Source organism: Drosophila bipectinata, chromosome XR (assembly GCF_030179905.1).
Source record: "Drosophila bipectinata strain 14024-0381.07 chromosome XR, DbipHiC1v2, whole genome shotgun sequence".
Lineage (NCBI taxonomy): Eukaryota > Metazoa > Arthropoda > Insecta > Diptera > Drosophilidae > Drosophila > Drosophila bipectinata.
The window spans coordinates 19,383,710-19,454,780 of record NC_091735.1 but is presented as its reverse complement, the minus strand read 5'-3'; the positions used below and the strand labels follow the sequence as shown (position 1 = coordinate 19,454,780).

General features: G+C 36.7%; 5 protein-coding genes and 1 long non-coding RNA gene across 9 annotated transcripts; 2 read left to right on the top strand and 4 right to left on the bottom strand.

The window, feature by feature from the left end:
- Window positions 1–34,375: 34,375 nt before the first annotated feature.
- On the top strand, window positions 34,376–39,415 carry Cyp6v1 (Cytochrome P450 6v1). The gene is made up of 3 exons (XM_017248134.3): window positions 34,376–35,888; window positions 37,504–38,322; window positions 38,926–39,415. Exons 1-3 carry the CDS (start codon window positions 35,421–35,423, stop codon window positions 39,199–39,201), a joined length of 1,563 nt encoding a protein of 520 aa, XP_017103623.1. The 5' UTR covers window positions 34,376–35,420; the 3' UTR covers window positions 39,202–39,415.
- A 6,529-nt stretch (window positions 39,416–45,944) lies between these two features.
- Window positions 45,945–46,621, bottom strand: LOC138925533 (uncharacterized). The gene is made up of 2 exons (XR_011441767.1): window positions 46,201–46,621; window positions 45,945–46,131 (listed from the first exon to the last, which is right to left on the bottom strand). It is a non-coding gene; the product is annotated as an uncharacterized lncRNA (long non-coding RNA).
- Window positions 46,622–49,549: 2,928 nt separating this feature from the next.
- On the top strand, window positions 49,550–50,464 carry LOC108130063 (uncharacterized). Its single transcript, XM_017248423.3, has 4 exons — window positions 49,550–49,760; window positions 49,821–50,071; window positions 50,126–50,170; window positions 50,229–50,464. The coding sequence occupies exons 1-4, from the start codon at window positions 49,702–49,704 to the stop codon at window positions 50,312–50,314; spliced, it is 441 nt and encodes a 146-aa protein (XP_017103912.2). The 5' UTR covers window positions 49,550–49,701; the 3' UTR covers window positions 50,315–50,464.
- Window positions 50,465–51,055: 591 nt separating this feature from the next.
- Window positions 51,056–54,188, bottom strand: hydra. Of its 4 annotated transcripts, none has more exons than XR_011444278.1 (5): window positions 53,719–54,188; window positions 52,947–53,374; window positions 52,149–52,772; window positions 51,257–52,092; window positions 51,056–51,195 (listed from the first exon to the last, which is right to left on the bottom strand). XR_011444278.1 is itself a non-coding variant. In XM_043213131.2 (3 exons), exons 1-3 carry the CDS (start codon window positions 53,765–53,767, stop codon window positions 51,850–51,852), a joined length of 1,518 nt encoding a protein of 505 aa, XP_043069066.1. In that variant the 5' UTR covers window positions 53,768–54,186; the 3' UTR covers window positions 51,056–51,849. The 4 variants fall into 4 exon arrangements, 1 of the variants encoding a protein (XP_043069066.1); XR_011444279.1 differs by having other exon boundaries at window positions 52,149–52,769; XR_011444277.1 differs by having other exon boundaries at window positions 52,149–53,374; window positions 53,719–54,186.
- A 1,165-nt stretch (window positions 54,189–55,353) lies between these two features.
- Window positions 55,354–57,452, bottom strand: LOC108130053 (atlastin-like). The gene has a single exon (XM_017248412.3). The coding sequence runs from the start codon at window positions 57,289–57,291 to the stop codon at window positions 55,537–55,539; it is 1,755 nt and encodes a 584-aa protein (XP_017103901.2). The 5' UTR covers window positions 57,292–57,452; the 3' UTR covers window positions 55,354–55,536.
- A 1,548-nt stretch (window positions 57,453–59,000) lies between these two features.
- Window positions 59,001–60,226, bottom strand: LOC108130073 (fibrinogen alpha chain-like). The gene is made up of 3 exons (XM_017248434.3): window positions 59,828–60,226; window positions 59,276–59,771; window positions 59,001–59,173 (listed from the first exon to the last, which is right to left on the bottom strand). Exons 1-3 carry the CDS (start codon window positions 60,177–60,179, stop codon window positions 59,128–59,130), a joined length of 894 nt encoding a protein of 297 aa, XP_017103923.2. The 5' UTR covers window positions 60,180–60,226; the 3' UTR covers window positions 59,001–59,127.
- Window positions 60,227–71,071: the final 10,845 nt, after the last annotated feature.

Genomic DNA, 71,071 nt, shown 5'->3' with positions numbered 1-71,071 from the left:
TATGGCCTTCTTGTTTTAGTTATAATTACTTTAAAGTTCTGGTCACACTAAATAAATGGTTTTAAAAGGCAGGGTTATTGAAAAATATAAAAACATTTTTAGTGACCCAAAATCTATAAAATATTATCCTTTTTAAGTTCTTGTTACACATTTTGGACATTAACTATATTAAAATCCAAAATTTAAGAGTTATCGTGGCCAAAAATACTATACATACCTATAAAAATATTTTAATTTGGAAGTACTGGCCACACTAAGTCATTAAGAAGTTAAATTTTCAACGATAAAGCATTAAAAATAAACTGAAAATATAAACTAAAGGAATAAAGGACCATATTTGGTTAAACTATTTCCATCCATATTTTTTTAGTCTCACTAAACTTTGAATTTTTTTTCCCAAAATTAATTTTGTAGAATAAAAGTAATATCATAAGGAAAAACTGTTTATTTAAATTGATATGCATGTTTAAGATTTAAAATTATTTTCGACAATTTCCTTTATAATTTTAAGGTTTTTGTCGTACAAGTACTTGGTTTCTAGTATCTTAACCTCTGCTGTGTAGTGTCTACACTTACACCTACACACCCGCGTATGCAAAAGAGCAGACTCCTGTGTAACATGCGGTGGCCTTTATCCATTCATCCGTTTATTCATTTAACCTCCTCCGCTTGACCATGCCCACCCCGCCTTCTTTCCTCTGTATCTCTTCCTAACTCTTAACCCTTCTGTGCCGCACCATACCATTTCCATACCCATGATGGCCCCCCGTTTTTCGAACCACATAGTTTCACTTTTGTTTTCGTTTCAACTCTTCGGGGGCTGCTTTTGCATGTGTCTGGAGTTCAGGCCCACAATCGGATTCTTTCCATCAACCTTTGCGTTTTCGGTCCTTGGTCCTTGGTCCTTGGCCCGTCGTCCAGTGTCCTTTGTCCTGTGTCCACTTCGTTAGTTGTATTAGAGAGTTTGCGTATTTGCGGGTCATTTTGGAGATCCCTCAATTGGGGTTAAATTAAAACGGCGAATGTGGAATGTGGGCGTGAAGTCATGGGTCTTAATAAGTTCAAAAAGGATAAAGGCTTGCATAAGCCTGGTTAATCACAGGCAATAGCTACTGTACTTGAAGGGATTTTGTACGAAACGTAGGTGGAAATTAGGGTTGTAAGCAGAAAAGCTGAAAGCATTTTTAGTAAAACTGATTAATTATTTTAATTTGTATATGTATGCAAGTAGTTTGCATAATTATTTTATACTTTTTAATTTTTAAAATGGAATCTTTATTACTTTCGCGATCATTATAGCGCCATCTAGTGATCAGGTTTTATTTTTGAGCTCCTAAAAAGTATGCTATATTTTCGTAGAATCTCAAAACATCCAAAAATAGGCAATCATTATTTTTATAAAGGATCATTTTGTTTCGAGAAAATGCCAGAAAATAAAAATTATAATTTTGAACAAATATTTTTGTTTTAAAAAGTGTTTTCTGAGCATTTTTTTTATGTATTTAAAAACTACACATTAAAGAAGACTATAAAAGCCACGTTCATATAAAAGGCATCTTTAAACTAAGAACTCTTTTTGAAACATCTTAAATTCTAAATTTTAATTATTTACTATTTTATAACTCATTCAATATAATTTCATAAACCAATTATATTTGCAGATAATTGGTAAAAAAAAAAAGCAAGCTGCATCCTGTGCTATTTATTTTCCTTATGGAATACAAAAGTGTTGGGCATATCCTGCATAGCTCCAGCCCGCCCCTCTCCAATTTTTATTTTCCTATAATTTTTTATTGTTCCCAGAAAGTTCCAAGAAGCCGAAACGTGGAAAAAAAGAAACAGTTTTGTAACAACTGACGGAATGTTGGGCAAACAACCCCCGCAGGACATGGCGCGCCTGAAATTGAATAACACTCATAAAGCCATTCAAGGAGCACAGGCCAAAGATCATCGGTCGTGATCCGTATACACATATATACAATCATATATGTATATATAGAGTTATATAATGCGTTGATGGCGCAGGCGTATAATAAATCAATTAACAAGAAATGTAACTGCTGGATTAGTGGAGGTTCGCCCTCTGCTCGCCCTCGCCCTCGGTTCGCTATTTATTGTTTACAGTTCCGGCTGAAGGATCACGATCCCTTATTTGAAACTCAACTCAACGAAAAAAAAAGTATGCGAGGGATCATTGATCGTGTTCCGAGAGAGGGGGGGCAGGGCATCCAGGATCCAGGAAATGGCACGCGTTTTGGAGGCCAATTAACGCATCCTTGGCAACGGCTTAGGGCTTTGTCGGTCGGGGTTTTATATTTTTATGATCCCCATTTTCAAGGTCCACCAACTGCCGACCCAATATCCTGTCCTGTGGCACCCACACACGTTGCCAGAGCCAGGTTGGCCCTAACGACTGACGAACGTGCCCCGGATTAGTGTCGCGCGTTTATTTGTTGATCTAACTTGGAGGCTTATCCCTAAAAATATTATTTCAGGATTCAGGATTTTTCCTTCCTTAATTTTGGATGGGGGTTTAGTTTGAAACTGATTTATTTTTATACAAATTTTAATACTTTTTATGGTCACATCGCTAATTATAGAGTAACCATGTAGTTAAAAGTACATGTAAAGCATGGAAGCTTTGTTTTTTTTAAAAGTAAGTTAAGTTAAATTTTTATAAAAGATTAAATTATAGAGCCTCTTAGCCTATTATAGATTGACCATGTACAGCAAATATTTGAAGTTACCTTCTTCCAATTCAATCATTAATCAAATGTACTGTGTTTTCCTTTTTAAATTAAATTAAAATAAATTCGCCCATCTACTTGCTGTAATTAATTTCACGTCTGGCCAAACTATTGCATTAATCAGTCGGCTAAACTTGAGAAGCTCGAACGAACGAACGCCTCGGGGAAAAGCCGCAGGAAAAGCCAAAACCAGGAAAACCCCAACTTATCCACCCACCACCGCCTCCTCCTATTCTCCTACTCCCCCCAAACAGCCGTCAAAGTCGCTGGCAATGACGTTTATAATTTGTCAAAAGTGACAGCGTGCGCGATGCGTCGTCCTTTTCAACTGAGGTGTCCTGTCACTCAACGCCACACACATGAGCATATCTTCCAGCCACGCCCCCTTCCGGCCACAACCCACTATATATGTGTTTATCTTGGCTTAAACCCCAAACTATGCTTTTAATCTAAGCAATTTAAAATACGTTTTTTTTTCAGCTTGTCCTTCTGAAAACCTGAAAGGGTTGAGAGAACTTGAGTGTGTGTTGGCTCATTAATTATGTTTGTTTTAGTGGAAGGATACACACATAGATGGCTGAATGGGCGGGCTACAAGGATAAACAAAAAAAAACTTAAGATCCCCAGCTTTGGTTTGATAGAGTTGAGAGATAAATCCAATTAATGGAACACTCTATGCAAAGGGGTCTGGGGTTTGAAAGGGATTTTGAGGGGCTCGAAACTAGAATAGAAGCTTAAATATTTGATTTTTATTAATTAATTTAAATATTCTTTAGAGGGAAATTTATTATTTTTTTTATTTAGAAAAATAAAGTATTCTAGTTAATAGAAAAATATTTCTATACATTTTATTGAAAACGGGAATTTGAGCGAAACAAAATTTTATTTTGATTTTATAATATTATTTACATATTTTTCTATTGTCAAAAAATTGTCTAGTTTAACAGTTTATTGTAAAAAATAGTTGTCCAAAATAACAAATAGTTGTCCATTGTCTCAGAATGGTGGCGAATCGATCCAGAAATCGTTTAAGGTGCTCCGCTTGAGAATCGGATGAGAATTGGGGAAGATATAGCCATCACCGTGGGCCATATAGGGGAAAACCCCATTTTCAAGGGATCCCATCACGAAAAATGGACAAAAAATCTAAAAAATATTTTGTCTCAGGATTTTGATGCAGAATAGTGGCGAATCGAACCAGAAATCGTTTAAGGTACTCCGCTAGAGAATCGGATGAGAATTAGGGAAGATATAGCCATCGCTGTGGACCCTATATAGAAAGACCCTATATAGAAAGGGAAAACACCATTTTCAAGAAATCACGAAAAATGGACAAAAAATCTAAAAAATATTTTGTCTCAGGATTTTGATGCAAAATAGTGGCGAATCGAACCAGAAATCGTTTAAGGTACTCCGCTTGAGAATCGGATGAGAATTGGGGAAGATATAGCCATCACCGTGGGCCATATAGGGGAAAACCCCATTTTCAAGGGATTCCATCACGAAAAATGGACAAAAAATCTAAAAAATATTTTGTCTCAGGATTTTGATGCAGAATAGTGGCGAATCGATCCAGAAATCGTTTAAGGTACTCCGCTTGAGAATCGGATGATAATTGGGGAAGATATAGCCATCACCTTGGGCCCTATAGAAGAAAACCCTATTTTCAAGGGATCCCATCACGAAAAATGGACAAAAAGTCTAAAAAATATTTTGTCCCAAGATTTTTAAGCAGAATGGTGGCGAATCTATCCAGAAATCGTTTAAGGTACTCCGCTTGAGAATCGGATGAGAATAAAGGGAAGATATAGCCATCGCTGGGGACCCTATAGGGGAAAACCCCATGTTCAAGGGATTCCATCATGAAAAATGGACAAAAAATCTAAAAAATATTTGGTCTCAGGATTTTGATGCAGAATGGTGGGGAATCGAACCAGAAATCGTTTAAGGTACTCCGCTTGAGAATCGGATGAGAATTAGGGAAGATATAGCCATCGCTGTGGACCCTATAGGGCAAAACCCCATTTTCAAGGAATCCCATCACGAAAAATGGACAAAAAATCTAAAAAATATTTTGTCTCAGGATTTTGATGCAGAATAGTGGCGAATCGAACCAGAAATCGTTTAAGGTACTCCTCTTGAGAATCGGATGAGAATTAGGGAAGTTATAGCCATCGCTGTGGATCCTATAGAGCAAAACCCCATGTTCAAGGGATCCCATCACGAAAAATGGACAAAAAATCTGAAAAATATTTTGTCTCAGGATTTTGATGCAGAATGGTGGGGAATCGAACCAGAAATCGTTTAAGGTACTCCGCTTGAGAGTCGGATGACAATTGGGGAAGATATAGCTATCACTGTGGGCCCTATAGAAGAAAACCCAATTTTCAAGGGATCCCATGACGAAAAATGGACAAAAAAATCAACTTATTAAAACCTATAAAATTATTTCAATTTTCTAGTAAACCCTCTATATAGGCTCCATGTTCTCACCTTACAATAACAAACACTTCTTCAAAATTACGATGTTAACGTATAAAATCTTTTTATTGACAAAAATTGTTGTAATTTAAGTTTTAATTATAATTTCAATGCACTAACCAATAGTTTTACTAACAACGGTTTTTTTTTTTATCAAGGTAGAGAAGGTACCTATAGGTATAACTGAAGCCACAGGAAGTCATCATAGTCTCTAGTACATCAGTTTAAAAAAAAAAGAAATAAAAACAATCAATCAGTCGGCAGGCCTTTCAGACTTTGAGGCGGTCCATCGCTGTGGACCCTATAGGGCAAAACCCCATTTTCAAGGAATCCCATCACGAAAAATGGACAAAAAATCTGAAAAATATTTTGTCTCAGGATTCTGATGCAGAATGGCGGAGAATCGATATAGAAATCGTTTAAGGTACTCCGCTTGAGAATCGGATAAGAATTAGGGAAGATATAGCCATCACCGTGGGCCCTATAGAAGAAAACCCCATTTTCAAGGGATCCCATCACGAAAAATGGACAAAAAATCTGAAAAATATGTTGTCTCAGGATTCTGATGCAGAATGGTGGAGAATCGATATAGAAATCGTTTAAGGTACTCCGCTTGAGAATCGGATAAGAATTAGGGAAGATATAGCCATCACCGTGGGCCCTATAGAAGAAAACCCCATTTTCAAGGGATCCCATCACGAAAAATGGACAAAAAATCTAAAAAATATTTTGTCTCAGGATTTTGATGCAGAATGGTGGGGAATCGAACCAGAAATCGTTTAAAGTACTCCGCTTGAGAATCGGATGACAATTGGGGAAGATATAGCCATCACCGTGGGCCCTATAGAAGAAAACCCCATTTTCAAGGGATCCCATCACGAAAAATGGACAAAAAATCTGAAAAATATTTTGTCTCAGGATTCTGATGCAGAATGGTGGAGAATCGATATAGAAATCGTTTAAGGTACTCCGCTTGAGAATCGGATAAGAATTAGGGAAGATATAGCCATCACCGTGGGCCCTATAGAAGAAAACCCCATTTTCAAGGGATCCCATCATGAAAAATGGACAAAAAATCTAAATAATATTTGGTCTCAGGATTTTGATGCAGAATGGTGGGGAATCGAACCAGAAATCGTTTAAGGTACTCCGCTTGAGAGTCGGATGACAATTGGGGAAGATATAGCTATCACTGTGGGCCCTATAGAAGAAAACCCAATTTTCAAGGGATCCCATCACGAAAAATGGACAAAAAAATCAACTTATTAAAACCTATAAAATTATTTCAATTTTCTAGTAAACCCTCTATATAGGCTTCATGTTCTCACCTTACAATAACAAACACTTCTTCAAAATTACGATGTTAACGTATAAAATCTTTTTATTGACAAAAATTGTTGTAATTTAAGTTTTAATTATAATTTCAATGCACTAACCAATAGTTTTACTAACAACGGTTTTTTTTTTTATCAAGGTAGAGAAGGTACCTATAGGTATAACTGAAGCCACAGGAAGTCATCATAGTCTCTAGTACATCAGTTTAAAAAAAAAAGAAATAAAAACAATCAATCAGTCGGCAGGCCTTTCAGACTTTGAGGCGGTCCCCGTGTTCCGTTCTCGATCACAACATTTAACGATCGGCGGATCCAAAAATAACAAATCATTAATTATATGTCATGGGTCTGGGGCTGGCAGGATCCTTTGATATTTGATAGCCAAAGTTCCGATAGGCCATGGCTGGTCAAGTGGTTGGGAAATGACCCGATCGGTTGACCGCCGCTGCCGCTGTCGCTCCTGCAGGAGTCCCGCTCTCAAGTGCCGGAAGCAGATACATGGGACATTTGTCAGACAGCTTGGCGGCCTCAAGTGGATGTCTGTCTTGTACTTGAAACGGCAGAATAACAAACAAAACGTTAGAAAAACCCACATAGACCACCCACATATGAGGGTCCAGGATATATCCTCCAGGGCACCACATTAATGGATTATTTTCAATTACAAATGACTACCAGATATTTAAGGGGAAAAAAATTAAAATAAAAATAATAGAAGCAAAGCAGACACGAAAATGTTTGCCATTAATTTTGGCTTTACCCTTTCGCTTTTTTTTTTTTTTTAAAGCAATTAAAAGTGTCTAGAAAGAAACGAACAATATCGAAATAATGAGCACACAAAGCAGCGAAGTGCAACCAAAAAAAATAAATAGATCCATGTCGCATTACATACTACCATAGACCATTTGTAAAAAATAAAATAAAAAAGAAAACATGAATTTATAAAAATAAATACATATAAAAGAAAACAAGAAGAAAACACTCAATAGCTTAGCCCATAGCATTATATTATACCATTATTACAAAATAAAAAAATAATTGAAATTAAAGTAAAATAAAAAAAACAAATAAAATTACAAGACAATTTGCAATACCCCTTGCATCGTGGAGCTGTACACCAAAGCCTTACCAAGGGATGTAAGAACTATTGCATTTAACTTTTATTATTAATCAATTAATAATTTTTTTTTTTATCTTAGTAAAAATAAATAGATTTTTTTCTTTTTGTAAAGTTTTTTTCAAGGAATTACTTGAAGTCTTTTAAGCAAAAACCAATACCAGCAAAGAGAACAACCAACAACAACGACAGCCGAAAGGAGCTGCAGGAACTTTTTTAACCCTTTCGCTTTTTAAGCCAAAAAGCGATGGCGCCAAAGCTTTCGCGATTCAAAAAAAATGCCAGCATTAGCCCGATGGCCGACAGAGGGCGTTTGCTATTCAAACTGAACTCTCGGTCTTCAAGGGGTTGGTGGATTGCGAGTTGCAAGAAATAAAAAATAAAAAATAAAAAAAATAAGAAAAATGAAAACAGAAATTAAAAATATAATGAAATTAACTAACTTCCAAAACTGGGAGTCTTATCCGTCTTAGGCTTGAACTAATTGGGAATTATGGCAATCCATACCTGGGGAATGACATACGTCCTACCATGACTAGTATTCTAGTACATTTATCCCAACTACCAGGTTTTTTCCATAATTTGCCATAATTTGGGGACTGAGTTACCTAATTATTTTGAATTTAAACTTTAAGATGGAATAATAAAAGGTAAAAAAAGGGGAAACCCAGAACAACCGCAGAGTAAATGTCGAATGTACGTTTCTGGGGTATCCGGGGTCCATGGTCTGAAAATCACGGTACATCCACAAAACGACCAACCAATTTTTCCGAGTCTTAAAAGGGGGCGGTTAGGGGTTAGGGGGCACCCCTCCTACACCCCTCCCATACTCCTACACCAACCAACGGCCAGTAGCCCGTGTGCAATGATTTTGTGCGTGCAATTTTCGATTGCAATGGCAGTTCGTTCCGTCATTTGGAAATGGTATCCAAAATGCCGGGAAGGGGGTCCCGTCTGGCTCTTTAACGAAGGTTAAGAGAGGGCGGGTGGGGGGTGGGGGGTGGTGTGTGGAGGTCTAGGGGGGTGGCAGCTCACTGAACCGGAAATTGGAGGTGTGCGGCAAAACACGACGTGACGTGACATTTCCTCTTCGTCAAAATGTCAAAATGCAGCCCAACGGCAGCCCGAACAGCGACATGAATGCAAACAAAGGGAAAATGCAACAGCAACAACAACAGCAACAACAATAACAAATGCAACATGCAACAACAACAAGAACAAGAATAATGCTGCAACTGCAACACCAAACAAGGGGCAAGACCATAATAATGAGGTTGAAATTGATGAAAATTAAAGCTTTATTGGTTTTTGATTAAAAAATTTTAAAAATATATAAAAAAATTTATAAAATCTTTAATCTTTAATCTTTTATAAAAATTAACAAAAAATATAAAAAAAGCATTATTGATTTCTTAAATTAAAAAACAAATAACTCTTTCTAGAGAAAGTGAAGCGATAAAGCTTTTACTTTGCCTTTCTTTTAAGGCTACTACTCTTGTAAAATATATCATAAATTGATTGACTAAAAATATATTTAAAATATCTTACTTAATTTTACAATATTTATTAGTCTTTACTTTACATTTTAAACAATTTATCAAATTTTGAATATTATTTCAGCTTTGTTTTAAGTATTTTTTATGTAAAGATCTTTAAAACGTTCCTAATCGTGGATTATCTTTTAAAATGTAAGAATCTTAAGAAATTTTCTCTTAAAAAATATCTTTTTTAAATATTCCCCAATCTTCCACCTTCAAACATATTTATGGTTTTCTTTTTCCGGTTTTTTTTTCAATTAATTTTTATGAGGCCAGAGTTAAGTTTCCCACTTATGACAGACTCTGGCCTTTTAGGGCTCCCATCTCTATTAGTGTCACGCCCCCTGGGACTATTAGGGGGTGCCATGGTTGGGTAGGCTTCCAGTGTCTAGTGTCTTAAGAAGCCCGAAAGATGGCCAAAACGCAGTGAGCCAATTGGTTCCAAGTGAGTAGCCAGCGGGCTTGGTCAACCGCAACGAAGCAACAACAAAATTGATTAGCCGAGTCACGGGTTGTAATTGTTATTTTTATGTTTTTTTTTTCATACCTACACATATATATGTAGATATATATTTAAATATATATAGTTGGAGTTACAGCTTGACGCCTGGCACAACCATGAAACAAAGGCGAAACCCTTTGACAACATAATTACATAATTAGCTACCAATGGAAACTGGTCGGGAAGACGGAGGCGGAGGAGAAAGAGAGTTTAGAAGGGCTACTACAACAGCATTTCTTACTTCCCGCTGTTTTTTTTTGGGCACTGAGAGAAATAGTTTTTTATTTAAAAAGAGCTAAGTTAGATAAAGCATGGTTAGAAAAAAATGGGTATGGGAAATGGGTAAGAGTACTGGGTATAAATATATTTTTTGTTTAATTACAAATTTCTTTTAATTTGGAATAAGGATTTTTCAAACAATAGATTATAGATGAGGAAGTAGAATAAGAAATTCAATAGATTTCATAAATCATATAAGATTATATCACATAATATCTCTCTAGTTTTGACATTCAAACCTCTACAAGTAAGATTTATTTAATTATTGTAGTATTATTGAATTTTAATTTATTTCTTAATAATATTGTCTTAAATTTTATCATAAGGATCTACATATATTCCGCCCGAAAAGATCTTAAAAAAAAAATCCGAAAGACCTAAAAACCTCGAGTACCGGACATGGATATCTTTTTTCTAGTTTCTAATATTTTTCTAGATAAAACTATGACTTTTATGTCCTATAGAAGGATTTAAAAATGTTCTTATATTTTGTAAGGACGATACCTATCCCCCTTTTGAAAAGCCTTAAATATTTGTTCAATGGTTTAAGCTTTGAAACCTCTACTAGTACCGGGTATAGTTATCATTTTTTCAAGTTTCTAATACGGTTCTAAATATGCATACTTTATAATGGTGTTATATATTGTCTTATAATTTGTAACAATAATCCCTAGCTACCTCCGTAAATTAAGTAACTACCATTACCAAGACCTTAATGTTATAACCTCTACCAATACCGGGTATATTTAGTATTTAAAAGACCACTAAAGTCAAGAAAAACTTTCAAAACTTCACTTTTATTATTCCCACAACATTTTCTCTCAATGTCCCTAACACAAGCCAGTTGTTTGAGTTAAGAAACGCCAGGATATGGCGAGTTTAAGGACAGCGGGTAAGGATGATTGAACGTCGGTGGTGTAGATGACTCCGAAGGAGCCAAAAATAAGCGAAAAAAGAAAGAAAAGAAAACACAGTTAAGAGCGTAGGGGAAAGAGGGAGGATCATCTGTCAAGCGCATTTAGCTAAAAAGCATTAAAACCAAACAGAAGCAACGGGCCAAAGGACAATGCCCCGTGGAATGCCTTTAGGACAGAAGCCGAGCCGAAAGATCAATAGAAGGACACTTTGGCTAAGCGGCTTAACCCACAAGATCGACTCGGAAGTGCCTAATGCATCATCTTGCATATATACGCCGAGAAATATACATGTACATATACATTTTTGGGAAGGAGATGATGAACAAAAAAAGGACAATGCATCTAACCGTGCGCAAGCGGCTCAGCTGCGATAACGGCGGCAAAAAGGACATGGGAAAATCTAACCTTCCTCCCCCCATAATCCCAGCAACCTGTGGCAATGCTAAGGACATCAAGTTGTGGCCCAAAAGGACAGAAACGACACAAACAAAAAAAAAACAACAAACAAGTTGAAGGAGGATTGATTACTCAGCCGATTAAGAGCCGATTACCAGTGACATTTAGTTCCCATGAATGAATCAGTAGGCCTTCAGGAGCCAAAAAGGACGATGAATGAAATGAAAAGTCCTGGAGGAGATTCCTCCACTTGGTCCTTGGCGAAGCGGCAAAAGATCTGAGAAGCCAAGCATAAGTAGCTCAAGGACATGTTGCGGCGTGGGAGCCTGATGGCTTTAATCCAAGACAGGTTGTAGTTTGGAATTTGCCAAAAAAAAGGGTGTTTTTTGTTTAAAAAAAAACAGAGAGTTTTGAGTTGAATATTTTTATGATTTAAAGTGTATACGGGTATATTTTGGAAGAAAACCAATAAATCTTGAAGGAAAAGCTAAAAACTCTCACTAGCTTACTCTAGAAAAACCATAAGCTTACTTATAACATAGTGCTTACTTTTAAAATTTAAGAATAATTTATAATGTTGAAAAAAATGTATTTTCCAAAACCCTGCAACCTTAAAAATATACATTCCTAAGCCATTAACCTTTAACTCATTTTTTGAACCTAAATATTTAATATTTCTTAACCAAAACTAAGTCCGAAAATCCTTTAAAACTAGCCATTATTTATTATCCCTTTTACCTTAAACTTTAACCCCAGAGCTCTGCCTATTTTTTGTGTCAGCAATCATGGCCTTTTAATCAATTTGTCAGCTCAATTAGTTGGCTTCACAATTTTCCGACGTCGACGCTTCCGCTTTTCTCCATCCGCTTTTCCGCGCTCACCTTTCGCGAGACGTGGCATTGAGAAATGGCCAGTCATCATCGGGTTATCCGGAAAAGGCTTTAAGTATTTGCTGATTTATGAGATTCTTTTTTTTTGTTTTGTTTGTCTGGAGTGGGAGCTGGTAGACTATACCTGGTATTAATGGGCTTCTTGGATGGGGAAAAAGAGAGAGATGGTCTATACCTTCTTAAAAGTATCCCTCTTGGGCGCATCTCTTTTGTCTCTCAGGATGTCACTTTGCATAAAGAAACAATTAAAAAATTGCCAAAAAGCCAAAACGTCTTTTTTGGGGGTAGCCGCACCCGGGCCCGGACAGACACAGACAGATGGCCCGAGTGAAAGAGATGGGCCTATCCACCGAGAGAGAGAGATGGCTTTAAAGTACACCCGCTGGTAAAATTTTGGAAAGGCGCAAAAGCGCGAAACTCATTAACTTGTGTCAGCGGCAGAAGATGCCACATTGCCTCCCCAAAACCCCACTCCCATCCCGCCACCCCTCTTCCTCAAGGAAAGTGAGAAAATTATCATTATCACACAGCTCTCGCCTCCTTCCCACAAGAAGGAAAATGCCACCCACTATTGTTAGGCTTAATTAACAAGAGAAAGTTGAGCGGGGGACAGGGGCAGGAGCGGCGGAAAGGCTCTAAAGAAAATCCCATTCCAGGGGGAGGCTGGCAAAGGACAACAAGGACGACGACGGTGTAAACGCAAAGTACTAATCATGAAAATTAAAAATAATTAAAACTTTTCTTTCAATTTGGCTTCCGCGGAGTGGTGCGTGGTGCTTGGTGCCGTTGTGCCGTCGGGCCATAAAAAGGACTCGAAAAGGACTCGCTCGCAAGGACTCGGTCTCTAGCCTGGCTAAATGGCCGTCGCGGTTAAATGGCGCTTCAGCGATTTTCATCACAATTTACGCCTCGAGAAAGGTCTTAACCCCTTAAGACGATGCTCGTAAATTATCATAATAAGAAAAAGGAGGCTTTCGCTAAAGGATATCCTCATTTAAGGATAAGAAGGTGTTGCTTTCAATGCCGTGTCTATGGTTCTATGTTGATTGAATTTAATTAATGTATTTGTTTCGAGTGAAGGAATAGATTTTTAAAGAAAATAAAACTTGAAAAATGGGAAAAAATCTTAAATAGGAAAGTATATATATATATATATATATATATATATATATATATATATATATCTTAATAAAATTTCAAAAATAGTCTTTTTCAATTTTTCAAATTAGTAGAACAGATCTAGACTTCATGAACTCCATTTTCGGAAGCTCCAAGCCATTTTTTATAAGTTTTAAAATAAAAAGCACTTAAAAATCTTAAAGGTTTAGTTTCTAGAAAGACTAGAATCTGCATTCTAGAAGCTATTTTTTCAGAGTTTTTTTAAATCCTTTCAAAAGTCTTAATTCAATTTTTGTCAAATATGTTTTCAGGATTTCAAAAACGCTTTGATTAAGTTTTCTAATATTTATAAAGGGTTTTGAGAACCTAAACAATTATTTAAATTCTTGGTCTGGAAACTATATTTTTAGAATTTCAAAAACCTTTTTTAAACCTTCATAGAACTTTAAAATATAGAAGGCTTAGAAGGTATCTATGGATTAGATATAAGAAGTATAGCTTTCAGAGATTACCCATTTTCAAAAGTTTTCAATTCAATTTCTGAAAAATATTTCCTGGAAAATATATTTCGAAAATTCCATAAGAGATCCTATAACTTAGGATATTCGCAAGCCTCTTTGTAATGATTTTTCTCAGACCCTCACTATACTTTTTATCTATCATATATCTTTTAAACTATGTATATCCCACAAAGAAACTCCAAATATTTCGCCTAATTCACATTCAGTTGAAACAGAAACACTTGCTTCTTTCGAAAATAAACTCAAAGAGCTAACCGACAAGCCATTGAAAGCCAAAACAATTCCATTCATATTAGCCTAGTTAGTGACCTGTCATCGGTTAAATTCCCAATAATTCCCGTAAATCTCAAAAGCAATTGTTCGAAACGACAATTTGTTGGCCCGACACGACAAACCAGAATCGAAAACAAAAATTATATAATAAATGGAAATACTTCTGAGGGCGTTGCCGACTATTTTGAAGAAAAAACAAAAAAAAAACTTATTGAAAGAAAATGAAAATAAATTAGTTATATTTTTTTAAAAAGAGAAATAGGTGTGATTCCTAGGAAAATGGTAACATCGTAACAAGTCTATTTCCCAGTGACGAAATGAGATGAAAAGGCCGAAAGTCAAACCCCCGAATACTGGAAAACCAAAAACTGACCGTCCCAGACAATAAGTCTGGTTTTGTTGTCCGTTTTTTTGCCCTTTTTTTTGGCCATAGCCTTCTTGGCCAGGTCAATAGGCAGCAGAATGTTTACAAAACAAACTACCACTGGGCACAGCCTTAATTTAAACTAAATCAGAAGAACTACTATTGTTTGTAAAAAGGCGTGGGAAATGGATATTATTTTTAGTAATATCTTTTGGAATTTCTTTAGTATATTTTGTACAATAAATATGTATAATTTTTTTTGGCATCGCGACACAAAACCACCCATCTGCGTGAATCCGCAAAACACACACAAAAAATATGCCACAACGAGAAACGAGTCTAAATCCTCAAAAACCGCCAAATAAACTTTGTCATTTTAATACTTTTTATTTTTTTTTACTTTTGTTCGAAAATTAATGCCTTCTGCTATATGGTGTGTCACTTATTTATGGTATACGGCTGATACTATTTAGATATAGAATGGCATTTATTTTGCGACATTATTATTTTCGTTTGGCGATTTATGAGCTCAGACCCAACCAGCCAGTCGATTGTGGCCAGCCGCAAATTTTCAAAAAAATATATACATGTCTTTAAAAAAAATTTTTTTGTAGTATCTGTTTCTAGAATGATACATCTCAAGTACCCCTTTTGTAATACCTTAATATCCGTTTCCCTGACTGCATATTGACTTGGATTTGTTGCGGATTAAAAATATAAAAAAATAGATATTCTCACACGAATGCAACCCCCGTGGTAACTCTGTTCTCCAGAGAATCGAAAACCATTTTGGCCAAAGAATGCAACCCGCAGATTGCCACTACAACCCGCCAGAGCCCGCTCCATTCCGCAACTATCCCAGCCCCTCCCCCTTTCGAGTATTTTTGTAACAGTCCCTGACATTTGCGCCATTTTGAATGAATGAGTACTATCCGTACTATCACCCCGAAAAAAAAATACAAAAATACAAAAATAAATGGGAAACAAGAAGAGTGAGGGCCCGCGCTATGCCCACGGTTGCATTTAGTGTTTCGAGTGTTCCCACCCCACTATTTTTTTTTTTTTTTTCATTTTGAAAAATGAAACCCCACCCCTATTTTTCATAACAAGCATAAACCACCGTTGGGTGTGAGTTGGGGTGAGTGCTTCATGTGTGTATGTGTGTGTCTGGAGTATCTGTGTGAGTGCGGAAGGCCGCGCGTTTTTGGTTGGTGACGATCATCATCGCGATATCATCATCAGAATCCTCATCATTGCATTCTCAGCTATGGATGGAATGAATGGCAATGGGAATAGGAATGGGATATATCCCCTTGTTTTCCGGCGGTGGTGAGTGCCGCTGTGCCGCGTGTCATCCGCCTTGTGTCGAAACTCCCCGAGATAATACTTTCCCGATAATAATGGTTCGTGCTCAACAGCACCCAACCAAAAAAATCCAAATAAAAAAAAAACAAATACAAAAATGGAAAATATCTAAAAGGAAAAATATCTTTTATAATTAAACTTTTAGAAACTAACTTTATTTTTAATTTTAAAATAAAAGTGTACACTCATAGTAGGCTATGTGAATTAAATCCAAATAAAATAAAGGTCAAGGTTTAAGGGTCTTTCTTATAATTCCCAAATAGTTCAAGCTTCTCGAACCTTAGAGACCTTAGAAATCCTTTTAACTCCAGCGTAAGTATTGGTTTAGTATTTACCCTCCCAGTACTAGTTACTGGTTTAGAAAAAAATACTATACCTACGATTAGTACCTAGTACTATTCTGATGGTATCTTTTTGGCACTTATAAATTTCGCGGATATTCTACCGTTAAAGTGTTTCCGTTAACACTTTTAAACTATTTATAGTCGTTTCTGATAAAGGCGGCTACAATTTTCGGAGCCATTTCCCGTAGTTCCTATAACTAATGATGAGTGGAAATTTATTTCTAATCTGAAGGCTGGACTACGTTTTTGGTTTGGAAATTATGCTTAGAGAATTGTACAGGGGCTTTTGCGGGGCCCCATTTATCATTTTTGCCCAGCGTTAGTTGAGACGCAAATCAATTTTTTTAAATAATAAATTTCAATTATATCCGAGTTTAAGAAAAACAAGAAATTAAGCAAATTTAAGAAGGAAAACTTACCTTTAAGACAAAACGTAAAAAAGGCAACCTTCCTTTAAAATTAAGCTTTCTTAAAAGTCTTTTAATCATTTCTCTCAATCATCCATATGTGTAATGCCATGTTTGAATATAAAGAGAGAATTATCTATCCCATGATACAATCATGGTGGGATCATGATCTATCCTCCATGGCCTACTGTACTTTGTATTGGAGGCTCTTCTGTATGGTACAGAAATATTTAAAGGATAAAGGAGCTTTTTTTAAAGAAAATTAAAAAGAAAGTAAGCTTATTAACTAAATATTCTAAACCCCCTTGCACACCCTCTTATTTTTCACTCCTCCCAACTTTATCGAAGAAAAACCCGCAGAGATAAAAATAAACCAGAAAAACTAGAGGTTTTGTAAAAAGGGCGCGTTTACAAATATTTGTAAAGTTGCTCATCCTTTGGATGCTGGAAGCGAGCAAACGAGATGATATAACAATCAAAAAAACGAAACGAAAAAGGACATTAATTTTATTTTATTGAATCGTTATTTGGGCTGTCGCCGCTGTCGAGGACAACAACATAATTCTTAGTAGCATTTGGCGACAAAAGGATAACATTGCATTTGTTTCTGTTTCTGTTTTTTTTTTTTTTTCGCCCCGGCCAGGAACTGTCACAGCTCGCTGGAAAGGATCGCTGGATTTTTCATTCACCCGCTCAACCGGCAGAAGTTTTTCATTGATCCTGTTTCGCCAGGACAATGGATGCATTCGCATGGAAGGGAGAGTGTCCTTTTCATTTCCCAACACGCCAGCAGCAGAGTTTTTCCAACACGATCAGCCCCCTTTTGTTTTGTTTTCCTTTTTTTTTTTTTAATTTTTTCTTCTCGGTCTCGGTCTTGGTCGCAGACAATGCGGAGACTTTGACATCGAATGTCTTCTTCTTGTTGCCATCGCTTTTGGACGGAGGAAGGAAGGGTGTCCCTTCGATGTCCTTTTGTCGCCAAGTCAATAGATTTTCCCATTTACCGTTTAGGGTTCACAGTTGCAGTTGCATCTTCCGTCGCTTTATTTATTTATTTATTTTACGACGTCATTGCCTCGAGGCCCATCCGAGGCTGATGTTTTAATTTACGCCGAAGGATGGGGGTGATCAGAAAGGACACAAAACAGGATCGATTGGCTATTTTAAAAAAGAACATCTCAATATTTTCATTTTGACAAAGTTGATGGAATGTCAGTGGACATTAATAGTTTTTTCTGTCGAATTTTGTCTTTTTTTAAGGAATAGATTTATCTAGTCAGTTTTAAAAATAAGTTTGATTTATGGGCTATTATACTTACTTTTTGCTTACCAATTAAATTTCTCAATAAATGATATTGTATAATAATAAGCTTTATTAAGTCAATTATTCTAGAAAATAACAAGAAAGAAAAGCTAACTTTGGGCTGAGGCGAACTTGATATACCCTTGCAGCTATGATCGGATATACTTTCGGCATTATTTATTAGAATTGTTTCGCATTATTAGAATACCCTCTGCAAGGGTGTAGAAAATAAATCAAGATCTTTAAAAAATGTACTAAGCAACCATTAGCAAAAATAAACATATTGTACTGTTTATATTATTTGAAAGCCCTACCCAATAAAATATATGCATAAATCTCAACTTGAACTTATGTTTCCCTAGCCAACAAAAAAAAAAAGAAAACAAAAATTGTTCCAGAAAATTTATGGCATATTTTACAAGGCCAATTTAAAGTCAATGGCATATGGATTTGGTTCTTCAACAAAAAACGTAAAATCCAAATCCAAAAAAAAAAAAATCAACATTACAAAGTAAAGTGAAAGGAAAATCAGGAGTCTCCCTTCAAATGGCACTTGGCATCTGCTTCTGTTTTCCCAATCGCTCTTTAAACGACTTCAAAGTCGTATTAGATGGGCGGACCAAATGGGCGATGGGCGGTGGGCGGCGGGTGGTGGCAGTCAGTGGGTGGTGGGCATCAGGCATCAAAAAGTATCTATGTGTCTGGGGGGCTGCAAAGTTTGCGAATTGAATCCGCCACACGACTTGCCACACGCGGCTCACCAAATTTCGCACAATTTTGCGTGCGACGCGGCCGTGTAATGATGCCATCTGCCCAAAAAAGGGGGTTGCTAGCACACACACGCACACCCAGCTTGTGTGTGTCTCAGTGGGGGCGGTTAAATTTTTTGAAACATCAGGGGGGTGGTGGAGGCTTGAACTGGGCGTCTGTGTGTCAAAGCACGTCATAGAAGAGCCCAAGGATGTGGGAGTTGCAGCTCATCGTTCTTGTCCTCGTAGTCCTTGTCGTTGTCGTCGTCGTCGTCGCCTTTTTGCAATGAGGCCAATAAAGTCAACACTGGGTATGACACTGAGAGATATTAAGGTGATTTTTATTTTTGTAGTTAGATTAATACTTGGATTAATATAGAAATAGTATAGGTTTTCTTTATGAGATGTTGATCATATATTACTTTTAGTCTTATTTATATGTAGCATATAGTATGAAGTATAATATTTTAATAATAGCTAAAGTAGTCTTATTTTTATGTTTTTAAAACCTTAATAAATTCCCAACCAGCTTAAGAAGTTTCCCAACCAGCCAACCTGTATATCCTATATATGCGAAGAAACATTATTTTCAAAAAAATAGCCACTACTTAATGTTTTCAAAAATTTTCTGTACTTTCCAATCAAAATTCCCAATAATTTCAAGCCTTAATTGTATTTTTTAAACCCTTCTTTTTCCTAGTTTTTCTTTCAGTGTCAAAACACCACACTCTTCCTGGGCAATTCAATTCAACTATTAAAGGATATCCATTGTGTGCGTGATTTTTGATTATCGTGTGGACGGAAAAGAAAAGGCAAAAAGTCACGTCATGGACTTGGCTTCTGGCCCACCTCCACCTCAGGCTTTATTTTTTTTTTGGTGGCTTAATCAAACGGGGGGCTCTTACAACAAGAGAATGTGGTGGCATCATCAAGCTCAATTGCTCGGAAAAATGGCAGAAGAGAGAAAGCCAGCCAGCCAAGTTGGCAAGCCGAAGCGCATAAAACATATTACGCAGATTGTATTGATTTCTGATTATTCCGTCGCGCTGCCGTTTGACGCTTAGATTTATGGCCCAAAAAAAAAAAAGCCCCACCAGAATCTGTGGGGGGTATTATTATTTTTTTTGTTTTTTTTTTACAACAGGGGGTACGAATCTTGTATCGAAACAATTGATTTTGGAGGAGGGATGTGGTTGCGGCTGCATGTTTATTTGGATACTTGTAAGTAGCTACTAAGCTGACGCATCTCAGAGTCGTCTCGGAGGGGACGGATTTCAATTGGGGATTTTGGTGGAGTTATAGGAGTAAGGATATACGTGTCCTTGGGTACTTTAGGGGTAGAGGTTAGAGCTTAAAATGAGGGCTTTAAAATGTTAAAGTTGGAAGGAAGATAAATAGTAGAAGTTGTTGGAAAAAGAAAATAAAAATAATACTCTAAGTAAGGAAACTATTTGCATGTATATTTTATAATAAAAATAATATAACTTTATTTGACCTTTATTTAAAAAATATACATTCCGAAATTCTTTTAATTATAACTTTTCAAAACGATTATATTTCACTTTTGTATATTTTTGAGGCAAATTTTCACGAAATTACTACAAAAATCAAGCTTTAATTTGAATACATGCATAATCTATCTATATAAAAGAAATACAAGATTTAACTTTGTTAAATATTTTTTATTTAGTAAAAAATTTATTGTTCAAGTCTGAAAAAAACTCTTACTTTTAAGTACATTTTGAAAATTATCTTGCTGGCCAAAAATGCGTCTGATGCCCTCTGTTTTCTGATTTTTTGTTTATTTGTTTTTTAGGCAATTTGTTGTTTAATTATTTCCAATGTTTTCGATTTGCTATTTTGTTACTCGTTGGTTTTCCTTCTTTTTTTCCCTCCCATTTGCTTGTTTTATACGCGGTCATAAAAACTCGTAGCCGTAAAAATGTTTCCAATAAAAATTCTGTTCAGTTTCAGTTCGGTACGGTTCGGTTCGGTTCTGTTCGCCCTGGATGGCCCAATGAATTGGATCTACTTTTTGGTGGATATATGGGGGATATATCTATGACTATGTACTTGTATAGCTGGTTGGCGCCTTGCTCTTTTCGGGCATGACCAGAAAACCAAATAATTTCTGTTTGTTTGCTGGCATTTTATTTTTTTCCTTTTGTTTTCCACATTTTTAACACTGGACTTTGTTTATGGCCAAAGCGGTTTTTATGGCCAGCCATTTAAGCGGGTGGGCGGTTAGTCGGGTGGGGTGTGGTGTGTTCATGGGGCATGGATCATGGGGCATAAGGCGAGGAGGCGTGGCAAAAATTCTCACGCTACCATTGCATAAACAAAAAGTGCAGGCAGGCCAATTTCAAAAAGGAAATACACAGCAAAAAGTTAGGGTCTGTCTTAAAATTAAAAATAAATGGCTTCAAAAATGTTTGAAACATTTAAGAATAATTGTATAAACAGAAATATTAGTAAAGTTTTAAAAACCATAAAAACTAACAAAGTAGATGTGCTTAAGAATTTTTCAATTTCGTCAACTTTGTTCTAAATTTAAATTATTTTTTTAATTTTTCAAAGTTATTATTTTGTATAAAACTTTTCTTTAGTGGAACAACAAAATACACAAAGTATCTTCTGCAGTTTTTTTCCTTCAATTTTGTAAAAGTTGCAGAATGGAGTTTGATGTTTATTATGAGAAAGTGGCGCCAATGGTTAATGATTTTTAATGATTGTTTACACGAAGCTTAGGGCTCTATTTCCACTCCTTTTACACATTTTTTTCGCTTTTCAGTCTTCATTGGATCTTTTGAGTTTCGAATCGGAGTGATTCTGCAGCTGCCCGGAAAGATTTATGGGCATTTAAACAAATTTGATGAGATTTTCCCTAGATGCTGGCGTAACTCTTTCTAAAAGATCCCATAAATCTTGCCCAGATGTACGAGTATCTGTATCTTTAGCATCGCCATGTATCTGTATCTTTAGCCGTGCCTGACTTTGGTAGTTTTGTCAAAGCTACTTAAGTGGATTTTCTTCAAGTAATTTTTCACCAACGGAAAATATTTCGTCTCCCCCATTTTTACACTTTGGCATCTCACGTATGTATATATTTATTTTTATTCAAGTTCCCATCTCCATTCCTTGCGTTAAAGGGGGAACCTCCGGGTTTTCCTTTTGGTTTTTCACTTGATTTTTTCCCTCCATTTATTCATTGCCGGCTGATTGAAATTCGCGGATAACCTGAAATGGATTTCTCCTTCCCACAATTGCTTTTTGGTGGCAATTTTTGGCAAACCACTTTCCAAAGAAAATCCATACACTGGTAGAAGATATAAGACTTTATTTTTTAAATTTAAAGAAATACTTAAAAAATTATATTTTCACTTGAAAACCCTGAAAACTGTTTAGTTATGCAAAAGCATTGGCAATTTATTTGGAAAATTTATGGCCAACAAAGTGGGATTAGTTTGGCCAATTTATCCAAATCCAGGACCATGGAGGCACTCTCCCTCTGGCCAAGGTTCACAAAGAGGCCTGCCAGGATGCCCGGATTCCAGAGGAGGGTTGCAAAAAGGCAAGACCAAATGGGGGCAATTGAATCCGAGGCGCGAAATTGCGAAATTAAATTTGCAGTTATTGCGCAACCATTGAAAATTGGTTAGCGCCGCCTGTCTAACGTTCTTCGTGTATCTTTGTATCTGTATCTGTAGGCCTGCATCTCCTTTGGGTAATTGCCGCGAAGAGAGACATCCTCGAACAAAACAAAAAAAAAAGGATGAGAATGAAACGGAACTCAAATCTCAACTGCAACAGCAGATGTATCTGTATCTGTATCCGTATCTGGTTTGAGCTGCATCTCTTCTGGCATCTTTATGGGATCTTATAAATGGTTTCAGCTTTCAAACTGCATTTGCATCTAAATGGCTGCCGTTTTGGGTTAACCTAGGATCTAGGAAAAATAAGAAAAAGTGGGGACTTCAATGAATGAAGGGGACTAGGGGCTTCAGAGAAGTTTTGAGTTAGTAGGGAGTTTGGATTTTAAGATGGATATTGGTTTTCGTTAAAAATTGTTTCAGTATGAGAAGCAAAGGATATAAATTTTAGGACAGAATCTTTAAATATTTGAAACCTATCTAACCTAGTACAGGGTATGGATTTTAAGTTAGAGATAGAGAAGTTGGAGATAATAATTATTGGAGATTAAATATTTTAAATAGAATACATGGATAGTTATTTTATTTAATTTTACAGGGAAAAAATAGTACCAGGTATGAATTTTAGGATACAGCTCGTTTATACTTAAAACCTACATATATAACCTAAAGAGTATTTTTATATCTTAAAGATAAAATAGAATATAAGGAATAGAACTTGTTTAAATATTTTAAATAAAAGTAGTACCGGGTACAGTATATTAGTTATGCATAGTAGGTATGTAGGTATAATAGTAGGTATGATAGTAGGTATGAATTAGGGTATGTTTATCTTTAAATATTTTATACAAGAATACTATGGGTTAAAAGCTCTTAGCTGAAGAAAGTTTTTTTATTTATTTATTTTTCTAATTTTAAGGAAGCAGAAGTACCGGGTATAAACACGGTATAGTACCGGGTATGAATATAGTATTGAGCAGGAGTATAGTACCGATTTTTTTGTAGTTATGGGTATGAAAACAGTACCGATTATGATAATATTCGGTTTTCAAATTATATATTCCTCTTTCTAAAAATTTTATAGTAGTAGGTATTTATATAATAGTTCGATTAGTAGATATTATAGTATATAAGATATAGTTAGTTATATATATATATGGTTATATTAATATAGTTAGACTTATAACAAAATTAATCGGGTGCCTATTTCAGAACCTTCTTTATATAATGGTAAACAAATAATTTTGTTATCTATAAAGCCAAAGATCTAGGTTCCATAAGCTCAATAATTTCATAAAATCTCCAAAGGGATATCCTCTCCTCACAAGTCCTGATAATAATTCCGCCAACCGCTTCCATCCGCACTCTTTCGTTGTCGACAGGCAGAAATAATTATGCGTGTGCATTCCGTGGCCACACCGAAATGAGCTGCGATTTATGAATGCCAGGACGCAGGATACAGAAGCCCAGGAAGTCCAGGAGCCGAAAAAGCCGGAGTGCATGCAGGAGGAAAACAACATTCCTGCTTGTTCTGGCCCCCAAAAAGGATATCCCCAACACACACATACATTTTGGGCGTTGGAGGGGTGGAGGCCGGCAGACATTATAATTATTAATAAATGCAGCAATGTGCAGTATATACGGCCAGAAAGGATTTCGCAATGGAGGCGGGTAGGAGATGGAAAAAGGACGCCGACCAGATCGGACGACCAGCGACAACAACTATTTATGGCATTTTGCAGGCGAGAACGAAAAGTGCGAAACTGGAATTAATATGTGGCACCCAAATGATGAAGCTGCCACTGCCACTGCAACACACAGACTCCACTCTCCTGCCGCTTTAAAATTTATGTTATGAAATTGATTTTATTAAATAAAGTCCTTTGGCTGCAGCGGCCAGTGCATTAAAATCGACTCCTTAATTGAGAAGCGCCAAATAATCAAGGAAATTGGTTGTGGAAATGCCAGTGTGTGCTCCAGTATGTATATGTGTGTACTTGTGCTTTTGCCAGGATGTGTGCGTAGGGGTTAAGGGAAGCTTTAACCCATTTAACCCCCCAATGGCCCCTCCGACAGCCAAAGGCAATCCGGGCCTTTTGTTCAAGCAGCTCCTTCGGCATTTTTGGTCTCCAAACTGTTTGTCTACACCGCTAAAAAAAAAATAGAAAAATATAGTAATATAAAATTATTCATTTTAATTTAGAAATATATATAGTTATTTCGTTCAAAATCTTTTATTTTTATTGTTACCGGTATAATGGGTATTAAGTGTTGAATAATGAATGATCGTCATAGGAATTGGCTAAGTATATCCGATGTTTGGGATATATGTATATGCGATCTGAGATGAAAGAGTATTTAAGATATTTAACTTAATATTTAATTTTATAATAATTATTTATTTACATACATACATATTTTAAGGTTGAATTTTAAATGTTATAGATAAGGGGACTTATAGCTCATTGAAATCTATTTAAATGGTTCTTTCCTAATGAGGTTTAGGCATACATATGTTAATAATATTATACTTTTAATAAAAGGTATATAAAATATAAATAATATATTAAATAAATAATTTAGCTTCTATATATTAAAAGAACAAGACTCTAAGATTATAAATTAGTTCTTGTTGCTAATCACCTTTCTCTAATCTCGAATAACCTTTGACATCCCATCCATTAAGCCAATAATTTGGCTTTACTATGTGATGCGCCTCGTGTATCCCAATTTCCCCAGTGTCCCAGTGCCCGTAGACAGCACACGCTTGAAGACTGATCTTCTTATCAGAAACTCTGAAGCTCAGTGTGAAGCTCAAGGCCGAGGATGGCTTTAAAAACCCGGAGCTTCAAGACTCGCAGCATCAGTTGAAATATTACCTGTGTTTCTTTTAGAAGCAAAATTTATTCAATAAAAAAATACAATATGATCTTCCCGGCGGCCCTAATTTCTGTGCTTTTCCTAATTTCTGCCTCCCTTGGATCGGAAGAAGTAAAAGCCTTTTTGATTGTTATTTTATATTAAAAATTAATTGAAATTATAATTCTACAGTCCTGTTATCTCTCGGAGGAGCAGGAGGACCAGTGTTCATCGGTTTGTTATCCTATTGTGAAGCCTTTACTTCGCTATTTTGAGAAAACCAACGAGAAAGATACCCAACTCGCAAAGTGCAATAATGATAACTCGGAATTGCATAAAAGATATTCTAATTTGCTGGAAAGACATTCGGAAGTGCAAAAGAAATATACGGATGTTCTGATTCAACTTAGCGATGAGAAAGTTAGATATGAGAAGTTGCTTTCAAAGCAGCAAGAAGTTGACAATCTAGTAAATCAAAAAAATAAGGAAATCGAGCTACTAAATGAACAAAATAGGTACCTAGAGAAAACAAGTGAACTTGCAACGTTGACAAGTAAATTTAGCAAAGAAATTGACAAAATTGGTGAAATAGTTAAAGCTGGAGAAGTCATAACAAATCAACTGGCTCATATTAATAATCAGACGACGTCGAAAACAGAAACCATAGGTGAGTCGACAGAACACAATAATTTTCAAAATAATACATCGTATTCTTAATTCCAGATCCTTGTCCTCGAGATTTTAGCGGTAGGGTCCTCCGCGAAATTCAAATTCCAGGCTCAGACCCGTTTAAAGTGGTTTGTGTGTCAACTTCGAAGATTGGATCTGGATGGCTCAAGGTTTATAGTTCAGTTCCTTCTTCAGAAATATTAAATCGCACGTATGAGGAATATGAACGTGGATTCGGAGATTTCGGACCTTTACGGGACGATGAGTTCTTTATTGGACTCAAACGATTACATCTTCTAACGATTAAAAACCATTATGAGATTATTTTAGACACCACTGCTGGGTACAAAAGATGCGACCACTTTGTTGTGGGCGTTCGACGCGAAGGTTATGAGGTGAAAAATATTGAAAATTGTACCGGACCCAACGTAAGGATAATCCCTAAGCTGGGCTCCAAATTTTCCACCTTCGATCGAGATGAGGATGGAGTTTCTGGTCGTAATCTGGCGAAGGAACTGGGCTTTGGCTGGTGGTTCGATCCTAGTATGAGGTGTGTATTCTCATTTCGTTCCTAACATGAAGTAATTTATGTAATTTTATTTTTTCATTCCTAGATCTGTAAGCCTCGAACATGAAAACATAGACATTTATATTCGAAGAACAGTATAAAGAAAACAAGCCCGCCTTTTAAAACGGACTTGGAAATGAAACATCATTAAAATATTTAGAATATAAATATTAAGCATAATGTAATGCTTATCATTACACATTATAAATATGTAATTAAATTGCATAATAAAACATTTAAAATGAATCGAAAAATAAAGTTTTTTACTCGAAAAAGTTTGAGGTTTGAAAACACAAGCAGAAAAATCCAAATTTTGAATTTCAGATATTTTAGGATCAGCCCACACATCTGTTTACAATGTTTTAAAATAAAATAACCCTAACATTCAAATAATAATAATAACAACAAAATATTTTTAAACAATAAGTAAATTGTATGATTAAAATTAAATAAACAGAAATATAAGTTTTCCAATGAACTCTGCTATTATATATGTGTAACATCTTTTCAGTTGGTTGGATTATCTATCGGGAAGATCGAGTATAGTATGTATGTGGTACTACAGTCTTCTTACTGTTGAACTATTGTCTACTTGACTTAAAGCTAATTTATTTTCGTGGTTATGAAGATGATCAATTTATTTTATACTAATTTTATTTATTTCTTTTTTTATTGTTGGGATATTATGATCTTTGTAAATATTCGCATTAGAAACTTAATTAAAATATATCAAAAAAAACAACCAACGATTTCACCCAGTGTAGATTAGAACCTCGAAAATGGGGCGTGTGGATTGGTTGAGTTTTCGAGCCGATTTCGAGGGCACTTTTGCTGCACTTTGTTGCACTTTTCAACTGCACACATTGACAGAAAGAGAAAGAGACATGGGGGGACAGAAACAGAAACAGAGATGTATAGAGGAGTACAAGGGGGGACTGGTTTAGGGAATGAACTGCATTTTGTGGGCTTGCACTTGTGGCCAAATGTTGGCCAAAATGGCTTGGCTCGGCTCAGAACATGGCCACGACACGTTGATTGAGGCGTTTTCCCAAAAAAAAAAAAGAAGAAAAGCCAGAAGGGAGGACGACGGAAATCATAGGAAATCAGGGGGATGTGGAGCTGGAGCATTCTTTTGGGTGGAAAACCAAAAGTTTGACCAGGAAATCAAGACGAAATTGGTAACAAATGGGCCTAAAAAGGGCCAAGGCTTGGCTTTTAGTTTAAATGATTCTATGTAATTTCGTTTTTTTTGAAAGGGGTTTAGTTATTTTTAGTTGGACCAAATAGAAAATGTTTCTAGGTTTGTAAAAAAAATTAAAATTAGATAAATAATTTAATAATACAAATAAAATAGCCTCAACCATAACAACAGGCTTTGTATACTTATATACTCATAATACAGAGTTTCACTCAAAAAATATTCCTCTATTTTTTTGTAAAGACCTAAAATTTTCCACTTGCCTGCAAATGAAATAAATTTAATTAGAGCATATAGGCACTTCGATGGGTATTTTCCCAAAGCCATTCACCAATTTTCCAGACCCCTCAGACGGCACCTCCCCCGCTTTGACCATTTTCCCCATGGCCTTTGTGTTTTTCCGATTGAGATTTTCACATGGACGCGGTGGCCCAATTTTGGTAACTCTTCTTGGCCAACTTGGATGACCACCACTCCAAAAGGTGCGAAAGAGATGCCCCGCCTGGGATAGAAAGAGATGGGCGTGGAGGAGCCAAAAGACACCGCAGTAATTTGTACAAATTGGTTAGGGCTCATAAAAAAAAAAAGAAAAAGAGAAAAAAGGGCCCGAGTCTTCAAACTCCGATCTCCGATTCTCGAAGAACAACACATGGCGCTGCATATTGACTCTGAGAACCCGCCAAGAAAACAAAAAGAAGAAATTAATTGAAAAATTAAACGAAACTCACACGATGAGCATCTCATCATCACAAAAAAATATATATTTATATTTTTCAACAGCAGCAGGTTGAGACATCAAAATGGGAATGGGAAAATATAAATATTAATATTTTTGTATTTTTTTTTCGAGGCCCGAGCTGACTTATGCGACAGTTTTATGGACAGTCGGCATCTTTTTTGAAAAAGAGTCAGTCACAAAGGGGTTAATGTTAATTGCTCCTTTATATTTTCCACGGCGGCATCTTGACCCTAAGGAAAACGCTTAACTCTAAACCCGACCTCTAAACTCGAAAGTCAAGACACAAAATTCATATTGTTTTTACATTTCGAGTTTTTTTTCGAGTTCGATTCCGCGTAGTCCTGCCAAAAAAATAAAATACAAAACTATGTAGAACCAAAAACACATAAAAAATTAACCAGAAAAATCAATTGTTATTAACCCATTCGCTGACCGAGTCATAAACACAAAAATCTCACACTCATTTTTTTAACCCTTCGTCGAAAATTGAAACCGTATCCTGTTCTCGTTCCACATTTACTCGCCTTTCTATTTTTTTCCAAATTTATGTCCTCTTTTTATGGTTTTATTGCTTTACGATCTAGCTAAAAAAATAGACAACAGACAGCAGGATAAAAACTGAAGCAGGGCAGTCGGAAACTGAGATTTGCATTGCCAAAATGGCGTCAAACATTTCTTAAAAAAAGGATAAGATTTATGTCTGTGTAATATGAGAATTTCTAGAAAATCATAAAAAATATATAGATAAGTCTAAATATATTAAATTAATCAACTAAAAGGTTCTATTTAATTTTTACCAAACAATATTTTTAATTTAAACTGTTTTTAGTAATAAAGAGTATCGAGTTCGATAACGCTTTGAGATTTTTTAAATAATTTTATTCTGTTTTTAGGTATTTTTCATAATTTTTTTAAATTCTCATTTTTTACATATATAACGCTTAACAAAATAAATAGTTTTTTTTTTTAATTAACCCTAAAGATCCTTTTAAAATAAAAAACTCCCATGTCATATAGCCATAAATATTTATTGGCTTCGACCTGAGGTCCTTTGCCTTCGTTTTTTGTCCCTCCTTACCTACCCTTCCCTTCCTTTTTTAACCCCTTTTCGCTCTACAAATACAATTTGCAATTGTTAGCGTGGGCAAAAAGGGGTTAAGCCTGGGCATTCGTACCCTAACTACCAGGAATCGCGTTTTACGGTTGTTTCGCCGATTTGCAATCCTTTTTTTAGAGGGACATCCTTGCATCCTTACTTAGAACTTGACCCGATCTATTTAGGTTTGTAGGTTTCTAGTGCAGTTCACTTCTGCGTTTTGCTGTTTTTTGTCTTTCATTATTATATTTTTTACTTTTCTTAGAAGTGTATCCCTTTTACCTTTTCTCTAAGTTATTTTTAATGCAGCGGGAATTTTTCGTATTTTTCGAGAACGACTTCTGGCGTATTTTTTGTGGATTTGTTGACTGCGTTTTGACTTTGCATTTGTTGGGTTTGACTTTATGGCCAGGTCAAGGTTTAATTAAAGGTCTAAATTGTATTTTTAGAGCTAACCATTTTTAAGGGATTTAAAGGAAAGTTGAAAGAGTCAGGGTTTCCAAATGGTTCTTGAAAAAATTATATGGATGGACTGGTACTATACTCTGATCTTTATTTTAAGAAAATATTTTTTATTTTAAAATATTTTTTTAACCATTTTTTAAACCATTTCCAATTAAACAATCTATAGATCTAAAATACTAATTATCGTATCTTTTTTGCAGACACATTTAATTGTATCTTTTTTGTGATTATGCGTGTGTGTGTTCCTTTGGGATATCCTTGTTGTGCAATTTGCTTTCATCAGCCGTCTATCTGAAAATAAAGAAACTCAAAAACAGTAGTCGGAGAAGGGAGCAAAAAAAAAAAAAGATACATATTTGCACATCTTAGGTGCGCATCATTTAACTTTTCGAGCAAAAACGAGCAGAGTGGATTACACACATGAAAGGGCATTCGGTTCAGATGCAGATACAAAGATACAGCTACAAGGATACAAAGATACACAATCTGGATGTGGCCGGGGTTGGGGTAACAAGGAGTAATCGAAACCCGTCAAAATGGCAAACACAACAATGCGTCTTAAAAAAAGAAATACAAAACACACACATGCCGAAAGGACGACGAAGGTTTCCATCCTAAGCACATTACACGATCGCAATCTTAGGGATACACACATGTGCATCCGCATCCGAGGGATACGCATCCGTATGATGTGTGCCAGTGTGTGTGTGTCCCGTCCCGATCAGCTGCTGACAGATTATTATTAGCGTAACATTAACGTCAAATTACGCATCTATTTTGCGCACTTTATCTTCACAAAAAAATAAAATAAAGCGGTCCAACATCAAAACGAAGGATTAATCCCCCCGGGGATTACTGGACCATGTGGGTGTGTGTTTTTATTATCCAGTTTTTTTTTAGGTTATTGTTTCCATTTCACCTTCGATGGTCAGTGCAGCATCTTAAAAGGAATGCGTCTGCACCGGTCTGGACTGTATCTCACAGATACAAGATACTCCAAAACGTATGTGAGAAATAAGCATATACAGGTGTATGGGATGAGTTTTAATTACAAGATGTTAAATCATAAGATAAACAAGGAAAACAATTGAAATTTAAATTTTTTAAAGAATGCATTTTCAAGGGAAATTATTGGGAAAGGAAAACAAGCAAAAAAGCCTTTGGAGGAACAATTATTTCCGAGAAATATAGAGGCATATTTTGACCAATTCTCAGGCGATTTACGAGAATAATACACCCTAACATTTGGAGATCGTTTCTCTATAATAATTTTTTCGATTTTTTGCCAATTTGCCTAGAGAGACTTTTTGCCAATTTTTCTACAGAGACTTCTTTGGAAATATGGATAAGTTCATAGGAAGAAATATAGGGCCAAAAGCAAAGGCCATATCTTTACATATTTTCATATGATTCTCAAGAGAAATACCTTAAAAGATTTGTTAAAAGATCTGTTGACTTAATATACATAAAATTGCATTTAAACATCATCTCGAATAATTTTTCCCATTTTTTGTCAATTTTTCTGGGGAAGTCCCCTTGATAAATCCGTACTAGACCCAATGTGTCCAAAAGGAAAGGTCATATCCGGCCATATCTTCTATCCCATTTTTATCCGAAACATCTTAAAAGTGTTGTGGGTCAATTCTCTATATATCTGCATCAAAACTTCTTAAATTTATCATGAATCATGAATTACTTCTTAAATTTTTTCTGCCGATTTTTCAAAGTAGATCCCTTGTACATATGCAGAAATTCATATGAAGCCCAATGTGGCCTAAAGGAAAGAACATATCTTGGCCAATTTTTATCCCATTTCAAAGCGGAGGACCTTTGAGGGTTTGTGGATCAATTCTATATAGATCTGCATTAAAACATGATCATGAATAATTTTTTAAATTTTTTGTTCATTTTTCAGATTTTTCTGAGATTTCTTGAAAATACGGAGTAGTCTCCATTAAGAAGAACAATGTGGCCAAAATAAAAGACCATATCTTTGGCCTTTTTTTATCCCATATTTTTGAAGAATATCTTTTAATGGACAATTTCTCCACTAATCTGCATTCAAAGATGATAAAGAATAATTTTTAAACATTTTTTTTTAAATTTTTTAGGGACTCCCTTTGGGAAATCCGTATGAAACCCAATGTGGCCAAAAAGAATGGCCATATCTTACGCAATTTCTAGCCGATTTTTATGCGAAATACCCATAATATTTTTTATTGTAAATCTCCACCGATCTGCATGAAAAACCTACTCACAAATTATTTTTTCGATTTTTTGTTAATTTTCATGGGCAGACCCTTTAAAAACATTAATATATAGGTACATACATATGTCCATAGGAAGCAAAATGTGTCCAAGAAGAAGATTAAATCTTGGTAGATTTATATCTGGGTATCAATCTTTATACCAGAAAATAATCGTGGATTAAATATAGTATAAACCCCTGATCATTTTCCCTCTAACACCCCCCACCCAGACGCGAACGTAATCGCCTAGAAAATCGCCAAACACCTGACACAACTCCCACAAGTGGAAACTACTTTACGAATGGAAATTTGGTGGGTGGTGGGTGTTTGGTGGGTGGAGGTCAGTGGTTGAGGGGGCGTGGATGCGTGACAATAATTAAAAGATTTCCAATGCAAACAGCGCAAATGGAATGAAAACAAAGTCACAGGCCGAAAACTAAATATCGTAAGGAGATTTTCCACCCTGCATTACCGCTTCACACCCCCCCAGTGTCCATCACACACACTCCCCCTCCTGAGGCGCACACCTTAACCCACTGTCGCCCACTGTCGACTTGAAATGCGCACACAAATGTTTGTCTGTCTATTTGTTTGTTTGCCTGTTTGTTTGTTTGTTGATTGAGACGGCTTTGATTTTGAAGGGAGCGTCGTGGGAGGGGGGAGGGGCTAAGACATGGACCAAGAGGGCGGAGGGGGTGTGGCTGGAGGCATATTGTTGCGACAAGTGCGCTGGTGTTTGCAGAGCCGTTGTGTGCATAAGCGACAGCGATTATTGACACACCGCCCAGGCAACGGTGGGCACTCGATAAATAAAATTTTTTTTTAAATAATTTTTAAAACCTAAAAATAAACATTTAAGCTGATAAAAGCTTTGCAGCTTCATCAAATTATACTTAAGTTTCTAGTTTACATGTTAACCAGTCTTCACTGTGGCTATAAAATGCAAATCGAACTGCAAACGGTGAAGCGCCCCAAAAAGTCTCAAAAATCTCCCTTTTTCGTGAAAAAAAACCCTTCCAAATCGGTCGTGCGTGAAATTTAATCAAAGCCAGCCTTAACCCCACAATGCCCCTTCAACCCCACACCATACCACACCACCCATCCACTCAATGTGGCCAACCAGACCAAAAAAGCAACCGGAAATGTTGCACATTTGTAACTAAGAAGAAGAAGAAGAAAAGTGCAAATTTCTGCCAATTGCCGTAAATGGTGTTTCCGCTCTCCACTCCCGCCAACAATTTGTTGAACAAAGTGTCTTTTGGCCAAAAGGAAATAAAAGCCAAAATTTACACTAAAAAAAAACAATATCTTATATATAAATTTCTTAAAACTTTTATTTCTTTAAAAACATTTATCTTTTAAGACTTTTACATTTCAATAGAAATAATTTTTTAATTTAATTTAATCACTGCTCCCAATTTCTTACATTGCTTAACTTTAGCACCCAGCCCTGGCAACAAAAAAAAAATAAACCAGGGCAAAAACATAAAAAAAAAAAAGGTAAGAACAATCAACAACAACAACAAGTGACCATTGTCTTCCACCGGCAAAGTTATCGTGGCTCTCTCTGTCGCTCTCTTTCTCTGGCGGCGCTCTTCGTTTGTTTTTATCGAGAGCTTTGCGGTCGCCGTCACGTGGAGCGCAGGCAGAGCAGTGACAGCGCTGCCTCCATTGTGTTTGTTTTTGGCCGAGGCATTTCGCTTTTATTTGCGGTGCTTTGGCATCCTTTGTCATCCACAGTGGGCCACATAGCTTAAATTACAATAACTTTGTTAAAAATAAATAAATTTCTATTAAAATAAGTTATTGTATTCAATGAATGTCAATTAATAATATATATGTTAACAGTTTCTTTAGAATTTAATTTAATAGCGCCATTTAATAGCACTAACAGTGGGCCGAATATATATAATTTTTATTCTAACATTTTTTTAAAATATATTTCAATAATAAATTTTAGCTTCAGTTTTAGTAGTTAACATATTTTATGGATATATTTTTTAAGATATATAAAATCAACTTTTTTTTTGTCCCACTGTAAAGCATCGACAACGTCTGCCTTCAGAACCGATGACATTTCAGATTCTTTGGCGCGCTCTCGCGAGATCTCACTCTCTTTGGCTCTCTCTCGCTCTTTGGAACACCCCCAATGTAGTTGTTGTGGCTTTTGGTTTTTTTTTTTTGCTGTCGCGCCTCCCGCAAACTTGCGATATGGGGGCGGCGTGGCTGCCTTGGTGGGGCCGGCTCCCGTCAGCGTCGCGTCGTCAGTTGAGTTGGAAGCGTCAACTTGTGGAGCTAGCGTGCTTTTTATTTATTATTTATTATTCGCGGTTTTTAAGTTCGGAGTTTTGGCCAAAAAAACTCGCCAAAATAATAACAAATTGCGCTCTCTATTTGCTCCCATTTAAGCGCTTCGGTCTCTGACTCTCTCGCGCCACTTCTGCTTCTTCCACTGAAGCAAGCTCTCTTTGTCGTCTCATTCTACGCGTTCGGCGTGGCTGTTCTGCCACTGCTTCTTCTTCCTCTTCTTTGTTGTTGACGTCGCGTTGTTTTGTGCATTTAATTCTTAATTTTATTGTATTTTTGCGGTTTATAGATATTTCAGCTAGTTGTTTCAAAAAAACCATGTGATATAATTTCTTAAGTATTTTATTTATAAAACGCGACGCGAGAGTGAAGTGTGAAAAGAAAAGCAGAGAAAACGACAACAAAATCGGCAAGCACAGTGGAGTACAGTGAAAAAAAAAATCCAAAACAACAACAACAAGTCTGAACTGAAACAACAGCTAGGAATTGAAAGACAAAAATAGTGATAATTAATAATTAGGATTTTTAATAAAAAGACAAAAAAAAAAAAAAAAAAAATGTAAACAAAAACAACAGAAAAACATAAGCATTTAATCCAAAAAAAATAATAATAATATATTTAATAATAAATACCAATTAACATTACGAAATATTTATCAGTGCATTCGAAATAAAAATAGTGGCAGAACAGTAGAGCTTGCCACAGAAAACAGCGAAAACGGGGCTGATAAACGAAATAAGCAAAGAGGGGAGGCACTTGCAAAGGCACACAAAAGCACACAAAGCAAAACCAAAAACGTCACGGGGAAAAGAAAGAGCGAGAGCGAGTGCGAGTGCGAGTGCTTGCGGTGCAAAGCAAAGCAAAGTAAAACCAAAGCAGCAACGCCAACAGAGGCTTAAAATAAAAGCAGCACAGGAGCTGAAGCAGAAGCAGAGACCGAAGCGCGCTCTATTTTATTCAACTTGGCGTAGTTATGGCCTATTCCACCAATATTCTTTTGGCGATCGTGACGATTCTAACGGCAATATTCATCTGGTCTCGTCGCACCTACGTCTATTGGCAGCGACGTCGCGTGAAATTTGTGCAGCCGACGCACATTTTGGGCAACTTGACGCGCGTCCTGCGTCTGGAGGAGTCATTTGCGCTGCAGCTGCGACGCTTCTACTTCGATGAACGATTCCGCAACGAGCCGGTGGTGGGGATCTACCTGTTCCACCAGCCGGCCCTGCTCATCCGTGACCTCAACCTGGCCCGTACGGTGCTCATCGAGGACTTTGTTAGCTTCTCGAATCGATTCGCCAAATGTGATGCCAGGAGCGACAAAATGGGCGCCCTCAACCTCTTCCTCGCCAAGCAGCCGGAGTGGCGCGAGATACGCACGCGACTCGATCCCGCTTTTGCGGGCGCCAAGCTCAAGCAGATGTTCTCTCTGATGGAAGAGGTGAGTCATGCGCCGAGGGGGCCGGAACGATAGGAGGGGGCAATCGAATATCAGACGTTCGGCCACGCCACCAAACGGAATACACTGAGAAAAACGAATGGGTAGATTTAGTTAATAAATTTGGAAATAAATTAAAAAAAACCTTCATATTTTTAAAATTTTAAATTTCTCACATTCATATTTTAAAAGAAAAAAAACCTTTGTTTTTACAGTATAAATTAGTAAATTTTATAAAATATTATACATTTTTTTGTTACAATTTTTCAGTGTACTCATATCATCATATGAATTATGTACAGTGTATCATAATTTATTTTAGTGTTCTACACAAATTTTAAATATTTTTTTAAATGAAATTTATTATAATATGATTAACATTTTTTTACGAAACCTTTTTTTTCTCAGTGTTCTCTAAGTAGGCAAGTGGGTGATGTCTGATAACCGCAGGTCTCATCAAACTACTTGTGTTTTAATTTCCAGCTTATCAAACATTCTTTTATTTTTTTTTTTCTTTAAAAAGTTAACTTATCAAAACCACAAAAGTATCGGATGTTCACAGGAACTACAAAAAGAATCACAGAGATTGCAAAGTAATTAACTTGAAATTGGTCAGATATGTAGCTTGTAGGCTAGTGTATTAAAGATTTTTATGCAAATATCATTGAATATTTTATCTTTCATAAAAAAAAAGAAGATACAACAAGATCATGACTAATCAGTTTTGAAATGTAAATGTCGGTGACAAGGAAAGATTTTTTGATTTATGAAACAATAGGTATGTTTAGTTAAAGTATTTTATTCAAATATTTAATATATTTAATATTTAATATAATAATGGTTCACACGTTCGCATTTAAGCTCCGCATTTCAGTAAGTTTTCAGATGTTAGTACGAGATTCATTATTACTAAAAGTAGAAATATAATACATATGTATTAAAAAAAAAAATAAAGCTAAAAAATTCACAATTTATTGAAAACCCAATAGAATACCTATGTACATTATTTAAAAAAATCTTCGCAATTTAATTATTTTAAGCTTTCCTCTACGTCAAGTCGGTAATGGAAATGAAGTATTTTACCCAAATCCATAATTTTCTGATTTGCACCGGTTGCTTTTAAAAATTGCATTATTTCTAGCAGCTCCGCTTCAATGACTTGTAGATCGGTTGCACGATTCATTTCTTCCAGTTTATACAGGAAAAGAGGAGAACTTTTACCAGGTATCCTACTACAACTACAACTCCAATAATAAGTCCAAGGACACACACAAATTCCGTAATCATAATGATTTGTCGGTTGTCGCAAATCCTCAATAATGTTTAGAGATGTTGTATCTGAGAGTTCAAATACTAAATTGAAAAAATAATTTAGATGAATTTGTTTGGATAAGTGCCTTTGTTTACCTAGCCTACTGTTTTGGAAAGAAATTGTAGATTCTATCTAGCTTTTCCAAGAAAAGCTTACTTCTTTAACCCATTAACCCATAAAAGTTTAAACCCATAACCATTATAATCATATATCTAAAATCTGTAACTCCAAAACTGATGAATATTTTAATTTTTGATTATTTTCTATGGGCTTCTGGACACATAATTCCCGACCCACCCTAACCAGATCGGTTGTGACTTGGAATGGTATCTGAAGCGATTGACGCGAGATCTGCGACGTGGCGATGCGGAACGAGGAGCCATCGTCAGCATCAAGGATGTGTGCGATCTGTATAATACGGATATGATAGCCAGTATAGCTTTTGGGCTGAGATCGTATAGCTTGAGGAATACGCAGTCGGAAATTGGATCGCATTGTCAGGATCTGTTTAGACCGAATGTTTGGCGAATAATCGATTTGTTTGTGATCTTCTACCTGCCAAAATTTGTACCGCTATTGCGGCCAAAACTTTTCACAGAGCCGCACTCGGAATTCCTGCGTCGTGTCATCCAGCTGGTGATCGAGGAGCGGGAGAGGGGCGGCGATCTGCGCAACGATCTCATCGAACTGCTATTAACCCTCAAGAAGGAGGCGGACCTGCAGCAGGATAAGTCGCATTTCACGCATCATCGCGACTTCCTAGCCGCCCAGGCGGCATCCTTTGAAGTGGCCGGCATCGAGACCTGCTCCTCCAGCATGTCCTTCGCCCTTTACGAACTGGCCAAACAGCCACTGATGCAATCCCGCCTTCGTCGGGAGATAAGCACGGCATTTGGTGAATCGCCAGGCGGAAAGCTTACCTACGAGGCCATATCGGGAATGGAGTTTCTGGACATGGTGGTGAAGGAGACACTGAGGAAGTATCCCATCGTGCCACTGCTGGAGCGCGAGTGTACGCCGATCAACAAGAAGCGCTTCTATTCGTTGCGACCCCATGCCGAGTGCTATGCTCGGAGGGGCATGCCTGCCTTTATATCGGTTCTAGCCATTCATCATGATCCCAAGGTGGGTGTTTCTATAAGGTTATTATAAGGGGTTATATTTTGAAGTTTGGGGGTATCTTGTCTTGGAGGTTTTTAATAGTCTTGTAAAGCTGTATTTATATTTATATTATATTTTATTTTCATATATTTCCTATTTAAATATATAATTTTATAAAATAATTCACATCGTGTAGTGTCTACCATAGATATGTATGTATATTGGGGCTTTTATATTATTTTTTTTATAAGGTCGTAATAGACCCTTTTCAAGGTCTTAAATACCTTTCAATAAATTACTGCCAATAATGTTTGTTTATCTATTATTACCAAAAAATGTTTACAGTATTATTAATATAGAATCGGCAGGGTCCCATTCCAGGGACATAGGAAATTTCTCTGCCCGAGCTCTGCCTCTCATAAACAATATAACACTAATATATAACTAATACTTATGCATTAAAATCATATCAATGTATTGAGTGCCGACCACTGGTATAGAGCCTTTATTTAAAGTTAATACTCATCTGTTTCATTTCAAAAAATATTTTTTAATATTTTTATAACTCTACGTTTCTAAGATTAATTTAAATTAAATTAAATTTTATTTATATTTTTTCAATTACAGTACTGGCCAGATCCGGAGCGCTTCGATCCGGAACGCTTCGCTCCCGAGTGTCGGTCGCAGCATACACCCATGTCGTACCTCCCATTTGGGGCCGGACCGCACAACTGCATTGGGATGCACCTGGGCCTGCTCCAGATCAAGCTCGGGCTCACCTACTTCCTGCACCAGCATCGCGTCGAGCTGTGCGAGGAGACCTGCGAGCAGATCCGCTTCGACGCCAAGTTCGCGCTGCTGGCCAGCGAGCAACGCATTTACCTCAAGGTCGACTGTTTATAGCCCCACATGGCGGCATCGCCTCGAATGGGGCGGTCTAACATTTGTACATATATACGGATAGCAGCAGCAGCAGCATTATTATTATGAATACCGCCTCCGCCTCGTCATCAAAAATGTAAATACTTCGTTTTTAACTTTTTTTTTTTTTTTAATTGTGTATAGTTCGGCCTGCCTCAAATAAACTTTGCTATGTTCATTTTTTTTTACCTCAACACATCAACTTGGCGATTATTTATTTATTATTTTGCTTAATTTATTGACAGGCTGGGGGGTACGGCGGCGGGGGGGGCAATGTGTTGGGGACTGATAAGCGTTATCAGTCCCACGACCGGCTGGGTCAGGCCATTCAGGCCTTTGCCCGGTGGGCTGATCACAGCGATTCGGCGGCTCCAGGCGGGGGGCTACGTCATCTTGGCTGTCCAATAAACAAAGTTCAGCTTTCAGATTGTCCGGTCGGGGAGTTGCCCGGGATTAGAGTGGACCTCAACAGCATAAAAATAATGTGTGAAAATTAATAAATATGAAGTATATGAAAATGGTAGGTATTGTAAATAAAATTAGCAAAAATATTTCTAATTAAAACATAGATTAACTAATTAATTAAATATCTTTACTAATCAAATAATAAAATCATGAAGAAATTAATTTTCATAATTTTTATATACATATATTATTATTTTTTTATATATCTAAAAGAGTCAATGTATATAAAGTCTCAAAACAACACCCACAGTTAATGATGGTATAGAAAATCCAATCAATCGGATAAAACAAAAAAATAAACTTCAAAGTTCAAGTTCAAATCTCACGCGATCTCTCGGTCTTCGTACAAAAACCGGTTTTAAAAATAGTTAATTAAATGAGTGTTGATAAAAATTAACATTAATTTTTGAGAAGAAGGCTTTCAAAACAGAGAATTCTCAAAGCTCAAATACTCTCTTTGATAGCTTATCTGTTTAAGCACTGAAAAAATTGCTAAAATAAATAATTGAAAAATATTTTTAAGTCAAAAGCGTTGAAAATGAATATTTAATTTTTTTGATGTCCCTTTTTTTTTACGTAAACTGATATAGATTTTTTGTAAATATTAATATATATTTTTGGTAAAGAATATATGTATTGATACAAAGAAAAATTAAATTGATATTTCATATGTTATGAAACTTTAAAATCTTTATTTTAAACATAACGGTCATATTATAGAAGGTCATATATTAAATAAAGAGATCTTGATTAAGATAAAGCCAAGTTAGTTAAGAATATTTTATAATTGATTAGATTTAGTAAATTTATTTTAAAAATAATTTATTCGTTTTTTAAAAAAGGACATTTTAATTTTAGAGATTGGTATCCTACCATAGTTTTTAGGCCAAGTTTTAAAACAAAACCAAATTTTTTAGGTATGCTTTGATACCTTTATTAAAATAGCTATATAATATATTTTTTTTTCCTGTGTAAAAATTATAGCCATTATTTTTTTTTAAAGGTGCACCCATCAGAGTTGGCGGCGTTATGCAAATGCTCACACCCAAAGCACCAAAGGCGAGTGAGAAACGGACGCTATGGCCGAGGATGAGGCAGGCAAGGGTGGTGGGGGTGGAAAACAAGCGGAAAACCGAAGGGTTTTTGTGATTTCCTTGGAAAAGTGCGTGTGCAACTCTTTGAGGGAAAAACCCGCTCATTTTTCCACCGCCGTTTTTGGGCTGTTTTTATTAGACCGCGAAAAATCAACAGTGGCTGCTTGTCAGGGTGGTCTGCTCCTTCCTTTTCATTTTCCCTCTAAAACCCTATATATACTCCTTTTCCATCCTTGTTGTTCGCACAAGGAGCACCGGCCTCCTTTTTTGTATTGTTGTATAGTTTGTTGTTTTTGGTCCTTGCGCGCACGCCGCTAAAAGGGTTTATGACAGCCTCCTGAAAAACGTAACGTCATAAAGTTCCGAAAGCAAATAGTTTTTGGGTTGTGTGTTATGCACTGAGGAAAAATTGTTGTTTAGATTTACTATTTTCAATTTTAAGATAACTAGTTTTATTTATAATTTTTTATAATTTATATATTTTGCGCATAAACATCTTTTTAATACCCGCATAAACGCCTGAGTTCGAGTAACAAATAACTGTTTTGGAGAGCACTTGACTTCTTATATTAGAGAGAGCTATGTGTGGAGCACCTGCTCTCCCCCAAGCACTTGTATCCTCTCCCGGGGATCCTCTGTTCTCTAACTCGCTCTTTATTTTTGCTTTGCACTCATTTTTTGGTGTTCGGATTCGAAATGTCGCTTTGTGGCTTGAGGTCCTTATTAGAGCGGCGTCTGTTCTTGTGTTTAAAAGTATTTTTTTTCCATTTAAAAATAGTTTTAATTTTTAATAAATATAGTACTTGTCTTGTTGGTTATTGTGTGTGTCATTTAAAGCTTTTTAAAACAGTTTTTTTAAAGTAAATACTTGAGTTAAGATGTAATTCGTCCCCGTCGCGTGTGTTTAAGTATGTACGTAAGGATATGGACAGCCTCCAACGAACATAGCGTCTCTTTCTTAAGGTCCAGTTATTTAATAAAAGCCTGCACTCTACAGATGCATATATAATGTACTTTAATATTTAATATGATATTGAATATGAATATATGTATGTCTAGATATGATAATGATTAAATATATATATGAAGCACAAGACGATTATTCAAAATATTAAAGCAGGTAAGTTGAATTATTTGTTATTGTTTTAAAATAAATTATAAGAATATTTTATATAGTGCATTTTCCCAGGAAGTGCGTTATCAATATTAGATTTTAGTTTAAAGACAAAAAATAAAAATAATCAGATATTTTAAAGGTTTCATTATAATTTTTGTTACAACCCATAAGTACTTCACACCAACAATCCACTTAAAATTTCTCTACAAATATTCTCTTTGGTAAGAATTTCTCGAAGTGTACTGTTTCTCATTTATTTGATCTACAAATTTGTTTTCCCCTTCTTTCGAGAGTGAATGAAATGGAAAAAGAGTTGCAGTTGCATTTGCATTTGCATTTGATGTTGCAGTGTGCCGAACAGAAGAGCAGTTGCAACTTGAGTTGATGTTGCAGTTGCTGTTGCCTTCTGGGAATCATTTGCGCCTTCGACCTTCCGCTGACCCGCCGACCTGGGCTAATTTACATAAACCTACGCAAACATCGGGTAACAACAAACAACTAAAATAAAATGAAATAAAATAAAAACCAAACGAAAGGAAGAAACCGAAAGGGTGAAAACCATCTGTTTATTGTAGGTATTTTGTACGTTTTTAGTTTTTATCGGCTAATTAGAGCCCCTACTCCCACGCACGTGTTCGATCCTCCTGCACTTGTTGTTACTCATCCTCTACGGTTTTTAATTTTTTTAATTTTTGTATTTTTTTTTTATTTTTGTGTGAGGGTCCCTCTGACAGTTGCTGTTGTTACGGTTCACCATGACCAACGCCAACAATTACCGCCGCAATTCTATTGTCTCTCGATTTCCTGGGCCCCTCTGATCATTTTTTTTTTTTATAGCTCATTTCCCACATGTCGCGGAGATCCCCGACTTTTTCCCAATGACACTTCTCTCGCCTTGTGGCGGAACCATTTTAATGAGCCCAAATTACTGGCACACACACTCACACTGCGGAGCAGTTCAATCAGCCAAAAAAAAAAAAAAAAAAAAAGAAATGAAAGGGGAACTGGCAACGGGGCTGAAGGGAAGCGAAGATCCCAAATGCACATGTCCGAGTCTTCCAGGCGGAAGTGGCCATTAGCCGTTAACCATTATCCATTAACCATTTACCAGTTGGCGCAGTCGGAGGATCGAACCTACATAGCACCCATCGATCTCCGAAGACAGACAGCCGTTTGGGAAATGTCAAACAAATTTTAAGCGCCATCAGAAATTATGGATATTAATGAGGGTTCATTGTGTTTATGACTCAATTAAAGCCATGAATACGGAAAGAAATTAATTTTTTTGAGAAAAAGAGGGGGTGTTTTTGTGATCTATGTACCAGGTAGCTTTTCTTTTTTTAGTAAAAATTGAAGAAAATATTTATTGCATTTCAAGACTGTATTTTAAGAGAAGAAATATACTTGCCATGGACTTTTTCTTTATTTTTAAAAATTCCTATATGCCTATTTGAAAATTATTGGGGAATTAAGTCAGAAATTATTTAATTTGTATCCATTTTGTGATTTAGTTATAAAAAAAGGACTTAAACCTAAGGTTTTAAAGTGTATAATTAAAGGAGGAATTAAAAAACTTAAGAACATTTTAACACAAGTTGTAAAGGGTCTAAAATTGTGCATATTTTTTTTTTAAATTATTTTTGAAAGTATGTATTATATAGGCACGTTTCTACTAAGAAATCTTAAATTTATAATTACCATTTAAATTATTTTATAAGCCGTATAACTCTTACAATTGTACACATTATATAACAATTATGAGGTTATGGGGTCTATATTCTAGAATCTATTTTCTATATCTATATTTATGGGGTCTATATTCTTTTAGTAATTATTTTTGAGCGTTATAAAGTGTACATATGCATACTACAATTAAATCTTAAAATATCTTTAAAAGATAATGACACTCGGTACTTAAAAGTATCTTTGAGTATCGGGCTATTAATATCCCAATAAAATTAAATATATTTTAAATTTAAATCATCTCTTATAAGAATCAAAAATCTATACATCAAGTCCATACTTCCTTAAAGATGTCTCATAATGTCTTAATGTCTCATAATGTCTATATAATCATAAAAAAAATGCAGCTTCCAGTACATGACCTTACAATATTTATTTCTTAATTCCTTTTTTTTTATTGCATTAAATGATATACAAAGTAGGGTTTATTTGCTTGAGAACTTTGATGTTGAATGGGAACATGTCTTACAAGTGGCCGGATTTGGTTTTACGAGCTCATCTCCCTCTGATCGTCTGATCGCACATTTTGCGCAATATGCACCAGAGTATTTGTACTTGATTTGTATCTGAGACACTGAGTATCTGTATATCCGAGTATATCGCAAAAGGCATATCTGCTTTGTGTATCTGTGTGTGAGGTAAACAAACTCAACCCATCGGATGCACAAAAGATGCGACAGATTTTTCTACTTTATGAATGAATGCGATTCTTGAGGGGATGGAATGTTGTAATCCAAGAAGTTGTCTCACTTCTCTACGGTTCGTTTATCGGCCTGCATTAATATGCGTATCTGTAAGATACTTCCGTTTCAGCTACCATACGGTCCCCCACTCTCAATCCCATACCCATAGCCATTGCCCTGCTCCTTACCTGGCGCTACTTAAGTTTTCTTCGGGGATTCTCATCTCATCTACTCGTCATCATCATCACGGTTTTCATCGCACATCCCAGAGGAAGTTCCAATTTGCTACGTCAATGAACCATGCTCCTGATTTGCTCATCAAGTGTCCTGGCCTGGGTTCTTTTTGGTTTTTTTTTTATTCGTTTCGTCTTCGTCCTTGTGCTGGGCTGGGCGCGTATTTCCTTTTTTTTTTGTGCCACCCCACCCCAAAGGACCTTGTTCTGTATTTCTTTATGCCATTCGTGGGTTTCTGCTTTTTTGGGTCGTGATTTCTGACACGGCGCTGACTGTTGGCTGTCAGCTAAAATCATTTTTGAATAAGGCCGCCAGTTTAGCGAGGGTAGCTAAATGAGTTCTTAGACAAATATTTCAAGAGAAAAGTTTTTAAAAAGGTTATAGTTGTCAAGAGTATCTAGTGTTTTGACTTAAATTAAGCTCTAAAAGCTGATTATTTCATATAAAATTTTAATGGCAGATTGACGGACAAAGCTATATTTTTAGATAATAACTATTTTTAGAGAACTAATCCCTCTAAGATCTTTAAAATTTTAAAACCACCTCTCTCTCTCTGGTAAGCCTATATCCTTGTCTTCAGCTCCAGGACCAACAAGGACAACAAAAGTTGCGCCAAATTGTCTGTTTACATTAAATGCATAAATTATGCAGCATTTTATTTACTTATTTATGTTTGCCCTGCGCTGAGAATTTCACTTTGATTCCGCCACTTCACCCAAAAATGTCAAATGCATAAAATATGTCACTTGGCCATGGAGGGGTATGTACAAATATTTCAGTACATATCTACTATATATAAAACTTGTATATTGTTCAATTTCATTTCGTATGCATTTGTAGATGATGATTTTTCCACGGATTTCCATGGTTGTTCCACGGTTTTCGCCCATTTGCCGGGATGCCCTAATGATGATGTCTTCTCGCTTTCAGTTTTGGGTCATTTGCTTTGCCAGCGGGTTCGAAAAACCTCCCTTTTTTTTGGATTTTTTTTTTTTGCCAATGAATTTAACCACCGGGAAACGCAATCCACCCGAGGGGTACGATAGTTGACAGTTATGTGTTGATGACAATGTTGTCGGCAAACGCCTTGCAAGGACATCTCCATCCTTGTTTTCATTATTATTCTGCTTTTTGTTTCTACCCGCTGACTTTTACTGTCATCCCATCGTGTTTTCGAAGCTACTTACTCGTGTAATCACCCGAAAGAAAGTGCCTCTAATAGGTAAATTTATCACTAATCAAGGGAGGTGTGTTTTACAAACGAATTTTGAATTTCAATTACTAACTGGGAACTTTTTTCAGCTACGTATAGGATTCGTATATTTGTATGCTCACTTATTCCAATTTATTTTCTTAAAAGAAGTGTATTAACCCATAAATAAACCATACTTTATCTCACATAAACACAATTTATATTTCTATATTTTAGAATCTTAAGAACAGAATGGAGCCTAGGCTTTAATACCCCTGCTGACGGACGAACCGACAGGTGGACATTCAGGTGGTGGTACTTCCTTGATGGAATTGTGGAATTCTTCATTTCTTTCTTTCTCATTTCAAATAAAAATATGTAACTCTGAAAATATAAAATGGATAAATTAATATCAAAGACTAAAATTAATTCAAAACCTAATGGAATACCTACATTTTTAACACAACCTTTTTTTTCAATTTTATTTTAAGCTTTCATCTACGTCAAGTCGGTAATGGAATAAAAGCATTTGACTCAAATCCAAAGTTTTCTGACTTGCACCGGTTTCTTTTAAAAATTTTATCATTTCTAGAAGCTCCGCTTCAATGACTAGTAGCTCGGTTGCACGTTTAATTTCTTCCAGCTTATACAGAAATAAAGGACATCCTTTGATTAGGTATCCCCCGACGAGGAACATTAGTCCAAGCACACACACCAATTCCATAATCATGGTGATTTTTCACGGTTCGGAAATACACAATAATATTTTGTGATATTTTCAGTTTAAATTTTCTAAAGCAATTGAAAAACTTGTTTGGATAAATATATTTGAATGAGTTCCTTTGTTTACCCAGCCTACTTTTTTGGAAAGACATTGTACATTATATCGATAACATAGCCATTCCAAAATTACAACAACCAAGAAAGGAAAGCTAACTTCGTGCGATGTTTGTATACCCTTGCAGTTAAAACCGGATATATATCGCAAACATCGAATATAGTTGGCCGATCCTTATGAGAATATCACAATACAACCAATTTATTACAAAACAAAATCTTACAAATAATAATAAGTTGGTATTGCTACCAAATATCATTTCCGATCAATCAGTTATATGGCAGCTGTAAGATATGGTCCCCTATATGGCCCGCAGTGATGGCTATATCTTCCCCAATTCACATCCAATTCTCCAGCGGAGTACCTTAAACGATTCCTAAATCGATTCGCCACTATTCTGCATCAAAATCCTGAAACAAAATATTTTTTATATTTTTTGTCCATTTTTCGTGAAAAAGGGGCTTTCTTCTATAGGGTCCACAATGATGGTTACATCTTCCCTGATTCTCATCCGATTCTCAAGCGGAATACCTTAAACGATTTCTGGATCGATTCGCCACCATTCTGCATCGAAATCTTGAGACAAAATATTTTTTAGATTTTTTGTCCATTTTTCGTGATGGGATCCCTTGAAAATGGGGTTTTCTTCTATAGGGCCCAATGTGATGGCTATATCTTCCCCAATTATCATCCGATTCTCAAGCGGAGTACCTTAAACGATTTCTGGATCGATTCGCCACCGTTCTGCATCGAAATCCTGAGACAAAATATTTTTTAGATTTTTTGTCCATTTTTCGTGATGGGATCCCTTGAAAATGGGGTTTTCTTCTATAGGGCCCAAGGTGATGGCTATATCTTCCCCAATTATCATCCGATTCTCAAGCGGAGTACCTTAAACGATTTCTGGATCGATTCGCCACCATTCTGCATCGAAATCCTGAGAAAAAATATTTTTTAGATTTTTTGTCCATTTTTCGTGATGGGATCCCTTGAAAATGGGGTTTTCTTCTATAGGGCCCAAGGTGATGGCTATATCTTCCCCAATTATCATCCGATTCTCAAGCGGAATACCTTAAACGATTTCTGGAATGATTCGCCACCATTCTGCATCAAAATCTTGAGACAAAATATTTTTTAGAATTTTTGTCCATTTTTCGTGATGGGATCCCTTGAAAATGGGGTTTTCTTCTATAGGGCCCAAGGTGATGGCTATATCTTCCCCAATTATCATCCGATTCTCAAGCGGAGTACCTTAAACGATTTCTGGATCGATTCGCCACCTTTCTGCTTAAAAATCTTGAGACAAAATATTTTTTAGATTTTTTGTCCATTTTTCGTGATGGGATCCCTTGAAAATGGGGTTTTCTTCTATAGGGCCCAAGGTGATGGCTATATCTTCCCCAATTATCATCCGATTCTCAAGCGGAGTACCTTAAACGATTTCTGGATCGATTCGCCACCATTCTGCATCGAAATCCTGAGACAAAATATTTTTTAGATTTTTTGTCCATTTTTCGTGATGGGATCCATTGAAAATGGGGTTTTCTTCTATAGGGCCCACAGTGATGGCTATATCTTCCCTGATTCTCACTTAACTTAACAATTTGTTTTAAACTAATTTATCCATTGTCAATTAATAACCGTCTAAGAGAATATCAACTAAAACAAATTTAAGAATAAACCTTATCCTATGATTGATCCTATGACTTGATTTCAAACTTGTTATTATAACTTCATATCAAGGACCTCTTAAATAGCAAAAAACTAAACAACTAACTGCCCTTTGGCTAGCTGATATCCCCCTTTTTGAATGTCTAGTCTGGAAACAACCCCTGAATTAGTTAAACACAAGGATATATAGTGTCGGAACTATCACACTCACTCGAGACAGTCGGTAATTCGGGGTCTAGTGCCGTTTGACATGAGTCGTAATCGAATCCCGGGTGCCGGGTGCTGGGTACCGGGTCTCGGGCCGAATTTGAGCTCTCGATGACCTCCCCAGATGATGATGGTGATAGAGCAACCCTTAAGTGAGAATGAGATTCGCACAGGGCCGTATAATTAGTGTAATTACCTCAACAGCCTACTAAATTTGAGAAAAATGCAAACAAAAATTAAGAAATCACAACATTTATATCCCTCTGTCAACGAGCCCCTCTCTATCAAGCCCTCTCGGTTACTTTTCGAAATTTTCTAAACATTTTTCTGAACAATAGTAAACCCAGAATACCGAACTCAGAATCGAGAAACCCCGAATCCGTGTATCCTGCATCCAGAAGTCTCCCTTCTTTTTTTTTTTCAACGGGACAAACAATTGATGGCATCTAATGACAGGGTGGATTGCAATTTTTCGTTTTAATTTCAGTGCCAACTTCTGTTCATTTCAGATTGAGGGGAATGTGTGTACATCTCTCTCTCCAATTCTATTTAAAAGTCTGCAACTTTGCAGTTGCATTGTCAGGACATTGCTGTTATAAATTATCGTTCATTTTCCGGCCAACTTCCGTTGTAGTCGTCGTAGTCGTAGTCCTTTTAGTTCAAAAATGAAGACAGCGAAAAAGTTGCCACATCACTTTCTTTGGAATCTTGGCGGGTATGCCTTGGATGTCTTTTTGACATCCGACAAATATTTTGTTAAAAACATAATTAACGCTTAATGAAAATATTTAGCAACGGCTTCGATCCTTTGAAGTCAAATAATAAAGAAAAAGGAACACACACGCACACAGTGGCTATGAAAATTTGTTAACTGGAAAATTTTCTTCTTTTTTTCGCAAATTAGCCAAAAATTGCCAAATCATAGTCGCTTGTTTTTTTGCAAAGTCATTGGTAAATATTTTGGGCATAGAATATTTATTTAATTTGTAAATATTAATGTGTTTGCTGTTCCAACAGATCAAGTAGTCCTTGGAATCATTTTTGTCATTTTATAGAATGTATGAGCCTGAAATATCTCCGGTATTGTTCATTCAAATTCCGAAGCTCATACAGAGAACATGTGCTTGCTCTAATATTTTTAGTGAAAATTAATTATTTTTTGTGAAAAAAAAACTCTATAAATAATTTAAATTTCAAAATTCTTTGTCGATATTTCAATTAGAATAGTGTGATTTAAAATGTCGGGCGCGTCAAGAACTAAAATGGTTTTTCGTTTAGGATCTCAGATTCGAAAACAGTAAGTATAATCTACTATTATAATAGTACAGCATAGCTATAAACACAAGTTTTTTAATAGGATGGGACGATTCGCTGTGCCACAGCAACCGGAACGTATGGATATTACAAGGGCGGCTGAACTTGATGAGTGGGGACATGGACCCCTCTCAAGAATGAAAGCTGGGTTCCAGGAACCGACGGCCTCCAGTAGGTCGGCGAGGATGAATTATATGGATGGTGCGACTAACAGGGCCAAAATTCATAACAACCTTTCCATTAAGTACTCATCAACAGCCGATAGGCCTCGTCCGGTAACATCGGATAAACCCAGTAAGTTCTAAATAGTAATGGATTATAATATTTAATCAAAATATTTCTTTCTAGTGGAAAGCCAACCAAAGACTCAGCGCAAAGAAATATCCAAAACAAGTCGGTTTATTCTATAATTATTTTTTTTTTATTTTATTAATTATTTATAATCTAACAGATACTACCCCGTGTCAGAAGATGGCCGAAGAGAAACGTATAACCGAAAGACTCCTTAGTCTACTCATGACTGATCCTTTTTGTTGAAAGCCGTTCTTCGCTGGCTTCGAGTAATGCCACTCGCAATTAATTTGGAATGTCGTATTTTAGGATTTATATTTGGGTTTCTACATTTGTAATACGTGAAGACTGAAAGATTATTTATTTAAAACAGAAAATATAAAAATTCAAAATTTATTTTATTGGAGTTTTTTATTTTGTTGGGGGTTTTTATTTTTTTAAATAATTGAAAGAAATTGAAAAGAAATTAAAAGAAATAAAATATATAAAATCTGAATTTGATATTTTTTTTTTGGTTTTTATTTTATATAATTAAAATTTAGATGAAAAAAAAACCTTCAGTATTTATTTTTTTTTTGTGGTTTTTATTTGTATTATATAAATAAAATAAAAATGAAAAAAAAATTTAAAAAAACCTTCAGAATTTGTACGCGCCGTTCAGTCTGGTCTTCTATGTTTAATAGCCGTACATTATACGACAGAGCCACTCGTTTGTTTTCTTTTTAACCTCAAAAATGCCTTCAAATGACACAGCAGCGTGTAAAATGAAAAATATTAACAATACAATTAGCAAATCAATTAGCAATTAGCTTCTTTCTATATCAAATAAAGTTATTGATATATATTTTCACCTTTATAGTCAGGAGAGGGTAGGTGTTTCACCTCTAATTGGTTTCACCTCCAGCAATAGCCTAATACTTAACCTTAAACTGATCTAGTAAAGAAAAAACCTTTTATCCAACACCTCTTAATAAAACACCAAAAATGTACACCGGAAGACACAAATTGTTGGATATATTCTCTAGCAACACTGTGATAACATCATATAGTACAACAGAATTGTCCGATTTGCCCAAGGAATCAGTCTCGAATGGTGGGCTGCAATTAGACATCCTACCGACCAGGATCTTGTTGGGATAAAGATCAAATATATATATAATTTAAATGGTTATATATATATATATATACCAAATTCCTGTACTTGAACGGTGTGGTTTGCAGAGCATCTCGAATAGGTCGCACATCCTTGGGCAATCCTTGGAAAAGGACCTTCGGTTTGTTGTTTCGTATTTTGATACAGTGAAGCTTCTTGATTGTTGGATGTTGAAAGTTGAAATTATAATCCATTTTTTTCCAGCGTCTTCCTCTGTGTGTTTTTTTTGTTGTTTGTAATAGTTTGCCGTGTGTTTTGTATATTTTTTGTAATATTTTTCGCATATTTTTCATAAATATACGTTTGTACGTGAATTTCGAGTTTGTAAGTTCTTAAAGTATGTGGCGCTTCTGGGATTTGGGTCCCCATCCTTTCTATAAAGCGGCTATGTCTTGGATAGATAGTTGGTGGACAGAGCACGGTGGACGATGGACGGCTGACGTTGGACAGTCACTGGTGGACGGTCAACGATGGACAGGACGTAACAGGGGCGTGGCAGTAGATACCTTCTTTTCTTTTAAATTTTTTCTTCAAATATTTTCTTCAAATTTTTGCTTCAAATTTTTGTTTCAAATTTTGCTCTTTTTCCAAACTAGCCTGGTTGTTTACGATTTTGGATTTTTCCTTTTTATCGCCGATTCTTTTCGAAAATTTGACTGGAGAGGTAACTGGTGGCCGACTCCTTGGATCCTGCCTCCTGGATGCGTCTCTTTTCCATCTCGATGGCCCGTGCCTTGTGTATATCCATCACGGAGTTGAAGGGACCCCGGGATCTGGGCGGTTGCTCGGTCAGTGGTGGGCATCGAGCTCTATCTTCCGAATCCTCCTTATTGGAGCTCTTGTAGCCTAAACGGCCGGAACGGGACAAGGACTGAAAGGATAAAGATTTGAGTAAAAAGGAAGCTTGTAATTTTTATAGAAAATTACCCGAATTCGTCGCAGACTTCTCATCACTTCTGGGGGCTCGCCCTGCTCTAGTCCGCTCCTGGGCGGCTGTTGCAGGACATTGTACTGCCGGCTATAATCCAGATCCTTGATGGCCGCTGCCGTGGGACTCAGGGGTATGAACTCGCGCGGCATGGTCTCCCGTGGCATATCAAAGGCCTTGGCATCCGGAATGGGCGGCAGGCTAGGCTTTTGAACAGCGCCCGACTCCCCATTAGACTTCTGGGACGATGAACTCACCTGTGGATCCTGGGAAGGATCAGGTCTGGGCTCCTGAGCAATCATAAGCTGGGTCATTTGCTTCTCCTCATCGCTGCGAGAACGCCTGGGCGGCTCTCCGCCCAAGCTGGCTATTCGCATCTGATCCTCGCTGTAGCAGTGGTCCTGCAGGTCCTGTGCGAGCTGATCCTTGTCGGATTGCTGCTGCATCAGGTCCAGCATCTTCTTCTGGGCCCGCCGCCGCTCCCGCTCCTTGCGCACTCGCTCCAAGGCACTCACCGAATCGATCTTGTCCAGATCCACTTCGCTGTCCAGCTCCAGAGGCTTGTCCTCCGGGGTATCATTGGAACGATAGGCGGGCACACCGTTGCCATTCAGAATGCTCTGCTGATAGAAGAAGTTCAGTGTTCTGACAGGCTTCAGGGGCGGCATTAGATTGTAAGGTCCTGGCTCGTGTTCCGGCAGATCGTCCCCGTCGTCCTCATCGCCATGTACTCGATAGGGATTCCGTCCCCGGGCCGCTGACAACGCCTTCATCCACAACTCCTGACCCCGACTCACCGTCATGGCAGCGTTCGATTTGCTTGCCATCCTCCATGACTTCCACGCCGATTTCCTTCGCAGCTTGTCCTGTTGTTGCGGCATCGTCCCCTCGGCTATATTCAGCCGCGATGATGCCGCCGATATGTCCTCCGAATCCGAGTCCCAGTCCTCGGAAATATTAACATTGGGGAGCCTCTTTAAGACTGGCCGGGCGGAAATCGGCATTGATCTGAATTGGGAGGACCTTTCATCATCTTCCGAGTCTGATTCCATTTCAGCAGCTCCCCAATCTAACCCTGCGGTTCCGTTGGTGCCACCTCTGTACCGGTTGATTTGATGACGCCGCATACCTCCGGGAGAGGGATACGGAAATTGGGGCTTCATCCGAGTGGTCGAATATCTTCGCCACCATGAACTCATGGCAGTCGTCCAGATTGGATTGACGACTAAGAGATGGGATATAAAAGTACATGGATTTTTTTTTTTATAAAAAAGTGATATGAACTAGGGACCCAACAATATTGTTTTCATTTAGAAGAACTGTCATTTAAACAAGTGAGAAAGTTGCAAGTCATTGTGGCATTCGTTGAGAAATTAAATAAAATACTACGTGGGCCGAGGGCTTCTTAAATAGATGTCTGTTATGATACTGGAGGTATTTAAGATGACTATTTGTGGCCTTCTTAGCCTTTATAGCGTATAAGCCTTCAAAGGCTGGGCAATCCTTTCCAAAATTGATTACTCTTTAAATTTATCTTAAGCACTCGCATATTATTTCTTCAATACTCACCAGACATAGTGATCTGAATTTTATTTAAACCGACAAATCGCCTCCACATTCTGCCGATGTTCGAAACGCGCTTTGAGATTAAAATGATTTATAATTGTGATAGCAGCGAATTTTGTAGACAAATTTTGTAGTATTCACGCCTAATTTTACGTTTATCTTTTTGTTTAGTTTTTTTTTTGTGTAGAAGGTACCGATATTTAAAAACCGAAAAAATAGAAAAAAAAAAACAAAACAAAAAAAAGTACACGTAAAAATTTGTGCTCTTGGCTTGTCTAACGAATTTATACTGAACTATTTGCTGAATCACAATTGGGTAGTTGACATTCGACGACGATATCAGGGCCTACTATTTATTTTATGGTTTCCAAAGTCAAAGTTATGGGTGTTGGTCAATGGAAAAATAAAATAAATGTATATACAAATGTATATAATAGTAGAGAATGTAAAACGAAATGGTTTTGATGTGTAGAAGGCTGCGTATGTGGTTCTAATGAAAATAAATGAGAATATTAACTAACTATTTCAAAGCCATCTGTTATAGAGAATTTTTACTTAATATTAAATCCCAAAAAGGATCTCTCAGGTTACGTCATCTACGGGCCAAGGTGTCATAAAAAACCGAAAACCCAACAAACCGAATGTTACTCAAAGTCATAAAAAATATTTTTCGCGAAAAAAAAACGGTTTTGAGACCAAAAAACTGAGCTACAGAACTAAAAAACTGAATTCAAGACTTACCATAACCAAGGCAGGTTTCGTTATTTTTTTATTATTTGATTTATGAGGCTCAGGCACAGGACACACGCGATTGCATTTTGCGTAATTTCTTTTGATTTTTCCAAGGAATTTCAGGATAGTATCCTAGACCAGGATACGCGTGTGTCTTATTTTTTTGCATGTTTTTTTTATGATTTTTTATGAACTTCTTCTAGTTGCGTGCAGGTTTGTCAGTTTTTTAGTCTGACACGCGAAAGGACTTCGCTTACTTTTTTTTTTAATAATTCGCAGAAGCAGATCCTTTGCCGCCGCCCTGGACCGGATTTTTGTGGCTTACGCAATTTGAGATGTTTGGCCCGAGCCCGAGGCTATACGGCGATCCTTCGATCCTTATTATCCGATCCATGGCCATAAATCCAGGCAGCCTGCCAAGCAGCTGCCCATCCCAAAAAATTGCCAAATAAATAAAGAGAGAGTGTGTGCCAAAAAAATATGGGTTTTTAGTAAACAAAACATTAAATACATATTAGTTTTTTTTAGGATTAAAATTAATAGATGAACAAGGAGTATTGGGGATCTTTATTGCTTAGGAGTATTCTTTATCTATTAAAAAGGCTTAAAAAAGTAAAAGACTTAACTAGTAGTTAATCTTAACTGACTTAGTTAGCCAAGTATTAGATTTCATCCAATATTAGGTTTATATTTTTCAAAAACAGGTGTCTTCGAGGGACTCTTTTTGGGGCTGATCCTAAAACCCATACATTTTATGAATATTAAAGTTTTCCGTATTTTTTGCATTTTCTTGGAATTGGGAAGCTTTATGTTTTTGTAATTATTTCAAACATATAAATAAGTACATATTACAAATATATTTTATATATACTTCCCAACAGATAAAAACCACTTATTAATGCTTTGCTCAATATGTATATTTAATATAAACCAATTGTATTGTTGACAATGTTATGAGTAATGAATATTAATAATAATAATAGTAACTAATAACTAATTCTTTGTGATTGGATGTTGCGTGTTTATACAAATTAGAAGTCTGTCTTTGAAATATTGGTCATTATTCTACTGGTCCTTGGACCTTGGAGCTTAGTTGGTCTTCTTGGAAGTGCTGGCCGCCTGGGAACCGGATGGAGGATCAGCATTGGCCTTAGTGTCGCTGCCGATCTTGCGCCAGATATTCTTCATGAAGCCCTGTGCCTCATTGGAGTCGTCGTTTGCTTTGGGTGCCACACTTGGGTTGATGTTCACCGATGTCTGGGCACGGTAGCCGGCAGCTCCACCGCCGCCCACGGCCATCTCGGTGGCATGAGTGGCCATATGATGGATGCCCTTCTCCATGCACCCCTGATAGACGGGGCGCATGAAATTCTCCCACATCAATGTTGCCAGATCGTCCATCTTGCCGCCAAAGTCGCACAGAGTTCCACTGTATCGGATGTAGGCCCATAGGGATAGGGTTATCAATGCCACGCCCATCAGTAGATTGCAGAAATTCGCAAAAGTGTACAGTCCCAGGAGGCCAAAGATGCCGCTAAGGATGTACATAATAGCGGCACAGGTGAAGTAAACCGCAGGAGTGCGTGCTGCCTTGAAAATATTTTTACTTTCATTATGGGCACGATAGTTGTTGAATACGTCCTCGAGATCGGCTTCCAGTTGGACCCGGAACTTCTCCGTAAACTCCTCTCCGCCCATCTTACGCTTGGTGGCAAACTGAAAGAGCGCCTTGTCCTTGACCCGCAGATGTTCCGTCTCCAAATGCGCGGTGCTTAGGTAGAGCCGGGTGCCACCGCATACTTCCTCCATTAGCTGCTGGTATAGCTCTTTGGCGGCGGCAACGGCAGTGAGGTGGTTAGCCTCGGCGGTGGCCACCAGCATGCTCTTGGGCTCGGGCAGCTCGTTGCCCTTGTAAATGCTCATGTAAGATTGAAAGTATTGTATGAGCTCACGGGCCCGAACCCGTTGGCCGCTGATCTCCTTAAAGACCAGGTTTTCGGGCGCCAGCAGCATGGGTACCAGGCTGCGCAGCCCATGTTTGAACTCGGCGGTTATGTCCGAGAGTCTTCCGTCAAAGTGGGGATTGGTGGCCACATTGAGACCCGGATGTGGCATCAAAAAGCAGGCCACCTCGGTGAAGCAAGAATTGATGTGTCGGCGGAGGGACTGCAGCTCCGGGTGCTGCTTGTCAGAGACCTCAAGACGCCTCTTCACAATCTTTTCGCCACCAACTGCTCCATATTCCGCCTCGTAGGGGAATGACCAATCTCTAACAACCAATTGCAGCCGTTGGAAAGGTTTCTTCCCAGTGTCAGCCAGTGCAAGTCGTCCGTATTCCGTGAAAAGTTGCAAATGCTGCAAGTCATCCTCTTGAATGTTTTGGGATAAATTGTAGATTTGAACAGAAGAAAGCATCGTGCTGAGTGCAAACACAGTTGCACAGTCTCGAACAGTACTTTGACTGTCAAAGGCACCCTGAGTGTCCATCAGTAAGATAGCGATTTTGTCGCCATTGGGATAGTCGTAGAGGAACACATCCGACCACATTAAGATGCCGGTCGTGTCGCGTTCCGATCCGCCACGCCATGAAAAGCCCTCCAAGGGCTTGGACTCGTCACCGAGCCAATCGGTAGCATCTTGATGCACATACTTTGAGTACATGTACCGCAGGAAAAAGTCCAGAAGGAAGCTCTTTCCCTTCCGGAAGGCTCCGGCCACAGAGACTACGCATACGTGCCGGTCCTTGACGGCCTCGCGCATCAGCACCTCACGCAGTGCCTCCTCGTTTAGCGCAAAGCTATGCTCCTCAGAAGCGGTGATTACTTGGACTGCCGATCCTACCATTTTGATATTAAATTGGTTTTCGATGGTTTTTTTTCACAAATATTTTAATTATTTTTGGGAATTATTTTTGGGGTTTTTTTTTTGGTTGAAAATTTAATTATTATTTGAAAATTCACAACTGATATACTTCCACCAGCAACGACTGACTGACTCAGACTGAATTTTTTTGTCGACCGAACTAACCCGAATCTGCAAATTATGAAAATATAAAAGTCAATGAAGACTTGATCAGTTCTATCAAATGAAAATGGTGTTGAAAAAATAATTATTTCATATCGAATATTTAAGACTCTCCTTTTATCGATGTTTCGATGCAAATCCAGATTTGAACCACCAGCCAAAGTCTAATTTCGTTGCCCATTTAATCCAAGGATGTCCACTCTCATCTCGATAAAAGTTGGATAATTTATAGCCCCGATTAAAGCCCTCTGATTTCCAATATATCGCTTGCCCATCCCATCGATTGCGGTATCTTTATTCCCCTCCAATGGGGCTCGTGGGGCTTTCTGTTCCTCAGAAGGTCCACTTGCATATTCCCCATATTTGTGAGCAACTATCATCCAACTAGATCCATTCTTCCAAACATCTGAGTAGTACAGTAGATAGAACGGGTCCGACCCAGGGATTTGGATTTGGATGGAGGACCCTGGTTTCGTGTTGGATAACAATCTGAAAGACCTATGGTTTCTTTTTTCGACTCTGTCTGATATTAAAAGTCTCCCAGTGTCTATTAGTGTATATTACGTTTGATTGTTAATTATATTATTTGTTTATTTCTCCAATCTTTACTATTTCTTTTTTATATTTCTTGCAATTGGGAAATGTTTTCGCGTAACCCTTTTTTAATATTTCACGCTCCCATCTTTGGTGGAATTTCCAATTCGGTTACTTTTCAAAATAAAAAAATTCAAAACGGCTATTAAATTCTTCCATAATGTCTTCTATTCCCAAGGAGCCAGAAATAAGGAAAAACGCAGAAAGGAGGGCTATCGGGAAGATCATCTTGTTCTCTTCCAAAACTTTCTTCTGGAAGAGTCATTTCAAATTTTTTAACTGATTCCTCAGCTCAAACCTTTTCAAATCATCGTCCTCGACCGTAAGCTTGCTCTGAGCTTGGCATTTTGAGTGAATACCTACGAAAAGTTGTTCCATGCACTGCAAAAAAATCCCAAGACCAAAAGAGCCATTTATTTCCACCAAGTCTAGGTTAAATTATTTTTTAAGCCAGCCTATCCTATATACCCCTGCAGTTGAATGGAGGTGCCAATGGAATGATATAATCGGTTCGGATAATTTTCTTTATAAATAAAGCCATATAACTGAAGGATCGCCGCACCTGAAACGCTGAACCTTTAGTGTTTTTGGACATACAAAGCTTGGATTTTTAGCATAAATTGTGTTTTGAAGAACTGTTTAGATAATAAAGGATTTAATGTTCGGCCGAGTACATCCATTCTAACTCAACAGCCATAGAACGATCATCTTTTTTAGGAAGGACCAACGTCTTTTGAAAATAATTCTCCCACAATTCAACCAGAGTTGATTGTTCATTTTTAAAAGATTCCGTTGGAGCTGATCCTGAAATTAACAATTTGCTTTTTTTTTATGTTTTTTTCACCTTTTTAAGCTTTTTCCAGTTAAAAGTTTTATTTTCGATTACTTTTTTTTTACATAGTTTATTCGGGAATTTTATTCAAAATTTCAAAATTTAAATAATTTTCTTTATAATCTTAAATATAAAAAAATTAGTAATTAATTAATGATAATAATTAATAATAATAATATTTTCTAAAACTGGGTAATTTTCCAAAGTCCGCTATAAAGGTGTGGTTTTCTTCAACCTGTTCTTCGGATGTACATTTCTATGAAATATTTGTCGATGCTAATGGACGCAGATTATAGAGATAAGATTTTATGTTAGTTTTTTTTGTGAAATTTTCAGTTGGAGATGAAATAAAAGGAAAAACAAAATTAGAATACACACCTCATACCAGGATTGAACCACCAGCCAAATTCACATTCCTCCGCAAAATTACGATCAGGAACTCCATCCTCATCCCTATCGAAGGTGGAAAATTTGGAGCCCTGCTTAGGAATTATCCATACGTCTCTAGTACAATTGCCAATACTTTTCACCTTGTACCCTTCGCTTCGATCGCCTACAACAAAGTTGTCGCATATGTTTTTGTCGAATAGATAGGTTTTTAAAAGCACTTCATGAGGGTTTCCTTTCGTCAGAATGTGCAATCGTGTAAGTCCAATAAAGAACTCATCGCCCCATAAAGGTCCAACATCTCCGAATCCACGTTCATAATCCTCATAGGTACGATTAAATATTTGTGACCAAGGAAGCTTCCTATAAACTTTCAACCATCCAGATCCAATCTCCACTGCTGAATCACAAACCACTTTAAACGAGTCTGAGCCTGGAATTTGGATTTCGTGGAGGTCTCCGCCTTCTGTGCCTCGTGGACAAGGATCTAGAATTAAAAATTCGATGTATTATTTTCAAAATTATTGTGTCCGGTCGACTTACCCATAATTTCTGTTTTTGACGTCGTCTGATTATTAATTTTGGGCAGTGGTGTTGTTACGACTTCCCCAGTTTCTACTACCACATTCTTTGTCTGATTATTGGAGTTTGTTTGATTATTTTGATTCATTCCTCCATTCTTTATTATTTCTCCCAACTTGCCAATGTCTTCGCGGAACTGATTTGTCAACGTTAAAATTTCATTGGTTTTCTTTGAGTCACTAATTTGATATTTTAGTAGGTCGATTTCCCCATTTTTTTCCCCATCAACACTCAAAAACCCTATTACTTCTTCCGATCCCATGGAGGCAGAAATTAGGAAAAGCACAGAAATTAGAGCCGCCGGGAAGATCATTTTGTATTTTTTTGATTGAACAAAACTTGCTTCTAAAAGAATCACTGGTAATATTTCAACTGATGCTGCGAGTCTTGAAGCTCCGGGTTTTTAAAGCCATCCTCGGCCTTGAGCTTCAGACTGAGCTTCAGAGTTCCCGATAAGGAGATCAGTCTTCAAGCGTGTGCTGTCTACGGGCACTGGGGAAATTGGGGCACACGTGGGGCAACACATCGTAAAGCCAAAATATTGGCTCAATGGATGGCATGTTAAAGGTTATTCGAGATTAGAGAGGGGTGATTAGCAACCAGAATTAGTTTATATTCTTCTATTATTGTTCTTTTGAATATGTATATATAACAGCTCAGTAAAACCTTAAGAATGGCTTAAGTACATATATATATATATATATATATATATATATATATTTAGTTATACATATATTATCTTCTAAAAACCCCAAATGAAAAGTACTTTTTAAACAGATTTCAATGACGTTATAATAACCTTATCTCTAAAAAATATATGTACATAAATAAAATATATATTAAATTATCATAAATCAAAAGATAAAGCCTCATGCATGGGTATAGCCTCCGGAAGAGAATAATTTCAAAGGGAACCAAAGTTATAAAGTCCTTAGTTATCATTATTATAATTTATTTAAACTATTATACTCTTGCAGAGGGTATTGTATATAATAATACATAACAAAATATATATACTTCATCACTACCACCTACTGAATCGATATCAGTAGTCGCATCTCTTACGCGTTTTTTGTTTGTATGTTTAGTATTAATTTTATTTTATAAATTTTTGTATTTATGTTTGAAAATAAAGTGTTCAAGTTTTTCAATTAATATTGGGGAAAGAAGGAATCGTAAGGAAACCCGTATATGGCCGCAGGATATCCCGCAGATCCTGGCAAAACAATGCCAAGTACTCCAGTTGGTATTCCTGTGAGTTATCCTTGGCTTCCGGGGTGGCTCCTTTTTCGATTTGGATTTCCAACTGCTGCTGGCTGGCTCATCCATTGACTTTGACTTGACTTTGTGTCAAAATTGAGTTATTCCAAAAACAGAAATCAACTAAAAGAAATAGAAATAATAAAAATACAAATAATAAAAACACAAAACACAGGCACATGCACAGGCACAGACAGCCTTTGGCACATGGGCTGATTTTGATAATGGTTTCGGTTAAAATTGATATCCTGTTGCGTTTGTTGGCACAAAAATATTTACCTTACTCATAATTGAAGTGTCTGGCGAAATATATTTTTTGCGCCATTTGTTCGCATATCCTGGCATATCCTTGCCGGTCCTTGCTTGGCACCCCACGTGGCATTTCCTACGGCTGCTGTTGATTATGTTGTTGCCACGTCGAGTGTCCTGCATGCTGGGGGCAGTACTGTGAGCTCTGTGAGTACTCTTGTGTTTAGTCACTGAAAACCCTTAAAAATGGATTCCTTCTGCACTAATTGTTGTCATTAGGTGGCCCTAACGGACAAAGAACAAAAACAAAATAAAACGGTATAAAAAGGATGTCCATCTCCAGGTTGCCGGAATGGGAATCTTGGCCACCTGCATTGGCATTGTCCTGGCCGATGGTTCTGGCCATTAGTTAATTGAACAAAAGAGTTTTTGGCCAACTTTGGGTGGCATCCGACAATGAAGATGTCCTTTTTTGCCATTTCATGAATGAAATGCCACCTCACTCGAACATCCACTCGAAAGTCAAACAACAAAATTAACCGAATGTAGCCAAATTTTTTGTGTCAAGTCCTTTTCTTTTCTCTAATTCTCAAAAGAGCATTGTCATTGTCGCTAAAATACTCAAGTATTTCTGGGTGGCCTGGCAAAGTGATGAATTAATTAGGAAAGTAAGGACTTAATTATGAAGGACCTGGTTTTTAGTTCAACTTTTTAGGGGAATATATAATATGATAAATGGCTTCAACATTAAACTTGAGATAAAAGTGACTAAAAACTAAATATTAAAAATATATCTTAAGAGCTAAATAGCTCTCTTAATTTTTCTTATCTAATTTATTACAACTTAGTTATGCTTTATATTCTTGTACTTTTATTTATTTAGCGTAACTGTGACTTATAAGCAGAGCACATCCCTAATATCCTTGATATCCCAGACTATATTTTTTGTTTTTTGTTCCCATACATGCATGTCGTTGCGATTTTCTTGAGACTTAATCTGAAATTCAAACAGATAAATTGCCGGAATTTGCAGCTCAGAACCCAGGACCCGGGACACACGGCGCAAGGACACCCACCACCACCCATTTTAATATGAGACCACCTTAACCCTTTGGCAACCCTTTTTTTTTGTGTGTGTCGGGTGGTGCTTTTGTCGAGCCATGAAAATAAATTGGCATTATTAGGCGAAGCGGCTCAGTGAAAATTGATTATTGACAAAAGTCGCATTAAGCGCCGTTTTATGAGCCAAAAAAAAAGGAGCAAGCCTGGGGCATTAAGGTTCGTAATGCGGTTCAAGCTGTCCTTGAAAATCCTTTCCCAACACACACACACCAGCCACCAAAAAAAAACACGAGTAACTTTAACTGGAACGTATTAATTCGATGAACTTGTCTTCTCTTTATTACTTTTTTTGCGGCTATTTAATGTTGTAGATATTTAAAAAAATAGATAAATATAAAACTAATTCTATAAGCTTGAAATGTTTTAATCAAAAAATGTTTCAATTTTGAACACATTTTCACTCTTCCAGGCTTTTGAATTAATTATGAGAATCTGTCGCCTTTTCGGAATATCCTCAAAGGGTTTGTGGGTGAGAAAAACTTCTTAAAGTTGTCACTTGAATAATTGAACAGGTTGCCGAATGCTTAAGGTCCTTTGGCATAATTAATTTCAATTAAGCTTGTGATATACCTATGTATACACATATACCTATATATTCCTTTTTAAATTTGAATTTGCAAGGAAAAAGCCATTGAGAATATTGCTGAGGGATTATTTTTAAGTTTTTTTGGTAAAAATTAGAAACAACTTATGAGCTATTTTTTGTTTAGTTTTAATTTTAGTAAATTATATATGAAACCTATATAGTTTATATGTTTTTTAAAAGAAAGAAAGGTAGTTTTTTGAAAGTAAATCAAATACTTGTTTCAACATTTTTTAAAAAAGTCTAAATGGTCAACCATGGTCCATTGTTTTAAGGCCAAGCCGGTCCTATATTTTAAAGCCTATAGCTTTAAGATCTTGAATATATTTTCCTAATAACACAATAAAACTTCAAAGTTAATATAGTTCCGATTGAATGACTATATCCTATATAAATTCAATCTTAAAGACCTGATTTCAATTTAAATTTTTTTTACAACTCCTGCTCCGTGGATAGAAAACCCTTTAAATTTCTACCTGCTAGCTGGTGATACATTTGTCCGGCTGCCGCATCCTTCTAATTTCGTTTTAATCCTTTCGCCAGTTGTACGTGCTGCACGGCCACTAATCCGGCCGAGTTTTACGGGTGCCAGAGTGGCCAAAAGGACAATGGCATCATCTATAAAGATGACAATTGCAAACAACAATGACGACAATCGCGACAAGGACAAACAGTAGTGTTGGCCAGGCCAGTGTCCCTTTACTCCTTTCTTGGCCTTGTTTCGGGCCGCGAGTCCTTTTCCCTTTTATTTCTCACTCCTTTCGTTTGCCGCTATTCATAATTAGTTGCAGGCAATTAAGGCTGCCCCGCGGTTACCAGCAAGGACACACACTCGTCCATCGGACTCACGCAAAATCCTGGGCGTTGCTTCAACGTTTCCACCCGAAATATCAGAAAATCAGGATCCCATGAAGGATATATGTATGTATTTATACCTATGTAGGCAATGAGGACCATATAGGATCTTCGGATCGAAGGAATCGTGTGCATTTGCAATTTGTTTATTTTGAAAACACGGTCGCACCCCTTTCGATTTTTGTTTTGGATCGAAAATTTGGTAAATCGGGTAACGGTATAACGGGTATATGTGGATAGATCCTGATCCCCGGATTCTGTTGCCTTAATCCTTTGACTTCGCCACCCGATTTAAGTCCGACTTTCCGGAAAGTGTGGCTTACTTTGGTTCCGCTCTGGCCGTCCAACTTTTGGTAATTAAGATGGCCCGTGGTCCTTGTGGGCGTGGTCCTTGAACCCATGAATTCCTATCCCAGGATCTAAGAAGGAGACCCACGACCCCGGACACAGAGGGTCCTGCAAAAGGGTTTAGTTTTAATTAGCTGACTTTGGACGCGCCTCGTTCCCAAAAAAAAGTAACAATTTTTGGTGAAAGTGTCGGGTGGAAAATGTGGAAAATCGTGTAGGCGTAAAGGGTTGTGCGACGGGGCGGGGCGATTAGTGAAGAGTTTGAAAACATTTAAATGTAAATTGAGGAGAAACATAAATAGCCTTCGATTGGGAAAAACACACTATAGTTTTCACTGAGGAAATTGATGAAGGTTTTTGGGTTTTTAGTTTTGGTAATGGGAGAAATGGTAATACATGTTTTTAAATAAACATTTTAACATTAAAAGAAAGCAAAGCATCATTTAAGCAAAGATTTGCGTTTATTTATTTTAAAATAAAAAAATTTTATAATCCCATTTTTGGCCAATATGTATTCTCATTGGCATTAGATATCTTCTATCATTTATTAGAATAATCTTCTCGTCAGAAGACATAATATAAGCACTTAGGGACCATTTGCTACATTATTTTAAACTTTAGCTAAAAAACAAATTTAAAAAGAATTTTGCTAAGTTTTTTTAGTGGGTTTTTTTCTAAATAATAAAATGTTGTTTTTAAAGGATGCTAATTTTATACAAAAAAAGATACTTCTTAAGTCTGTTTAAGAGGAACACATTTTTATTAAATTTGGTATTTTATATTTTCCCGCATCTCCCTCTGCATAAGTACCGACTATATCCCGACTATCTTAATAAAGGGCGCTGTCCCATAATGTACGGCGGTGATGCATACATTAAGTATGTAGGTTTTAAGTTTTAATGAAGATGAAATAAGTCAGCAGACTTGTTAAATATAAAATAGCCCTAAACCTTATATTAATACTCTTAATATTTATCCAAAAACTATAAAAATTCTTATAATTAAACCCCTTTACCAAAAAATATTCCCCCATATTTGTTGCCTTATTCGTTTTCATTTAATTTGCTGATTAAGTTTTATTAAATGTTGCAACTGGCTGACCAAAAATCGGCAAATGCCGCTTAATTCCCCTTCAAACCGAACCGAAATAAAAACAAAAAAAAATATATATATGTATATATATATATATATATATGAGAGAGAGGAAACAGTACCGGGACCGAGTGTCAAATTAATTAAAATGTCAGCGAAATATGTTCAATTGTTGGTCAGGGAGATGGATGGGCTGACAGTTTTTGGGAATCGGAATTGGAATCGAAAATCGGATTCAGAATCGGGTTTAACTTTGTTTGGTCCTGCCGGGCTGCCAGGCTGTCGGGCTGGAGGGCTGCCTGCCTGTCAGTGATCCGGAAGCCGGGTAGAGTGGGGGTATGCCCTAAGCAGTAGCAGGATATCCAGGATATAGCCAGGATTTTGACCAGCAAACGACTCGCTGTGTTGTCATATTTTCAATTTTGCAATTTCGGTTTTTGCCTTTTTCGGCCTGCTGCTGGCTGGCTGGCTGGCTGTCATTCATTGTCCGATTTGTCTGGTGTTTGGCAATCTCATGCTCATTTTCCACACCATCCCCCCCCACCCCGCTACCCAACCTTTTCATAGCGTAGCCACCCCCGCCCCTCTGTAAGGATAACAACCCCCGTCAGAAAGTATCCTTCAGTTAATGTGCATTTGACATTTTTCGGGCAAAATGAGAATCCGGGCAAATGATTCGGATTTATGGCAAATTTGTCGACCGATTTGTGTCGATTTACATGAAGTGGCAGAGCCAAGTGGCCACTCCACTTATTGTTTGCCATGGATATGGGATATATGCTCCTACATGTCCTTGCCATCCTGCCAAAAGGCAAGCGGCTAACGGTTTGTTATGTTAATGAGGCGAAGGATAAGAATACTTGGATGATGGACAGCTGACAGGATCAAGAAGTCTTGATATTCCTTAAAAGTTCTTTTGGCTTTTCTCTATCTATTTATTTTAAAAACATTAATTATTTTAGAGTTTTAAGACATTAATGCTGAGTTTGTTTCTTTAAAAATTTGCTTTTAAACCCAACTTCCTAGTACAGCCATAAATACATTTGAAAAAAAACCCCTTGATTATTTTTTACAATATTTACCTTGACTTTTAAACAATAGAAGGGTAAAAAAAATTCATTGAACAGTGCCAGAACCTAACATTACATGATGGAATATTTCCGCGAAAAATAAGAGTTAATTTTCCGCAACTCCTTACTTTCTTTGCATTTTTTCGCACCAAAGTCAAGGACACTTTCCCAGCAACTCTTCTTCGGGACAATCCTTGCCTTTCATCCTTTCCTTTTTTTATATATACATATATATTTATTTTTGTATTTATTTTATTTTACGTTGCTTAGGGTTCGCTGTTGATATTTGCCCTTTCCTGTTTTCTGGCTAACTCCTCCACTCTCATGGCTTATATAACGTTGCGTTTTGTTAAACAAACCATAAAAATTTGCAAGAAAAAAAAAAACAAGCGATGGGGTGTTCATGGTTGAGCAAATCCTTTGCTGCCTTTTGTCCTGGCTGGCCCGTCCTGGCTGGTTGGTTGGTTGTTGTTTTTTTTTTTTATATTTTCGCGGAGTTTTCGCAACGACGAAGTCAACAATGGTAGGTAAAGTGCGAAGGAGTTGCCTTCGGGTTTGCCAATTGTTTGGTTTACTGAATGCGCCATAAAAACGTCAACGGAATTCGCAATCGCAATCACCTTTTGTCCTGCCTGAGTGTGTTGCCTTTGCTTCTCCTTTAGCCTTTTGCTTTTTCCCCTTTTTTCCACCTTTTTTGCGCCCAACGCTTTTCCACCTTGCTACTTTTTTGCTTCCCGAATACCCTTTCCGAGGTATCTACGACTCGAACATGAGCACTTTCGGGTTAAGATGCAGTCTGTCCGCGTGTCCATTCGGTTAGTTACGTTTTTTTGTTAAAGGCAGTTGTGTATTAAAAAGTATACCAAAATTTAGAATATATGTTAAAAATTATTTTCCATATTATTATTGTCTTGTTTGTGTATCCGTTTGGTTAGTTACGTTTTTTTGTGTGTCTAGTTAGTATTTTAAATGGGTCTTAAGGTGTTAAAGGCAGTATTGTATTACGAAATATATACAAATGTGTAAAATATGTATTTATTAACTCCTTTCCATATTATTAATGCCTGTTCCGTGAGTCTGTTTCTCTGTTTTTATAAATCTAGGCTAAGTATTTGTCCAAATAAATGTTCCCAATTTTTGGTATAAAATGTTCAAGGAACTTATATTTTCGGTATAATTTATACAAATTAATAATCTGAGTTCGTTATCATTTTTTTACGGATTTGTCCGTCTGCCTTTTTGTGCATTTATTTCAGTTTTTTGACCAAGTTATTTTTCTTAATGGGTTTTAAAGATCTAAATAGAATACTAAGCCTATAAAAAATGTATTTACCTTCCGAATTTGTTTTAGATACTATTTAAATAGCACCTTATCCGTCTGTGCGCTTGTCGGTTTCTCCTTTTTTTCATCAAAGTAACTATATCGAATTGGTTTAAGAATTGTCAACTCCTTAGAGTCTTCTATCTTAAAGCAGTGTGGATAGATTCTTAAGTAATTTTTCAGGATTTTAAAAAAGTGTCTGCATGTTTGTATGTCCTTTTACTATTTATTCGTCAAATATTCAAAAGTCAAAGGTAAAAAAGACGAAAAGTATAAAAATTATATATTTATATTATCATAGGAAGTACCTATTCTTACGATTCTTAATCAAGTATGGTTTTATATGTTTATAGAGCCATGTCCGTCTGTCTGCTTGACAGGTTAATAGCTTATCTATTATCATAATATTCATGTGATTTTCTCTAACTTGGCATCTATAGCTCTTTATATAAATAGAACTATATAAACCATTAATTAATCAAAATCAGATGACTATATCTATAGGTTTTTTTAATTCCTAAAAGAAAGGTTCACTTTAGGTCTTTAATTTTAAGACTATACCTTTCCAGAACCTCTTTTCTGAGTACTCTTTATATAAAAAAATTAAACAGAAAAAAAAACTCAAATATTTGAATAAGAGAGTATCAAACCAATCGTCTTGACCCGAATCTAGACACTTCTTTTATTTTTTTGGCGGCTCCTTGTGTGAATGCAAAATGAAATGACAGCCGGCAAGGACGTTGCTGACAACACGAAACGAAACGCGAAAATGTCAGCGGCAACAAAAAAAAAAGAAAGAAAGAAAGAAAAGGGAAAATGGCAGTTGAGCACTTGCAGCCCACCCACTCCACCAGCACTCCCCTCCGGAAAGGATTACTTTACTTTCCCGAATGGGGCGGCCCAAAGAAGGGGGGTCTGCAAATAAATAAACAACACACCGAACACGAAACGTTTTGCATACGGAACTTGGTCCAATGTAATCATGCTAAGCATACAAACGAGTGGGTGTTGCAAGGATAAAGGTAAGGACTAATAGATATCCTGCTTAAGAAATTCAAGATCTGAAAAACTTATATAAACTCTGAATCGGAGAAGCTATATAAAATCTTAAAACCATAAAATCGTATCCTTAAGAGCACTTCCATTATACCCATGGATACCCTTTAAAAAATAAAACTCAATCCCCCCACTAAAGAAGTCTCCAATGTGTGATTGTGTGAAGAGCCTTATGCAATCGGTGTCCATATATTATGACACCTCCCAAGCCCCCCCCTTATAAAAAAAAATACACCACCACCTTGACAAAACAACAAAAAAAAAACACCAATCCCAACTCGAATGCCAAACAAATTACTTGAACATGAAAATTTTTGGCGATTATGCGCTATTTCAGGGGAGTATTTCGATATTGTTTGGGGATTTTATATTGAACAGTCTGTGGGGAGCTGTTCTTTTTTTTTTGGGAATTTTGTTATTTTGGTAATAAAGAGAAAAAAGAGTAAATGCAAATTTAAATGGCTGGGAAATTGAGGAATTGTTGGAATAAACAGGGTTTTGTGGGTAATTTAGGTAAGGTAAGGTAAGGGGCTAGAGAAAAATATAAAATATCACAGTTTAGGGCTTGATTAAAAGGCTAATTAAATGCTTAAGAAATTGTATTAATTTTAAGGTGTTGATTTTACATTTTTTTAAGACTATTTAAGAATCAATTTTAAATACAAAGATATTCTCTAAATGAAAACCTTTAAAGTTGACTTAGATTTTTGCACTTCTATTTTTAATACTCTCCTCTTTCTCATAAAAAATAAAAATCTCTATCTAAACACTTTCCTTACCTTACGGAAGTAAGAGGTTTCCTTGCCTTTTGTCAGTCATTTTCCGCTTTTCCTGCCACTTTGTTTGCCTTTCCCTCCTTGGTATTTTTTTTTGACAAATAAAATGTCAAATTATTAACACAACAGCCAGTCCCCCCTTAACAAGCTGTTTGTTTTAAGGGGGGTTCTACTGGGGTATAAGACATAAAAAAACCCCCTCCCTCACGACAAAGGCAACAAAAAATCGCGACATGTTGGCAATAAACAGCAGGTGGAAATGGCGTTTACGAAATAAAATCTAAAAAAAAAGAAAATACAAAAAATGTATAATTTTTTTGCTCTAGTTTTTTGACCAATTTTTAGTGCAGGTCTGTGTATTTTTATGATTTTTTTTTTGGAAATTTTTATGATCCCGACCAAGAGTCGTTTAGGGATCAATCCATCATAAAAATAAGGAGGCCCCTGGCTCAATTAGTTCGAACAACCTTTTAGCTTTTTAGGGCGAAAAAAAAATAAGGCAAAAATTTCCATGGCACAGTTTTTATTATGCTACCAGAGAGAAGAGAAAAAAAAAATAAGGCAAAAACATACCAAATATAGGACACAATCTCAGCAGGATGTGCGACTCTGGGACACTGGGACACTAGGGCTCCGCCGTTGGTCATTTATGGTTGCTCTCGTTTTTACACTTCTTAGGTAATTTTTAGGCCAATTTTCCACACAGCGGATCACATGATGAATGAAAAGCAAAAAAGGACGAGGCAACACACAAGACAAACAAAAAAACATGCAAATTATTACGCAAGAGTCCTGCGAGTTTTTCGGGGGCTTCTGGGAATTTTTTGTTTCGATTTTTCGATGTTCGATTTGCGTTTTTGCATTTTTGGCCTGTTTGTTTGTTATATTTGGTGTGTTTTTTTTTTTTAGGTCAGATTCAGATTTATGGCCCACAAAGTTGTTGAGGTCCTTGTCGAGGACTGGCGATGTTACGACGTAACCTGATCTAGATCTAAATAATTTTTATGATTCTTTTTTAACAAGAGGACCAAGCCATAATAAAACATTGTATGTCCTGTGAAGGAAGAGAAAAAAAACTGTAACAAAGTTGAGAATTTGTTGCTCTGCATTTCCGCATAATTGCTGCACAGGATCCTCATTTTCTCGAGAACTCTAAATTCGCTGCTCAGGCTGCACTAGTGTCCTTTTGTTGGTCCTTAGAAAAACGGAAAGAACAGAAAAAAAACGAAAACGATGGCCTCTGCACAAAAAACTGCACTAAAAATTGGTCAAAAAACTGGAGCAAACATTTTATGGACTTCTGGCCATTGTATTGGCTTTTTTTTTTCCTTTGCGCCGCGATTGTGTTGCCCAAATATTTCGATCGTCCTTTGTCCAAGATGATCTGCTTTTTTTTGAGGTTTTTGTTTTTTGCGGTTGAGTTGTAAAAAAATGCAAACAGTTTTCTTCGATGAGTGGGAGAGAGTGGGCGGG

Bases quoted from the DNA above. Each gene is read 5' to 3' on its own strand.
- Cyp6v1 (XM_017248134.3), top strand. From the start codon at position 35,421: ATGGCCTATTCCACCAATATTCTTTTGGCGATCGTGACGATTCTAACG. The intron at 35,889-37,503 runs GTGAGTCATGCG...CACCCTAACCAG, and splicing joins TGTTCTCTCTGATGGAAGAG to ATCGGTTGTGACTTGGAATG. The intron at 38,323-38,925 runs GTGGGTGTTTCT...TTTCAATTACAG, and splicing joins CCATTCATCATGATCCCAAG to TACTGGCCAGATCCGGAGCG.
- LOC108130063 (XM_017248423.3), top strand. From the start codon at position 49,702: ATGTCGGGCGCGTCAAGAACTAAAATGGTTTTTCGTTTAGGATCTCAG. The intron at 50,072-50,125 runs GTAAGTTCTAAA...ATTTCTTTCTAG, and splicing joins GGTAACATCGGATAAACCCA to TGGAAAGCCAACCAAAGACT. The intron at 50,171-50,228 runs GTCGGTTTATTC...ATAATCTAACAG, and splicing joins CAAAGAAATATCCAAAACAA to ATACTACCCCGTGTCAGAAG.
- hydra (XM_043213131.2), bottom strand. From the start codon at position 53,767: ATGTGGAGGCGATTTGTCGGTTTAAATAAAATTCAGATCACTATGTCT. The intron at 53,375-53,718 runs GTGAGTATTGAA...CCCATCTCTTAG, and splicing joins AATTCAGATCACTATGTCTG to TCGTCAATCCAATCTGGACG. The intron at 52,093-52,148 runs GTAATTTTCTAT...TTATCCTTTCAG, and splicing joins GAAGTCTGCGACGAATTCGG to TCCTTGTCCCGTTCCGGCCG.
- LOC108130053 (XM_017248412.3), bottom strand. From the start codon at position 57,291: ATGGTAGGATCGGCAGTCCAAGTAATCACCGCTTCTGAGGAGCATAGC.
- LOC108130073 (XM_017248434.3), bottom strand. From the start codon at position 60,179: ATGATCTTCCCGGCGGCTCTAATTTCTGTGCTTTTCCTAATTTCTGCC. The intron at 59,772-59,827 runs GTAAGTCGACCG...TTTTAATTCTAG, and splicing joins GTCAAAAACAGAAATTATGG to ATCCTTGTCCACGAGGCACA. The intron at 59,174-59,275 runs GTGTGTATTCTA...TGCGTCCATTAG, and splicing joins TGGTTCAATCCTGGTATGAG to CATCGACAAATATTTCATAG.